Source organism: Crinia signifera, chromosome 4 (assembly GCF_055691185.1).
Source record: "Crinia signifera chromosome 4, ASM5569118v1, whole genome shotgun sequence".
Lineage (NCBI taxonomy): Eukaryota > Metazoa > Chordata > Amphibia > Anura > Myobatrachidae > Crinia > Crinia signifera.
In genome coordinates, this window is record NC_139220.1 from 320,178,540 (window position 1) to 320,250,628 (window position 72,089).

The 72,089-nt window shown below is 48.7% G+C and overlaps 1 long non-coding RNA gene across 1 annotated transcript; it reads left to right on the forward strand.

Annotated features, from left to right (window-relative positions):
• The first annotated feature begins 19,497 nt into the window (after nucleotides 1–19,497).
• On the forward strand, nucleotides 19,498–45,351 carry LOC146075934 (uncharacterized). Its single transcript, XR_014473670.1, has 3 exons — nucleotides 19,498–19,599; nucleotides 22,045–22,135; nucleotides 41,705–45,351. It is a non-coding gene; the product is annotated as an uncharacterized LOC146075934 (long non-coding RNA).
• Nucleotides 45,352–72,089: the final 26,738 nt, after the last annotated feature.

Consider the following 72,089-nt stretch of genomic DNA (forward strand, 5'->3'; position numbering starts at 1 on the left):
CTCTCTCTGCTGTCTTTATCTCTCTCTCTGCTGTCCTTATCTCTCTCTCTGCTGTCTTTATCTCTCTCTGCTTTCTTTATCTCTCTCTCTCTGCTGTCCTAATCTCTCTCTTTCTTTCTCTCTGCTGTCCTTATCCCTCTCTCTGCCGTCCTTATCTCTCTTTCTCTCTGCCGTCCTTATCTCGCTCTCTCTCTGCCGTCCTTATCTCTCTCTCTCTCTGCCGTCCTTATCTCTCTCTATCTGCCGTCCTTATCTCTCTCTCTCTGCCGTCCTTATCTCTCTCTCTCTGCCGTCCTTATCTCTCTCTCTGCCGTCCTTATCTCTCTCTCTCTGCCGTCCTTATCTCTCTCTCTGCTGTCTATCTCTCTTTCTCTCTGCTGTCCTTATCTCTCTCTTTCTCTCTGCCGTCCTTATCTCTCTTTCTCTCTGCCGTCCTTATCTCGCTCTCTCTCTGCCGTCCTTATCTCTCTCTCTCTGCCGTCCTTATCTCTCTCTCTGCCGTCCTTATCTCTCTCTCTCTCTGCCGTCCTTATCTCTCTCTCTGCTGTCTTTATCTCTCTCTGCTGTCTTTATCTCTCTCTCCTGTCCTTATCTATCTCTCTGCTGTCTTTATCTCTCTCTGCTGTCTTTATCTCTCTCTCTCTCTCTGCTGTCTTTATCTCTCTCTCTGCTGTCTTTATCTCTCTCTCTCTGCTGTCCTTATATCTGTCTCTGCTGTCATCTCTGCTGTCCTTATCTCTCTCTCTGCTGTCCTTATCTCTCTCTGCTGTCTTTATCTCTCTCTGCTGTGTCTTTATCTCTATCTCTGCTGTCCTTATCTCTCTCTCTCTCTGCTGTCCTTATCTCTCTCTCTGCTGTCCTTATCTCTCTCTCTGCTGTCCTTATCTCTCTCTCTCTGCTGTCCTTATCTCTCTCTCTCTGCTGTCCTTATCTATATCTCTCTGCTGTCCTTATCTCTCTCTGCTGTCCTCTCTGCTGTCCTTATCTCTCTCTCTGCTGTCCTTATCTCTCTCTCTGCTGTCCTTATCTCTCTATTTGCTGTCCTTATCTCTCTCTCTGCTGTCCTTATCTCTCTCTGCTGTCTTTATCTCTCTCTGCTGTCTTTATCTCTCTCTGTTGTCTTTATCTCTCTCTCTGCTGTCCTTATCTCTCTCTCTGTGCTTTCCTTATCTCTCTCTGCTGTCTTTATCTCTCTGCTGTCTTTATCTCTCTCTCTCTGCCGTCCTTATCTCGCTCTCTCTCTGCCGTCCTTATCTCTCTCTCTCTGCCGTCCTTATCTCTCTCTTTCTGCTGTCCTTATCTTTATCTCTCTCTGCCATCTTTATCTCTCTCTGCTGTCTTTATCTCTCTCTCCTGTCCTTATCTATCTCTCTGCTATCTTTATCTCTCTCTGCTGTCTTTATCTCTCTCTCTGCTGTCTTTATCTCTCTCTGCTGTCTTTATCTCTCTCTCTCTCTGCTGTCATCTCTGCTGTCCTTATCTCTCTGCTGTCCTCTCTGCTGTCCTTATCTCTCTCTCTGCTGTCCTTATCTCTCTCTCTGCTGTCCTTATCTCTCTCTCTGCTGTCCTTATCTCTCTCTCTCTGCTGTCCTTCTTTCTCTCTCTGCTGTCCTTATCTCTCTCTCTGCTGTCCTTCTCTCTCTCTGCTGTCTTTATCTCTCTCTCTGTTGTCTTTATCTCTCTCTGCTGTCCTTATCTCTCTCTCTGTGCTTTCCTTATCTCTCTCTGCTGTCTTTATCTCTCTCTGCTGTCTTTATCTCTCTCTGCTGTCTTTATCTCTCTCTCTGCTGTCCTTATCTCTCTCACTGCTTTCTTTATCTCTCTCTGCTGTCTTTATCTCTCTCTGCTGTCTTTATCTCTCTCTGCTGTCTTTATCTCTCTCTCTGCTGTCTTTATCTCTCTCTCTTGCATTGCAGTCCTTATCTCTCTCTCTCTGCTGTCCTCTCTGCTGTCCTTATCTCTCACTGCTGTCCTTATCTCTCTCTGCTGTCTTTATTTCTCTGCTGTCTTTATCTGTCTCTGCTGTCCTTACCTCTCTATCTGCTGTCTTTATCTCTCTCTCTCTGCTGTCTTTATTGCTCTCTCTGCTGTCTTTATCTCTCTCTCTCTCTCTCTGCTGTCCTTATCTCTCTCTCTCTCTCTGCTGATCTTATCTCTCTCTCTTCTGTCCTTATCTCTCTGCTGGCCTTGTCTCTCTCTCTCTGCTGTCCTTATCTCTATCTCTCTCTGCTCTCCTTATCTCTCTCTGTTGTCCTCTCTGCTGTCCTTATCTCTATCTCTCTGCTGTCCTTATCTCTCTCTGCTGTCCTTATCTCTCTCTCTGCTGTCCTTATCTCTCTCTCTGCTGTCCTCTCTGCTGTCTTTATCTCTCTCTCTGCAGTCTTTATCTCTCTCTGCTGTCCTTATCTCTCTCTGCTGTCCTCTCTGCTTTCCTTATCTCTCTCTCTGCTATCCTTATCTCTCTCTGCTATCCTTATCTCTCTCTGCTGTCCTTATCTCTCTCTGCTGTCCTCTCTGCTGTCCTCATCTCTCTCTGCTGTCCTTATCTCTCTCTGCTGTCCTCTCTGCTGTCCTTATCTCTCTCTGCTGTCCTTATCTCTCTCTGCTGTCTTTATCTCTCTCTCTCACTGCTGTCTTTATCTCTCTCTCTGCTGTCTTTATCTCTCTCTCTCTACTGTCTTTATCTCTATCTCTCTGCTGTCTTTATCTCTCTCTCTCTCTGCTGTCCTTATCTCTCTCTCTCTGCTATCCTTATCTCTCTCTCTGCTGTCCTTATCTCTCTCTCTGCTGTCCTTATCTCTCACTGCTGTCCTTATCTCTCTCTCTCTGCTGTCCTTATCTCTCTCAATGCTGTCTTTATCTCTCTCTCTGCTGTCTTTATCTCTCTCTGCAGTCTTTATCTCTCTCTGCTGTCCTTATCTCTCTCTGCTGTCCTCTCTGCTGTCCTTATCTCTCTCTCTGCTGTCCTTATCTCTCTCTCTCTGCTGTCCTTGTCTCTCTCTCTCTGCCGTCCTTATCTCTCTCTGCTGTCCTATCTCTCTCTGCTGTCCTCTCTGCTGTCCTTATCTCTCTCTGCTGTCCTTATCTCTCTCTCTGCTGTCCTTATCTCTCTGTGCTGTCTTTATCTCTCTCTCTCTGCTGTCTTTATCTCTCTCTGCTGTCTTTATCTCTATCTCTCTGCTGTCTTGATCTCTCTCTCTCTGCTGTCCTTTTCTCTCTCTCTCTCTCTCTCTCTTCTGTCCTTATCTCTCTCTCTTCTGTCCTTATCTCTCTCTCTGCTGTTCTTATCTCTCTCTCTGCTGTCCTTATCTCTCTCTCTGCTGTCCTTATCGCTCTCTCTCTGCTGTCCTCTCTGCAGTCTTTATCTCTCTCTGCTGTCTTTATCTCTCTCTGCTGTCTTTATCTCTCTCTTTCTCTCTGCTGTCTTTATCTCTCTGCAGTCTTTATCTCTCTCTGCTGTCTTTATCTCTCTCTGCTGTCTTTATCTCTCTCTTTCTCTCTGCTGTCTTTTTCTCTCTCTCTGCTGTCCTTATCTCTCTCTCTGCTGTCCTCTCTGCTGTCCATATCTCTCTCTCTGCTGTCCTTATCTCTCTCTGCTGTCCTTATCTCTCTCTCTCTGCTGTCCTTATCTCTCTCTCTGCTGTCCTTATCTCTCTCTCTGCTGTCCTCTCTGCTGTCCTTATCTCTCTCTCTCTGCTGTCCTCTCTGCTGTCCTTATCTCTCTCTCTCTCTGCTGTCCTCTCTGCTGTCCTTATCTCTCTCTCTGCTGTCCTTATCTCTCTCTCTGCTGTCCTTATCTCTCTCTCTCTCTCTCTCTATCTCTCTGTTGTCCTTATCTCTCTCTCTGCTGTCCTTATCTCTCTCTCTGCTGTCCTTATCTCTCTCTCTCTGCTGTCCTTATCTCTCTCTCTCTGCTGTCCTTATCTCTCTCTCTCTGCTGTCCTTATCTCTCTCTCTGCTGTCCTTATCTCTCTCTCTGCTGTCTTTATATCTCTCTTTTGTCTTTATATCTCTCTCTGCTGTCCTTATCTCTCTCTCTGTGCTTTCCTTATCTCTCTCTGCTGTCTTTATCTCTCTCTCCTGTCCTTATCTCTCTCTGCTGTCTTTATCTCTTTGCTGTCTTTATCTCTCTCTGCTGTCTTTATCTCTCTCTGCTGTCTTTATCTCTCTCTCTGCTGTCCTCCCTGCTGTCCTTATCTCTCTCTCTCTGCTGTCCTTATCTCTCTCTGCTGTCCTCTCTGCTGTTCTTATCTCTCTCTCTCTGCTTTCCTTATCTCTCTCTCTGCTGTCCTCTCTGCTGTCATTATCTCTCTCTGCTGTCTTTATCTCTCTCTGCTGTCTTTATCTCTCTCTCTGCTGTCTTTATCTCTTTCTGCTGTCCTTATCTCTCTCTCTCGGCTGTCCTCTCTGCTGTCCTTATCTCTCTCTCTGCTGTCCTCTCTGCTGTCCTTATCTCTCTCTCTCTGCTGTCCTTATCTCTCTCTCTGCTGTCCTCTCTGCTGTCCTTATCTCTCTCTGCTGTCCTTATCTCTCTCTCTGCTGTCCTTATCTCTCTCTCTGCTGTCCTTATCTCTCTCTGCTGTCCTTTCTGCTGTCCTTATCTCTCTCTGCTGTCTTTATCTCTCTCTCTCTCTCTCTGCTGTCTTTATCTCTATCTCTCTGCTGTCTTTATCTCTATCTCTCTGCTGTCTTTATCTCTCTCTGCTGTCCTTATCTCTCTCTCTCTGCTGTCCTTATCTCTCTCTCTCTCTCTGCTGTCCTTATCTCTCTCTGCTGTCTTTATCTCTCTCTCTGCTGTCCTTATCTCTCTCTGCTGTCCTCTCTGCTGTCCTTATCTCTCTCTGCTGTCCTCTCTGCTGTCCTTATCTCTCTCTGCTGTCTTTATCTCTCTCTCTGCTGTCTTTATCTCTCTCTCTGCAGTCTTTATCTCTCTCTCTGCTGTCTTTATCTCTCTCTCTCTGCTGTCTATCTCTCTCTTTCTCTCTGCTGTCTTTATCTCTCTCTGCTGTCCTTATCTCTCTCTGCTGTCCTTATCTCTCTCTGCTGTCTTTATCTCTCTCTGCAGTCTTTATCTCTCTGCTGTCTTTATCTCTCTCTGCTGTCTTTATCTCTCTCTTTCTCTCTGCTGTCTTTATCTCTCTCTCTCTGCTGTCCTTATCTCTCTCTCTGCTGTCCTCTCTGCTGTCCATATCTCTCTCTCTGCTGTCCTCTCTGCTGTCCTTATCTCTCTCTCTGCTGTCCTCTCTCTCTCTGCTGTCCTCTCTGCTGTCCTTATCTCTCTCTGCTGTCCTCTCTGCTGTCCTTATCTCTCTCTCTCTGCTGTCCTTATCTCTCTCTCTGCTGTCCTTATCTCTCTGTCTCTGCTGTCCTTATCTCTCTCTCTCTCTCTCTCTGCTGTCCTTATCTCTCTCTCTGCTGTCCTTATCTCTCTCTCTGCTGTCCTTATCTCTCTCTCTCTGCTGTCCTTATCTCTCTCTCTGCTGTCCTTATCTCTCTCTCTGCTGTCCTCTCTGCTGTCCTTATCTCTCTCTCTGCTGTCCTTATCTCTCTCTCTGCTGTCCATATCTCTCTCTGCTGTTCTCTCTGCTGTCCTTATCTCTCTCTGCTGTCCTTATCTCTCTCTGCTGTCTTTATCTCTCTCTGCAGTCTTTATCTCTCTGCTGTCTTTATCTCTCACTGCTGTCTTTATCTCTCTCTTTTTCTCTGCTGTCTTTATCTCTCTCTCTGCTGTCCTTATCTCTCTCTCTCTGCTGTCCTCTCTGCTGTCCATATCTCTCTCTCTGCTGTCTGCTGTCCTTATCTCTCTCTCTGATGTCCTCTCTCTCTCTCTGCTGTCCTCTCTGCTGTCCTTATCTCTCTCTGCTGTCCTCTCTGCTGTCCTTATCTCTCTCTCTCTCTCTGCTGTCCTTATCTCTCTCTGCTGTCCTTATCTCTCTGTCTCTGCTGTCCTTATCTCTCTCTCTCTCTCTGCTGTCCTTATCTCTCTCTCTGCTGTCCTTATCTCTCTCTCTGCTGTCCTTATCTCTCTCTCTGCTGTCCTTATCTCTCTCTCTGCTGTCCTTATCTCTCTCTCTCTGCTGTCCTTATCTCTCTCTGCTGTCCTTATCTCTCTCTCTGCTGTCCTTATCTCTCTCTCTGCTGTCCTTATCTCTCTCTCTGCTGTCCTTATCTCTCTCTCTCTCTGCTGTCTTTATCTCTCTCTGTTGTCTTTATCTCTCTCTGCTGTCCTTATCTCTCTGCTGTCCTTATCTCTCTGTGCTTTCCTTATCTCTCTCTGCTGTCTTTATTTATCTCTGCTGTCTTTATCTCTCTCTCCTGTCCTTATCTCTCTCTCTCTCTGCTGTCTTTATCTCTCTCTCTCTGCTGTCTTTATCTCTCTCTCTCTGCTGTCTTTATCTCTCTCTCTGCTGTCTTTATTTCTCTCTCGTGTTGCTGTCCTTATCTCTCTCTCTGCTGTCCTCCCTGCTGTCCTTATCTCTCTCTCTCTCTGCTGTCCTTATCTCTCTCTGCTGTCTGTATCTGTCTCTGCTGTCTTTATCTGTCTCTGCTGTCTTTATCTGTCTCTGCTGTCCTTACCTCTCTCTCTGCTGTCTTTATCTCTCTCTGCTGTCTTTATTGCTCTCTCTGCTGTCTTTATCTCTCTCTCTCTCTCTGCTGTCCTTATCTCTCTCTGCTGTCCTCTCTGCTGTCCTTATCTATCTCTCTCTTTGCTGTCTTTTTCTCTCTCACTGCTGTCTTTATCACTCTGATGTCTTTATCTCGCTCTCTCTGCTGTCTTTATCTCTCTCTCTGCTGTCTTTATCTCTCTCTCTGCTGTCTTTATCTCTCTCTCTCTCTGCTGTCTGGACCGCAATGTCCGCACAGTGCCCGCAATGCCCCCACGGTGCCCGCAATGCCCCCACAGTGACTGCAATTCCCCCACAGTGACTGCAATTCCCCCACAGTGACTGCAATTCCCCCACAGTGCCCACAATTCCCCCACAGTGCCCGCAATTCCCCCACAGTGACTGCAATGCCCCCACAGTGACTGCAATGCCCCCACAGTGACTGCAATTCCCCACAGTGCCCAAAATTCCCCCACAGTGACTGCAATGCCCCCACAGTGCCCACAATTCCCCCACAGTGAGTGCAATGCCCCCACAAAGCTCTCTTGTGAAAGGATATGGAGCAAAGCTGCACTGTTCCTACCTCTAGGTTGCTAGACACTGCTCTGCGCGGTGTAGTGCTGGCATTGGGGCAGCTTCATAAAGAATCATACTCGCGGGTCTTCTGCACGTGGTGCCCGGGGGTGTGTTGCTGAGTTGCAGGGTGACTAGGGGCCTCTGTTGGTGGTTCAGCAAGTGGTTGGCTTCTGTGGGACTCCAGGCTCCAGGGGATCGACGCTTTTGTGCGCTGAGCGCACTTTTTAAGATAAAAACTTTCTTTGAGAGTGGTGGGTGGGCGGAGGCTCCGGGCAATCTCTGCAATGCCTGCGGTCCTCTGCCCTTTCCCACTACACTGAGCTTTCACTAACACTGACTTGAGTGCAGTGTGCGCGCAGCAGCCAGGAGTCTAGTAATAGCGGCGACCGCGGCACTGTGCAGTGAGCACTCCCGTGCCCTGAGGGAGTGCACCCTTGAGCTGAGCTGGCCCGGCCCTAAGCATTGAATGTACGCCCCCTAGGCATTCCAATAGGCTAGTCCACACGCTGCCGCGCTAGCAGCTTACACTGTCAGCGGGAAGAGACTTCTAGCGCTATTAACTATGCAGGGCGCAGGGCGGGCAGAAACGGGCAGGGCAGAAATCGGCAGCTATTAAAGGGGCAGGGCGCAGCGCCCCGTGAAATAAGCCTAGCGTGAACACTACGTGTGTACGCTGCTGTCCCCCCCACAGTGCTCCCGTGTGTACGCTGCTGTCCCCCCCACAGTGCTCCCGTGTGTATGCTGCTGTCCCCCCACAGTGCCCCCGTGTCTACGCTGCTGTGCCCCCATGTGTACGCTGTGCCCCCACATGTGTACGCTGTAGTGCCCCGTGTGTACGCTGTGCCCCCCCATTTGTGTATGCTGTCCCTGCCCCCCGTGTGTACGCTGTCCCCCTCCGTGCCCCCGGGAGTACACTGCCCCCCCAGTGCCCTCCATGTGTACTCTGTCCCCCCAGTGCCCCCCCGTGTGTACGCTGTCCCCCCAGTGCCCCCCGTGTGTACGCTGTCCCCCCAGTGCCCCCCGTGTGTACGCTGTCCCCCATGTGTACGCTGTGCCCCCCAGTGCCCCTCGTGTGTAAGCTGTGTTCCCCCTATGTGTACCCCGTGTGTACATTGTCCTCCTTCAATGCCCTACAGTAAAGCTTCTTCACGCTGGATGTCATGCTCATTGCCAGGGGTTTTATGGGATGGATGTCTTGCCTGTTTACAGAGGTTTCATGCACTGGGATGGGTGTCATACTGAATGCCAGGGGTTTGTAATGCTTGAGGCCATGGGTAATGCTCATTGCCAGGGGTGTGTTATCATTAAACATTTAAAAAATCTAATTTTATTCTTACACTGAAATTTAAAATAAATAAAAATAAATTGAAAAAAGCTATGAAATTCCATTGACAAAAAACCTTACGGTTTCACATGTCCCATTAAGGATTCTTACACATGATCTGACATTTCAGAAACCTGTTGTAACTCTTCCACTCAAACTCCAAAAAGCAATGTAATTCCGATCATTAAGGCTGACGCCTTAATGGACGTGTTCCTTGCGCAATACAGATATGGTACGCCATCACAGCCTGTGGGTAAGTGCAGATTCAGCACTCTCACAGAGTGAGATTGCTGTCACTCACACAATGGTGGAGCTGCTAATTCACAGATTTGTGTGCTCATTGGAATACACACATGCAGTCTATGCAACTGAAGGTCTGAGCAGTTATGTGGCGCACTCATCCTAATAAGTATCTGCAATCATCTAAAACTGTCTATACCTCTGAGTTACTATAGTGTTCATTCTAGCACCCGCCATCTTTGAAAACCCATGCAGTTCCTCTTCCCTGCCTGGGGTGTAGCTGTCTGCTGTAGTGCTTCTAGCACAGTGTGGTCTGTATATCAGCACTGCAAACCAGACCTTTGCTAGAAACACTACAGCAGACAGCAACACCCCAGACAGGGTAGAGGAACTGCATGGGTTTTCAAAGATGGCAGGTGCTAGAATAAACACTATTACTAGAACCATCCCACTGAGGGTCCGACATCTTTCACGCTCACTACATATATCCATTTCATTTAGTATTCACATGCAGTTACCAGAAACATCTTTCACAATTGCAAAAACTATAATACTCCCAACTACTATGCATCTACACTTTCTTCTCCTATACGCCTTCATGCTGCTCTGTCTTCCCCAATCCCTACTGCTGTGTGTATTCCCTCATCCACTCAATGACCATCTTCGTCTGCATACTCATCTCCATCATTGGCCTCAAGCCTCTAGTTGTATGTTGATTGGGTCCTCACTACTTACATTTAAGCTGTAATGTGTATTGAACTGTGGCGCTCTTTATTTGTACTGTATTTTTGTTATTTATTCAATGTTATGCCAAGTTTTGTCTCCCTGTATTGTTCCTTTGTACGGCGCTGCGAAACACTTGTGGCGCCTTATAAATAAAATTCTAATAATAATAATAATCCGCACCAATGTGTCTTTCCCCGTCTGCGCTGCCCTGTCTTTCCACACAGATGCCACTGTTTCCTTCTATCTGTGCCACTGGCTTCCCCTCTATTAGTGATAATCTGTCCATCTCTCCATCCATGCTGCTCTGCCCGCCTCATCCATGCCACAGTTTCCTTCCATCTGTACTGCTGTCTCCCCCTCCATCCATGCTGCTCTGCCGCCTCATCCATGCCAAAGTTTCCTTCCATCTGTACTGCTGTCTCCCCCTCCATCCATGCTGCTCTGCCGCCTCATCCATGCCACAGTTTCCTTCCATCTGTACTGCTGTCTCCCCCTCCATCCATGCTGCTCTGCCGCCTCATCCATGACACAGTTTCCTTCCATCTGTACTGCTGTCTCCCCCTCCATCCATGCTGCTCTGCCCGCCTCATCCATGACACAGTTTCCTTCCATCTGTATTGCTGTCTCCCCCTCCATCCATGCTGCTCTGCCCGCCTCATCCATGACACAGTTTCCTTCCATCTGTACTGCTGTCTCCCCCTCCATCCATGCTGCTCTGCCGCCTCATCCATGCCACAGTTTCCTTCCATCTGTACTGCTGTCTCCCCCTCCATCCATGCTGCTCTGCCCGCCTCATCCATGACACAGTTTCCTTCCATCTGTACTGCTGTCTCCCCTCTCCATCTGTACTGCTCTGTTTTCCCTTTATCCCCTTTGCTCCGAACCCCCTCCCCCATCAGTGCTGTCTTTCCTCCAACTGCTCCTCTGTTTCCCACCCAATCGCATCACTCTGTCTTACCTTCCCCAATCTGTGCCACTGTTTTCCACCCATCTGCTTCGTTAGTCCCCCATCAGTGCTGCTTAGCCTTCCCACCATCTACGCATTTCTATTCCTCCCCACCCGCACCACACTGCCTCCTACCCCAATCAATGCCACTTTTACCCCATCCTCTCGGCTCTGTTTACTGCTCAGACCTTCAGTTGCATAGACTGCATGTGTGTATTCCAATGAGCACACAAATCTGTGAATTAGCAGCTCCACCATTGTGTGAGTGACAGCAATCTCACTCTGTGAGAGTGCTGAATCTGCACTTACCCACAGGCTGTGATGGCGTACCATATCTGTATTGCGCAAGGAACACGTCCATTAAGGCGTCAGCCTTAATGATCGGAATTTCATCGCTTTTTGGGGTTTGGGTGGAAGAGTTACAACAATTTTCTGAAATGCCAGATCATGTGTAAGAAGCCTTAATGGGACATGTGAAACCGTAAGGTTTTTTGTCAATGTATGTGTATATATATATGTATATATATATAATGTATATGTATGTATGTGTGTGTATGTGTTATATGCGTGTATGTGTTATATTTATATATATATATATATATATATATATGTGTGTGTGTTATATGCGTGTATGTGTAGGTGTTATATATATATGTGTGTGTGTGTTATATGCGTGTATGTGTAGGTGTTATATATATATATATATGTATGTGTGTGTGTGTGTAGGGCCACTGGAGGGAGGTAGGTGGGAGCAGGGACACCCCCTGGATAGAGGTGAGAGGCGATCCCCTCCAACCCCCTCTGCCTGAGCGACTTAGCGGCTGCCGCATCACCCCACCCCCCAACCCCCTTCACATGCCGCCTGCACCAAGCATCTCCCCCCTCCCATCCCCCGGGACCCTCTTACTTGCTGCAGGAGGTGCCCGTCAAAACGCTTATGTTGACTGGCTGTTTCCTGTCTCCTGCCGCCGCAGTAGACCTGAGCCGGCCCGGCGCCCAGCAGGTGAGTTTGAGACCACAGCCTCCCTTCAGCACTGCAAGTCACAGAGGGCCAGATGCAGGGGCGGATCCAGGAAAAAATGACAGGGGGGGCACCGTGATAGTGGTGCCAATGTGCCCTGTCAGAGACTGGAGAGTGAGATAGAGGAGGAGAGCAGAGAGATGCTGGGAATGGGATTATAAATTGGCCCTGGCCTTTTAAGTACACAGGCCCACCTTGGCATGAAACATGATGGGAGCGGCTGTGCACCATGACTCCCATTACACGTTAAGCCACGGACCATTATATTATATTATACCCATTGTCAGCACTGTACAGTTGCCTCTATATTATATTATATATCAGTGTCTACTTCACATTTAAATTCACCATCTACTATTCCGCAGGATTCAATGTTGAGAACCACTGACAAATTTCGTTACTTGGGTATAATGGTTTCTAAATCTCCGCAAGATTTTTTGGGGAATAATGTATGCCCCGTTTTGAAAGATATTCGGGATAAATGTCGTAGATGGACCGGGCTACCTCTATCTCAAATTGGCAGGGTCAATTTAATTAAAATGTCCATTCTCCCGAAGCTACTATATATTATCCTTCAATCCCCTGTTTATATCAAGCTGGAATTTTTCCAGGATCTGGAAGGCTCTCTCTCCTCATTTATTTGGAGAAATAAGCGACCTAGAGTCAGATTAAAAACCTTATATAGAGCAAGAAGTGAGGGGGGGTTAGCGTTGCCGAATTTTAGGTTGTACTACTGGGCTGCGCAACTTACTCATATATGTTCTTGGATCCAAGAAAAAGGAGACTTACTGGAGACACAACTTCTTGTGGGAGATCTCAAGTTGGGCCTTTCACCCCTTCAGCTGCTTCTATCCAGATTTAGGCGCCGAGACTTTCCCCCAATTATTACCCAAGCTTTAACAATTTGGGATCAAGTACAGAGATTCACACACTTTGGGGATATTGACCCGGACACATCTATCCTTGCGATACCAGCACTAAATAATACTGCCCTCCAATTGGGAACGGCTTGGGGAAGGTATGGATTGCAGACTGTAGGCCAGTTCATACAAGACGGAAGAACCCGTTCCTTTAGTGAATTACAAAGTTCAAACGACCTTCCCGACCAGATGGCCTTTAGACATATCCAATTATGCAGTGCCCTAACCCAGCTGCTAAGAAGAGGGGGTATCATTAGGTCATCCCCGGGTAAAAACTTTATGATAGGTTTGGGACCCCGTCATCGACTGTCTAAAATATATAAATTCTTGCAATCCGGTGTACAAGGGGAGGAGTTGGAACGTCTGAAGTCACGTTGGGCAGAGGACATTCCTCGGTTGGATTTTCTTTCTTGGAGCGAGATACTGGCGGCCCCTAGTAGAGCGACCATCTCAATCCGTATCCAGCAGGTGCAGTTCAATATCTTGCACCGCATATATATAACGCCGGTGAGTAGGAAAAGAATGGGTCTATCCGGTAATGACTTCTGCCCAAAATGCCAGTTAGAGCAGGGAACCCTTTGGCATTTACTGTGGGAGTGTAGTGAATTAAAATTTTTTTGGGGTAATATCATTAATACACTGGCGGCGTTGGGGGTCCCACAACATATCTTGTCCCCCTCCGGTATGATATTGGGGGTATGGGAACATGGTCTACAGAATGAGCCTTGGATACAGCTAGTTAGGAATGTTTCAGCTATTGCTAAGGTTATAATTGCTAGGCACTGGATGGATAATGCAATTCCCTCTAGAGAGGAGTGGATTCACTTGGTTAACACTATATGCTCACATGAAAGATTTACTTATGCAAGTAGAGGGGCCCACTCTAAGTTTTATAAAACGTGGGGTTTATGGCGCAACTCGAAATTCTATAAATTGGATTCTTGAACTATTAAAATTTAAAAGAGATTTAATGATGAAATTACTTTGATTTTTTTTTGGACTTGTGGCACAAAATAATATGCATTACGCACTTTATACAGATCAATAATTTTAATCTAACACTCCTCCTGTTAGGATTTATAGCACCCACAATATTATGAATAATATGAAATGTTAATAGTATAAGTTAGTATATTAAAATAGGGGTTCACGATTTATCGTTAAAATGGAAATGTTGCACGAATCGCACTTAGCACTTTATGAAAATGGCATCAGTAAGAGGGAATGCTTATATGTTGTGTATGTATAGCAAATTTAGTAAGTTGTAATCTAGGCTCATAGGATTTTGGTTAGCAAACAAGTCCTTGTTATACATGTATTGATCTAGCAATTGGTATTTACAAATAGACAGGTATCCTTCTTCGTAAAGGAGAGGGTGTTAAATATAAATCAAGCTATGTATCAGGATATGACGCAGTGTTTTAGATTTTCTTTTTGTATTGTTAAGGTATTGTATTGTATATGTTTGTCTCTGTATTGTTTATAAACTTAAAATAAAGACTGAATTTAAAAAAAAAAAAAAATTCACATTCTGACACAGAGAATACCCCCACGGTGCCAGATAACACACATGCCCCCACGGTGCCAGATAACACACATGCCCCCATGGTGCCAGATAACACACATGCCCCCACGGTGCCAGATAACACATATGCCCCCACAGTGCCAGATAACACACATGCCCCCACGGTGCCAGATAACACATATGCCCCCACGGTGCCAGATAATACATATGCCCCACGGTGCCAGATAACACATATGCCCCCACAGTGCCAGATAACACATATGCCCCCACAGTGCCATATAACACATATGCCCCCACAGTGCCTGATAACACATATGCCCCCACGGTGCCAGATAACACATATGCCCCCATAAGATAACACATATGCCCCCACGGTGCCAGATAACACACATGCCCCCACAGTGCCATATAACACATATGCCCCCACAGTGCCAGATAACACACATGCCCCCACGGTGCCAGATAACACATATGCCCCCACGGTGCCAGATAATACATATGCCCCCACGGTGCCAGATAACACATATGCCCCCACAGTGCCAGATAACACATATGCCCCCACAGTGCCATATAACACATATGCCCCCACGGTGCCAGATAACACATATGCCCCCATAAGATAACACACATGCCCCCACGGTGCCAGATAACACATATGCCCCCATAAGATAACACATATGCCCCCACGGTGCCAGATAACACATATGCCCCCATAAGATAACACATATGCCCCCACGGTGCCAGATAACACACAGAAAAAAGCATCTTACCGCCGACAGGCACATGGAGGGTTACTTCATGCACTAGCACTGCTCCCTGATGCTGGTAACTGCAGGCCGCTCTGCCCCCTCACAGCAGCCGCTCGCCTCCCTCTGCACCCACACAGCAGCCGCTCACCTCCCTCTGCCACCTCACAGCAGCCACTAGCCTCCCTCTGCCCTCTCACAGCAGCCGCTCGCCTCCCTCTGCCACCTCACAGCAGCCGCTCGCCTCCCTCTGCCCCCTCACAGCAGCCGCTCGCCTCCCTCTGCCCCCTCACAGCAGCTGCTCGCCTCCCTCTGCACCCACACAGCAGCCGCTCACCTCCCTCTGCCCTCTCACAGCAGCCGCTCGCCTCCCTCTGCCACCTCACAGCAGCCGCTCGCCTCCCTCTGCCACCTCACAGCAGCCGCTCGCCTCCCTCTGCCCCCTCACAGCAGCTGCTCGCCTCCCTCTGCCCCCTCACAGCAGCCGATCGCCTCCCTCTGCCCCCTCACAGCAGCCGCTCGCCTCCCTCTGCCCGCTCACAGCAGCCGCTCGCCTCCCTCTGCCCCCTCACAGCAGCCGCTCGCCTCCCTCTGCCCCCTCACAGCAGCCGCTCGCCTCCCTCTGCCCCCTCACAGCAGCCGCTCGCCTCCCTCTGCCCCCTCACAGCAGCCGCTCGCCTCCCTCTGCCCCCTCACAGCAGCCGCTCGCCTCCCTCTGCCCCCTTACAGCACGTAGCCGCGCTCCCTCCCTTTTCCTACCTCCACCGCCGCGGCCAAACCCCTCATCCCTGCACTGTGCGGGTGCGCGGTGCCGTCACACGTGCACCCGCGCAATGCACTATTGGGAACGCTGAAGCCAGGAGAGGCTTCAGAAGAAAATGTGAAGTATTACCCACATTTTCTTCTGAAGCCTCTCCTGGCTTCAGCATTCGGAACGGGGGGCAGGAGGATCGGCGGCAACTTAAAAGAGAAAAAAAAAAGTGTCAGAAATGACAGGGGGGCACGTGCCCGGGTGCCCCCCCCCCTAAATCCGCCAGTGGTCAGATGTATTAAGCTTCAGATAGTGATAAAGTGAAGAGTGATAAACAACCAGCCAATCAGCTCCTTCCTGTCATTTTTCAAACTTAGCCTGTAACATGGCAGTTAGGAGCTGGTTGGCTGGCTGTTTATCACTCTCCATTTTATCACTTTTTAAACTTTGATACATCTGGCCCAGAGTGAGCAGTTATTTACATCTGCAGAGTAGCCTGCAGCCTGCGGTCCCTCCGTCACCATACACACCCCGGCTGTGGCAAGTCCTTTCTGGGTTGTGGGTGGCACCCACTGTGTGTGTGTGGGGTTTGTGCTGACCACTTGCCTAGGTTGCCGGGGAACCTTGCACCGGCCCTGTGTGTGTGTGTGTGCGTACATATAAATGGAAGCATGATGGCTCCCGCCAGCAGTGTAACTAGAAATGTTGTGCCCTCCTTCCAAAAAAGTTTTTGGTTTTATGTGTCAAATGTGCAAATGGGTATTATGGTTTGTTATATAGTATGTAATGGGCATGTGACTTAATGTGTAAGAGTCCCGCCTACTACAAATCGGAGGGGGGGGGGGGTGCAAAACATGCCCTTGCTCCGGGCACCGTGGCACCTAGCTACACCACTGGGGAAGGGATGCTGTACTGTACATCTTGGATTTCCCAAGATCATACCAGTTTCTGGCCTTCCTCTTTTTCTATTTTTGAAATATAGCAACGCCAACCCCAGGGCCGCTTCCTTGTGTTTTCCCCCCAGGCTGAAAATTGCCAGCCAGCCCCTGGGGGCTACCCAGCCGTTCATAGCTCCCAGCTCACTTCCAACATATACAGTATATTAGGGCGGAGTGAAAAAGTTAAAACGTGCAAAAGTGTCTCACTCTAAAGGCCCCCATACACTAGCAGATTTTGGTCAGATTTCAGCCAGATCAGTCGGATCTGGCCGAAATCGGACCAAAATCTGCTAGTTTTGATGTCCCCTCAGATCCGATGCGCGGTCCTGTGCGCATCGGATCTGCGTCGGGTGGTCGGACCTGCTGCACGTCCGACCACCCGACTTGGGACCTAGTGGGGCGGTGCGGCGGTGGAGGGAGCAGGGGGGGCTGGGGACGCTGCGGGGGACACAGGCGGCATAGAGCCGGCCGGGAGCTGTCAGTAATGAATAAAAAAAAAAAGCCCATACAATGAATGGGCGGCCTGTGATTGGCTGAGCGCTCTCTCAGCCAGTCAGCAATTGGCTGAGAGAGCGCTCAGCAGCCAATCACAGGCTGTCCATTCATTGTATGGGCTTTTTTTTTTATTCATTACTGACAGCTCCCGGCCGGCTCCCCCTGCCCGGCTCTATGCCGCCTGTGTCCCCCGCAGCGTCCCCAGCCCCCCCTGCTCCCTCTACCGCCTCAACGCTGTACCCCGCAGCGTCCCTAGCAGTGGGGGACACAGACGTGTCCCCAGCAGCGGGGGACACAGACGTGTCACCAGCAGCGTCCCCAGCCCCCCCTGCTCCCTCTACCGCCTCGCACAGACGCTGTCCCCCACAGCGTCCCCAGCAGCGGGGGACACAGACGTGTCCCCCGCAGCGTCCCCAGCCCCACCTGCTCCCTCTACCGCCTCGCACAGATGCTGTCCCCCGCAGCGTCCCCAGTAGCGGGGGACACAGACGTGTCCCCCGCAGCGTCCCCAGCCCCCCTGCTCCCACCTCTGTAGCCCCCCCCCCCCCCCTGCTCCCCGGGTTTTTTACATGTGATAAATCGAGACGATTTATCACATGTAAAAAATGGCACATCAAGTGCCAATCTAATCAAGCTCCCCCGGGGAGCAGCCGGGGAAGCTCAGGGGGAAGTCGGGGGCGACTTGTCCTAAGGACAAGTCGCCCTAGTGTATGGGGGCCTTAAGTCAATATCTTCTGTTCAAGACAACTAAAGTTTAGCTTTTTAGGTGCAAAAAACGAAAGTTCTGATCTATTTAAAATGATGTCAGGACGTCTTACAGTGGTTCATTAATATACCTTAGCACAGTAAAAACAGTACGAGCTTGTCCTAGTGCAATGTTACTGACTTTGGCGGGAGAAAAAAAATCCCTGACCCGCTTTCATGGTCACAATTGTGAATATTGTGTGTTTTCATCCGAAAGTGTTTTTTTTTTTTTTTTTTGGGGGGGGGGGGGGGGGGGGGGGGGCTGCTCTGTAATTGAAGTGACCAAGAAAAAACCTTGGGGCAAAAAATCAGGATAGATCCCTTTTGTTTGCCCTTAATAGAATAGTGCACCTCTGTGTCTTCCGATGTCCAAATCTTTACCGAATGCTCCAGTAGGTTCAATAAACAATACATTACGCTGTTATTTAGGTGCAGTATTTTATACACTTCTCTTCATTGTCTTTCATTCAGGGTTGCCTGCCTTCCTGTAATGGCCGGGAGGGTCCCGGAAATCGGGAGCCCCTCCTAGCCCCCCGGAAAGGGTGGCAATCCTCCCGCATATCCCCCCCATCTCCCGCGATCTGTCCCTCGGCGGGGGGGCGGGGGTGTCCGCGGGTAAAATGCAGCGATCGCATCATTTTAACCCCGCCCCCTGCAGTGCAGTGCTTGAAATACTGGCATTGTACGCAGGGGGGTGGGGCTAACATGATGCAACGCTGTAGACACGCCCCCAACAGGACAGCATCTATGTGGCCCCACCCCTGAACCGCCTATTTTTCACTCCCGGATATGGCCCCACCCCCTGCCTAACAGAGCTGTTTGCCCTCTCCCGGAGAGGGCAGCTTAAAAGTCGGCAAGTATGCTTTAATTGTGGCAGTTTACTTTTAACATGAATATGGGGGAGGGGGCGTCAGAAACTGTTTTGCATGGGGGGGAGCAAATTTCTAGTTACGCCTCTGATAGAGGCTGTGCGCACAGCTTGGATTCATGGGTGACAGGGGAAACTCCCAACTGCACCCCACCCCCTCCACAGGACACTGCCAGCCTTGGGCAGGAAGCGCGAACGTCCCAAAACAAATCGGACGTTCCTGCGATAAGCGCAACAGTTGGGAGGTAAATCTAAATATATATATATATAAATGTTTTCCTTTAATACAGGGATGGGGAACCTTTGATCCTCCATATGTTGTTGAACTACACATCCCAACATGCCCTGCTACAGTTTTGCTTTTTGCCCATGCTTGCTGGGATGTGTAGTTCAACAACAGCTGAAGGGACGAAAGTTCCCCATCCCAGCTTTAATGTTAAGGATACAGTGGGAGAAAATAAATATATTAACCAGCAGTCAATTGATTAATCTGTAAACTGAATGAAATAAATGTTTATAACTAAGACCTAGAGATATATAATGTAATGTGCCTTTATTAATGTGTATTTGTAGTACATAATGAGTTAAATATTTAGCTGCAAACTGTCATTACATTCCACTGTACTGTGGGCAAAAATGTATATAGCCAGCTTGGATTTGCCCTTAGTTAAAATGGCCACCGGAAATCCTTAGTTAAAATGGCCACCGGAGCATCACCATATATTCACCTCTCTAAGAATAGAAAGGGGTTAAGAGCAGGGGTTCCCAATCTTTTTCGAAAGGATCAGACCATAGAATAAATTTTTTCCACGGCACCCTTAGGCCCCCCCAAAATATATATAAAATTAAGTAGATTGTGTTTGTATGTGCTTCTAAGGTTCAGTTATGTGTTGAAGCGCATATATTTTATGATTGGCAGCCACCAGCACTGGTTTTGTCCACAAATAATTGATAATAACTATTTGCTGGTAGTTTGTTTTTGGGCTTGTTGCCTTGTTCTCAGGGCCCTGCCGTAGATTGGATGCTGCAAAACAAAGCTGGCTCATGATTTGCTGAGCAGGGATCGGGTGGGCGGGTCTGTAAGTAGCAGGAAAGTGCTCACTGCTTCCTGTAGCTGCTGTATCGTGTCGTGTGGCCTCTTATCTGCAGGGACCCAGGTGACGGATAGAAGCAGGTATGTGTATGTGTGCTGCAGCAGCCTGTACATCAGCAGCCACTCAGCCTCCACATTCCAGGGCTTCCTTATAGTTACTTAGCTCACACGGAAGCCGGGGCTGCTCTGGCCGTGCTCTGTGTGCTGCTGTACATTCCTCAGCAGCAGGGAGGGGGAGGACGGGACTGCTGCACTAATCTCACCCTGTACTCGGGCTGAGAACACAGACTTATCAGAGGTGCAGCAGCAGCAGGGAGGGGAGGACGGGGACTGCTGCACTAATCTCACCCTGTACTCGGGCTGAGAACACAGACTTATCAGAGGTGCAGCAGCAGCAGGGAGGGGGAGGACGGGGACTGCTGCACTAATCTCACCCTGTACTCGGGCTGAGAACACAGACTTATCAGAGGTGCAGCAGCAGCAGGGAGGGGAGGACGGGGACTGCTGCACTAATCTCATCCTGTACTCGGGCTGAAAACACAGACTTATCAGAGGTGCAGCAGCAGCAGGGAGGGGGAGGACGGGGACTGCTGCACTAATCTCATCCTGTACTCGGGCTGAAAACACAGACTTATCAGAGGTGCAGCAGGGAGGGGGGGGACGGGGGACTGCTGCACTAATCTCACCCTGTACTCGGGCTGAGAACACAGACTTATCAGAGGTGCAGCAGCAGCAGGGAGGGGGGGACGGGGACTGCTGCACTAATCTCATCCTGTACTCGGGCTGAGAACACAGACTTATCAGAGGTGCAGCAGCAGCAGGGAGGGGGGGGACGGGGACTGCTGCACTAATCTCATCCTGTACTCGGGCTGAGAACACAGACTTATCAGAGGTGCAGCAGGGAGGGGGGGGACTGCTGCACTAATCTCACCCTGTACTCGGGCTGAGAACACAGACTTATCAGAGGTGCAGCAGCAGCAGGGAGGGGAGGACGGGGAACTGCTGCACTAATCTCACCCTGTACTCGGGCTGAGAACACAGACTTATCAGAGGTGCAGCAGCAGGGAGGGGGAGGACAGGGGACTGCTGCACTAATCTCACCCTGTACTCGGGCTGAGAACACAGACTTATCAGAGGTGCAGCAGCAGCAGGGAGGGGGAGGACAGGGGACTGCTGCACTAATCTCACCCTGTACTGGGCTGAGAACACAGACTTATCAGACGTGCAGCAGCAGGGAGGGGGAGGACGGGGACTGCTGCACTAATCTCATCCTGTACTCGGGCTGAGAACACAGACTTATCAGAGGTGCAGCAGCAGGGAGGGGGGGGACGGGGGACTGCTGCACTAATCTCATCCTGTACTCGGGCTGAGAACACAGACTTATCAGAGGTGCAGCAGCAGCAGGGAGGGGGGGGACGGGGGACTGCTGCACTAATCTCACCCTGTACTCGGGCTGAGAACACAGACTTATCAGAGGTGCAGATGCAGCAGCAGCAGGGAGGGGGAGGACGGGGGACTGCTGCACTAATCTCACCCTGTACTCGGGCTGAGAACACAGACTTATCAGAGGTGCAGCAGCAGCAGGGAGGGGGAGGACAGGGGACTGCTGCACTAATCTCACCATGTACTCGGGCTGAGAACACAGACTTATCAGAGGTGCAGCAGCAGCAGGGAGGGGGAGGGGGAGGGGGGGGGACTGCTGCACTAATCTCACCATGTACTCGGGCTGAGAACACAGACTTATCAGAGGTGCAGCAGCAGCAGGGAGGGGGAGGACGGGGGACTGCTGCACTAATCTCACCCTGTACTCGGGCTGAGAACACAGACTTATCAGAGGTGCAGCAGCAGCAGGGAGGGGGAGGACAGGGGACTGCTGCACTAATCTCACCATGTACTCGGGCTGAGAACACAGACTTATCAGAGGTGCAGCAGCAGCAGGGAGGGGGAGGGGGGGGGACTGCTGCACTAATCTCACCATGTACTCGGGCTGAGAACACAGACTTATCAGAGGTGCAGCAGCAGCAGGGAGGGGGAGGACGGGGGACTGCTGCACTAATCTCACCCTGTACTCGGGCTGAGAACACAGACTTATCAGGGGTGCAGCAGCAGCAGGGAGGGGGAGGACTGGGGACTGCTGCACTAATCTCACCCTGTACTCGGGCTGAGAACACAGACTTATCAGAGGTGCAGCAGGGAGGGGGAGGACAGGGGACTGCTGCACTAATCTCACCCTGTACTCGTGCTGAGAACACAGACTTATCAGAGGTGCAGCAGGGAGGGGGAGGACGGGGGACTGCTGCACTAATCTCACCTTTTACTCGGGCAGAAACACAGTTTCCGGAGGTGCAGCAGGCATATTTTAGTAAAATTAATGATAATAAATAAATAGCCACTAGTCCTTGCACCACCTGCACCCCAGGGAAACATGGCTCCAACTTGCCGGTAACTTTTTTGTTGGGGGGGCTTTATAGGATTTTTTGTTTTTGCCTTGTTTTTCACTTTGTGGTTGCTTGTCTTTCATTTCAGAGTTGGTGACACTGCTGTACTTACGCATAGGTGCCAGCAGCTGGGAGACCCGGATTACTGTGGTCCTGAGGGGTCTGTAATACCCAGCAAGGTATGTGATTAGTCTGACCATGCCGAGTACTGTGTTATATATGTCTGTTCTACTAACTTGCGATAACAGCATCAACCACACTGACTGCTCTCTGTAAGGGAACCAGTATCTCTTATATATTTAGCCAGATCTGTCACTCATCCCCTGTGTATATAACGTTCCCGCCCAGCGGGATACACAAACCCGCCCCCCCCCCCCCCTCCTAGGGAAAAGACCAGTGTTTTATGTGTATAATGTTTTTATGTGTATAACGTTCCACCCCCTTGACATCACCTCCCCCCGCCCAACCAGGGCTACAGTACACGCCCACCATCCACCATTACTCCACAGCCACCATCCACCATTACTCCTGCACCCCACCCCCCTCTGCCAGCACCCCCCTCCCCGTACCTCCACGACCCCCCTCCCGCGATTCGTGGGACCCCCCTCCCGCGATTCATGGGACCCTCCCGTGATTCGCAGGCCCCCCACGATCCCCCTCTCGCGATTCGAGGCAACCCCCCCACCCCCTCCCCGGATTTGCGGACCACCGCCCCCTTCCGCGATTCTAGCACCCCCCCGCGATTTGCGGACCCCGCCCCCTCCCGTGATCCACGGAACCCCTCCGTAGCGCCCCCTCCCGCAATTTGCGGACCCCCCCGGCACCCTCCCGCACCCCCCTCCCGCGATTAGCGAACCCCCCTGTGATTCACACCCCCCCTCCCGCAATTTGCAGACCCCCTCCCTCGATTCGTGGACCCCCCCTCCCGCGATTCACGCAATTCACGGCACCCTCCTGCAATTCGCGGACCCCCGCCGCCTCCCGCGATTCACGGAACCCCCCATAGCGCCCCCCTCCCGCGATTTGTGGCCCCCCTTGGCACCTCCTACCCCCGCGTTTCGCAGGATCTCCGCGACCCCCCCCTTCCACGATTCGCCGGCCCCCCGCGACCCCCCCCGCGATTTGCGGACCCCTCAGCATCCTGCGCCCCTTCCCGCAATTTGCAGACCCCCTCCCACGATTCGCGGGCCCCCCCTCCCGTGAATCATGCCCCCTCCTCCCGTGATTCATGCCCCCTCCTGCGATTCACGGACCCCCACGCCACCCCCCCTGCGCCCCCTCCTCCCGTGACTCACGGACCCCCCCTCCCACAATTCACTGACCCGACAACCCCCCTCCCGCAATTTGCGGACCTCCCTTCCCGCGATTCAAGCCCCTCCTGTGCCCCCTCCTATGATTTGCGGACCCCCGCCCCCTCCCGCTAATCGCGGATCCCCGCACACCTCTACCGCAATTTGCAGACCCCCCTGACCCCCTTCTAGCAATTCCACCCCCCAGCGGACCACCGCGACTCCGCTCCCGCATTTCACGTACCCCCCTGAGAATGGGGGATCCTGTACCGTCACAAGCAGGTGCCGCCCCTAGGTGGGAAATCCGGCCCTGGCTACCGTATTGCAGGTTCCCCTACAGCCAGAAGTGTCCCCACGGTCCTCTGCACCAGCGCCACAACTTTTATCAATGTCTTGCCCACATACCACTATTATACAGCCTCCAGCTCTCATGCACGCTCACTCCCTCCCACTGGGAGGAGACGCTCACCCACTGCCGGGAGCTGCATACTGTCCCCCACCCTCCTCCAGTTCCAGGGATGCCCATCGACCATCAATGATTTCAAATAATCAATGGTTTGTGGCCGATGTTGAATACTTTTCCATCGATGTGGGAGGACCAGATGGTTTCCCTACATCGATGGCAAAGGTGAACCGATCAAGGTTAAAAAATTTTAAAATCTCCCGCGATTCGCAGAGCCCCCCGTGGCCCCCCCCCCCCCTGGGATTTGCGGACCACTGCCCCCGGGACACTGAGCACAGCTCCGCCCCCCACACCCGGAAGTCCCGCCACCAAGTTCTGATTGACCCACAGCCTTTTCAGTCAGATATAATGGATGACCATCGATAGCTACAACAATCGATGGTTATCCAAGTAATATGTTACTACTATCGATGGCAGGGTGCAAAATCTCCATCAATGCCAACCATCAATGGCGTCTGTCCCCCAGCCTCCTCTTTAGTCCCCCGTATGCCCACACACCCCTATCACAACCCAGCTTCCTGCTCTCCTGAACCGTAACTTCCACCACTGGGGAGTCGCTGGCGCTGTGTTGCCCACATACCCCTATCATGCCTCATAGCCCAGCCTCCTTCTCTCATGCACCCTAACTCCCCCCCAGTAGGAGGAGATACTGACTCAGGGGCACCATCCTGTACTCCTGTGGTGCCACGCTGGACCCTCACCTACTGGCAGAAGCTGCACAGTGTCCCCCACCCTCCTCTTTAGTCCCCCTCATACCCACACACCCCTATCACTATCCAGCTTCCTACTCTCCTGAACCGTAACTTCCACCACTGGGGAGTCGCTGACGCTGTGTTGCCCACATACCCCTATCATGCCCAGTAGGAGGAGACACTGCCTCAGGGCCACTGTCCTGTGCTGCCACGCTGGACCCTCACCCACTGGCAGAAGCTGTACAGTGTCCCCCACCCTCCTCTTTAGTCCCCCGTATGCCCACACACCCCTATCACTACCCAGCCTCCTGTTTTCTTGTGTCGTGACCTCCGCCAGTGGGGAGCCGCTGACTCGAAAACACCCTACTATACTATTGCACACACACACCTCAACAACACGCACACACAGCCTCCCCCCCACACACACCCACAAATGTCACTGTACACTCCACACTATCAGTGTACATCTTTCTCTGTAACCGCTTTTTAATTAAACAAAACAATACACCCCCGTTCCACATCATATGCTCTCTATTTAACACATTTCACCTACAACTCAAGTTGCAATACAGGCATCTTTCATACAATTCTAACCATATTTCTCACAATACAAACGTTCACAAATTAAGGGGGCGCAGCCCCTTACGCCGGTGTGAAGAGCACCCCTAGGGCGCGATGAACCACCTAGTATATATATATCTCATTGCAGGGCTGAGTGCTAGTGACAACTAGATGGGGTTACAGCAGACGCTGCAGAACACTAATATACTGACCAGAGATGGACACTAACTCCTTATAGGAATATTATTGGCTGACTAATATCCTAACAGCTCTGTAATAGGTGCTGACTCATACCTCCCAACATTCATAGACAGGAACCCGGGACTGCTCGCGTGCGCGCTGTTTTTTTGAGGTGTGGCTACTGAAAAGGGGGCATGACCTGTTCCCGTGATGCTGCTGCAAGGCCGCGCCCCATTTTCACCGCTGTGGGGGGCGTGCTCAGCAGCTCCGTGAGCTGCTGGCTATGCCTCCAGCCCCTCTGGCTGCAAGAATAGACGCTGTGCAGAGGCAGAACTCTGGGAGGCAATGGAGTCATCTGCCGCCGGGCTCCTGCTCCCAGGTGGGCACCTCTCTTCCCATGTGAGTTTAAATCAGTTAATTGAAAGCCGTTGATATCGCTTCTGTGGCTGACTCCCCCTCCTAGCAGGACCATAGATGTCCCACTCTCTTTATTCTAAACATAATATCCATAACATACACACATGCATACATATATTTATATAAGATGGTGTGTGTGCTGGGGGGCACCAATATTTATCTTACCTCCGGGCAACTGGGACGAACTTACGCCACTGACGCTGTGAGCATGTGCACAGCATCTATTCACGGACCACAGTGGGGGTACTCCCAACTGCCCCCCCCCCCCCCCCCCGCCGCGGGACAAAAAAAGGGACGTTCCCGCGATAAGCGGGACAGCTGGGAGGTATGCTGCCTGAGAGTGGTAATATTCATTATATATATATATTAGGATTATGTTTGTATTTCCAATGTGTAATGTGTGTGAGTGTAACATAATAGGCAACATAATATTTTTATGTAATAAATGTCAAATATACCTCTCCCCGTGCGCAGTTATATTGTTCTTATCTGTTTTATGCTCCTATTTATAGCTCCTACTACAGGTGAGGTTTATACCTCCCCAAGTCTGGAGCTTATCCTCTGTTTTCTTAATTGTTAGACCCATCTGTCCACAGAGGCCGCAGTTTCTGATGAGCATATCCATCACCATGGTAACTAATAATCAATAATAATCTTAGGAGCACACTGATTGGCTTATACTATACAGGAAGAGATACAAAGCTAGGAGAAGTTTTAGCTCTAAACTGAAGATGCCCATACATTAGAGTGACATCTCTCTGAGATGAGAAGTCACCCGTGATCCCCCTTGAGCTGCCCAGGATCCTCCCCGGCAGCAGGACCACATACCGTATGCCGTCATTTTGTATATGATGCATTGTATACGATCTCAGCCAAGTCTGCCTGGCTGGCGATGCGGCTGATCTTACCTGCAGCCTGTGCGATCTTCAGGCTCCGATGAGATGCACATGGGACTGCACATCGCATAGAACCTGGGGGGAAATTTACTCAGCTGAACTAGTGAATAAAAATCGTATTTTCGTAAGAAAATAAAAATTTTTGGGGTGTATTCGTATTTTTGGCATTTACTTAAAAAAAATAATTGAAAAAAAAAAAACTGAGTGGGGTCCTTTCCCCACAGCCGTAACCTGCACCAGGCTGAAAGAGCCGGGGCTGGTATTAAAAAAATCAGGAAACCCGGCAAATAGGGGTTCCCCTTTTTTTTTTTTTTTAAGCCAGCCCCATGCTCCAGGTCCGGGGCTGATTCACAAAATACGGGGGACAAAATGAGTAGGGGTCCCCCGTATTTTATGAACCAGCCCCAGGCCAAACCAGCCAGCAGGGTAATGCCACAGCCGGGGACCACTTATTATATAAGGTCCCGCGGCCAAAACATCACCCTACTGACCAGTCAGCCTGGCCAGGGGTCCTGGGGGATTGGGGACCCCCCCAATAAAGGGGTCCCCCCCTCCAGGACTTACCTGACCAGGCTGAAGCCTGGTGCTGTCCCCAGTGACCCAGGAGCGGTGCTCACCGGGCTGATTCAGTGTAAAAAATAGAATAAAGTATTGTCTAATACTGTGGAACTATGAGTCCCAGCAAGCCTCCCCCGCAAGCTGGGACTTGGAGAACCACAAGTCCCAACATGCAGGGCATTAAAGGGCTCGCTGGGTCTTGTAGTTCCACAGTATGAAAAATAGTAAAATAAACACACACCAACACACACCACATCCAAAGCCCACACATACTGATACTTACCTATCTTGAGCCCGTCGGTAGGTCCCTGGGTCCGGGGTCCGGTGCTCCTGGGTCCAGGCCTCCATGGTCTGGGGTCCGGTGCTCCAGGGTCCGGTGCTCCAGGGTTATTTATTTATTTAGTTTACCAATTTTTTTTACATATCTGACTGATCCGTGCAGACTGCCTGTATATACGGCGCTAATACGAAAACAGAGCAGTCGTATTTGACTGCTTTATAAATTCCCCTCCGGAACACGAATTTGCATACGGCTGAAACAGCCATATGCAGTCGTATTTATTTGTATTAAGAATACGAATACAAAATATTGTATTTGTATTCTTAGTAAATTTCCCCCCTGATGTCAGTCACATGTGATTTGGACGCGTTTCATGGACTATATCACCGCAATCACATGAAAAGTGACCAAGGGGCCCATTTATCATGATCGCATTTACACTGGGATCTGGGTGGAATATTACCGGCCAGGATCACAATGTAAAATGCGGACACATCACAGGGATGTATCATCCCTGACTACAGGGACAGAGCTCCAAAAGGAGCCCATCCCTGTAAAGTGCTGACCCGGAAGCTGGGGGGGGGGGGGTCTGCGGTTATGTGTTGACACCGGCCGACTCCTCTGACCGCACTGCCCTGCTCGGCAGTGCGATCCCGTAGCCATGGGCTATCACCATTCCAGAATGGCGATAGCCAAGGGATGCAAAGCCGGGGTGCCCAATGTGAGGGATGCGACCGGCGGCGCTGCAGGGGGATCGCAGCAGCGATCGGAGATTTCTGCTGCGGTCCCCCTTTGATACATTGGGGTGATACTTAATATTTGTGGCTAACCCCCGAAAACGGGTATTTTCGGGGATTTAGCCGCAAGTATTACTTGATAAATGGGGCCCCAAATCAAAAGTGAATTGCCCTAGTGTTTGCGTGCCATACTATTGGCCACTAGTCACCACTCTCAGGGCCAGATTCTCTAAGCTTCAAAAGTGATAAAATGGAGAGTGATAAACAGCCAGCCAATCAGCTCCTACCTGACATTCTTCATACACAGTCTGTGACATGGCAGGCAGGAGCTGATTGGCTGGCTGTTTATCACTCTCCATTTTATCACTTTTGAAGCTTAGAGAATCTGGCCCTCAATCCTTAAAGAAAGGGCTCCCTCTCTCTCCCAGTATCTATGACTCCACCGGATCTGCAGTGACCCAGAGGAGAAACTCAGACAAATGGATCAAATGATGGTTACATTTCTCCAAAGAGGATGTTCATATACAGCAATACAGCAAGCTAAGATAGAAGTGTGGGGGGAACCCACGAGGAGTACGACAGCCCCGGCAAATAAGAGCGAGACATCGGTAATATGGATAAATAACTACACAACGGTCACACAGAGACTAACTACGACTGCTGAGAGAATCTGGCCAGTGGTCAAATCTGATCCTGATGTGAGAGGAATCTCTGAGCGCTCATTACTCCAATGTTATATGAGGGGAGAAATATTACAGACGCTCCGGTACATACTGAGGTTTCTATTTTGACAGATGTGGAGAAACATTTATTAATAAAGAAACCTAGTAACTTTATATGTTTAGTGTGCACCACATGTATGTATTTAGTAACGGGGGATTACATAGTGCTCCCGCAGACAGATAGAAGCCTATGGGCTTCTATCACCTCCACCGACTCCCACCACAGATGCCGATCCTCCTGGCATACCTTCCTAGACTAAAGCCCGGCCTTGGACCCAGAAGGTAACATCCTCCTCCCCCTAGCAACGCAGCCGGAGGTCCTACCAGCCGCAGGGGGGAGGAGGAGGTACCCAGGGATGTGACGTAGACCCCGCCACACACCACATCCCTGTTATCGCGGGGGTCTCCTACACCGCATTGCAATGCTAGTCGCATATGTTAGTACATATGCGCTAGCATCGCTGCGGTGGGGCGGCGATGTATATTATAATACACCCACCCAGTGGGAGGTTACTCTTGCAAAAAGAAGCCTAAATGGATAAATAAGCTTAATACTGTCTCCCCTGTGGCCTTATTGAGACTGTTGGTAAATTGTTCCATTGGAAATGTTTGATATAATTAGGCTGGCCATACACTACTGCGATGTATCAGGGCTGTGTATGGCCATCCGATCCCTCCGCAAACCACCTGGGACCATCCTGTGCGGCAGGATCACATGCGATACTTTGTATGTGGTCTTTTCATATGTGATGTATCGCATGCAGCCTCTGTGCCGCGGATTGGAGGGAGATCCGAGTCAGGGGTCAGACCTACATGCAGGTCCGACCTCACACTCAGGTCCAATACGCACAGGGATGCGCACCGGACCCGATGACATGTCATTCTCAGCCCGATTAGTCGCAATGGATGGAATTGGCCCATATCGCTGTAGTGTATGGGGTTATTTATATTCAGTTTAGAGCTAAAACTCCTCCTAGCTTTGCATCTCTACCCATATAATATAAGCCAGCGGTTCTCAAACTGTGGGTCCTGACCTTGAGTCCTGATCACCTCAGCATGGGGACGCGACTCCATGTTGCTGACCATCAGCCTGATGACTTCTTCAATCTCCCAGTCAGTGAGCCAAGGAGTCTGACCCATCAGTAGAATTGTCTGTTACGTCAGACGCTACAATGCTGCCAGGCATGTGCGCTCTGCTGACTACACATGTGCGTATAACCATGTGCTCCTTATACTCAGGTGCAGAATCCGTATTGCCATGACTTGCTGTATGATCCCTGTAACTGGAGGCAGAAATATAACCGGATCCACATTTTGAGAGAAAAGAAAGACTGTCATGTGTGTGGCGCACTAGGAGGAGAGAAAGAGTTTGTTCAAAGTAAAATTTAACTTTTAATGTTTTAATTCTTAAAAAGGCGACATATAAAACACAACATACATGGGTAGAAAATGGGATAAGAATAAAAAGGAAAAAACAAGAAGTTTTTCCTACTTAGTGAACCCCAATATCCCTTGATTCTTTAGTTAGTACCGATTGGAGTTAGGCACATTTCATACCATTTATTATCAGTATTCTCACTGTGGAGTCGATATGTGTGTGCACTTTGTACTCCTTAATAATCTATATTTCTGTTCTGTTGATCCCCTTGTAATTGGATCTGATGTAGTTAGCGTCTTAGTAAAAAATCTCCTGGTGTGTACCAAGAGTCTTTGATAGTAAATTGGTTGTACCCTTATTGGTCTGTGATGATTTGCTAGTGGCAGATGTTACTGTTACTGTAAGTCTGTGAGAGGCTTAGTATGAATGAAATGCGTCCACTATGGGTATCATTTCAACAAGGAAATTGCGATATAAAACGGATCGGTATCAACACACTTGGTTGCCGCTCTGTCCGATGCTGCAGTACTTTGACTGCTGCGCTTTTAATGATAAGTAAAGTACTGCAGCATCGGACAGAGCGGCAACCAAGTGTGTTGATACCGATCCGTTTTATATCGCAATTTCCTTGTTGAAATGATACCCATAGTGGACGCATTTCATTCATACTAAGCCTCTCACAGACTTACAGTAACAGTAACATCTGCCACTAGCAAATCATCACAGACCAATAAGGGTACAACCAATTTACTATCAAAGACTCTTGGTACACACCAGGAGATTTTTTACTAAGACGCTAACTACATCAGATCCAATTACAAGGGGATCAACAGAACAGAAATATAGATTATTAAGGAGTACAAAGTGCACACACATATCGACTCCACAGTGAGAATACTGATAATAAATGGTATGAAATGTGCCTAACTCCAATCGGTACTAACTAAAGAATCAAGGGATATTGGGGTTCACTAAGTAGGAAAAACTTCTTGTTTTTTCCTTTTTATTCTTATCCCATTTTCTACCCATGTATGTTGTGTTTTATATGTCGCCTTTTTAAGAATTAAAACATTAAAAGTTAAATTTTACTTTGAACAAACTCTTTCTCTCCTCCTAGTGCGCCACACACATGACAGTCTTTCTTTTCTCTCAAAATGTGTATCTAATTCCTGTCTCAGTGGCAGCACACCCCACTAATAATAAGTAAATCTCAAATAAAGGGGTTGTAACATATAGAACTATTCTTTACCTGTGCGATTGGAAAAAAAGCCCTCTATAACCGGATCCTCCTCTCCCCTCCGGTGTACGTGGGACACTGCTGCCGGCCAGTGATACAGGAGGATAAGGTGACTATAACATTATCTTATCATATTGGGCACTGATCAGTACGGCAGTGAATGACCGTGTTATACACTATGTCCAGTATCACTCAGCTGCGGTAAAGGATATGCCAGGAGCTATCCAATTATCCGGGAGTGGTGCTCTACCACTGCTTCATACGTGTACATGTTTTCTAATAACGCTCCTCTGTCCAGACCACTTCCCCTCACTGTCTGCTCTGCATCCCGACTAATACTGCTCCTACCGACACCTGAGCTCTCAGCCAGTCACAGCCAGAGACACCACCACCGCGCTACTTGACCCATACCGGCCAATCAGCTGCTCCCATCTCCCTTCTCTCTTCTCTCCCGGCTCTATCACAGCAGCAGCACCGCTTCCCTTCCCGGAGACTGAGCTCTGATCACTAACACCATTATTGTTCGGCTTCCATACGGGATAGTGCGATGGTTAATATAACTAAACCTTCCCTGAGAACTGCAGTACATAATAGGGAAAATGGCATAAAAATTTGTACAGTAGTTTAAGATTAGCACATTCAGACAGACGTGTATAAGTTAAACACTGCCAGTTCCAGACCATGCCCTTCGGTCTATCCATTGTGTATATTCACAAAGGTGATGACGGTAAAGATGTTCCTGCTCAGAAACGAGGGGATCAACATTGTCCCGTATCTGGATGGCCTCCTAATAGAGGCTAAGTCGGAGGAGAGGTTGGTGCAAGTGACCAATCTCGCTATGCAAGTTGGATTCTGAATCTTCCAAAGTCCTCGTTGGTACCATGCCAGCGTCTTCAGTTCCTGGGCATGATCCTAGACACAGGGGAACAAAAGACGTTCCTTCCTGTGGACAAAGTGGTGGCACTTCAACTGTTGGTAAAGGAAGTACTCTGAGCCGAATATCAGTCCCCTTTGATACATTGGGGTGGTACTTAATATTTGTATTGAATATCAGTCCATATGTGCATCCGATTACTGAGCAAGTTGGTGTCCTCAATCGAGGCTGTTCAATATGGAAGGTTCCATTCCAGAACTTTTCAACTGTTCATCTTGAGCAAGTGGTCCGGGTCTCATCCCCACATGCACAAGATAATACGTCTGTCCCCCCAGACATGGTTGTAACTCCATTGATGGCTTCAGTTTCCCAACCTGATGGTGGGCTAGAGTTTTGGGATTCAAAACTGCATCCTTCTCAGGAAGGTCACCAGTCTAATGGGCTAGGGTGCATTGACGCAGTTGGTTCAGTTCCAAGGCAATTGGGCCTCATGGGAAGATAGATTACACATCAACAGAGCTTTGAGCCATGTTCAAAGCTCTGTTGCAAGTCTATCCACTACTACAGTGTCAAGCTGTGCAGGTCCAGTCAGACAACGCAATGACAGTTGCCTACATAAACCATCAGGGAGGTATGAAGAGCAGAGCGTGTGTGAGGGAAATGTCCAAAATTCTCTTCTGGGCAGAACAGCATGCAAGAGTGATCTCAGCCATAGAGATGGAGCGCCTGTCAGCCAGGGTCGCCAAATGTCCCGTGCCAGAACAGGACGCACAAGCACCCCCTTCTGGTGATTGGTGGCGGACATTCTATAACCAGGAGCAGCTCCATTGAGAGCTGTTCCATCTCTATTTATCCCGGGAGTGGACAACTGGCACACAGATTTCCTCAGTCGACAATCTCCATCCCGGGGAATGGGGCCTGAACCCCCAGGGATTAGATCTGATTGTAGATCAGTGGGGACTTCCACAGATAGACCTGATAGCATTTAGACTCAACAGAAAACTCAACTGGTATTGTTCAAGAACAGTTGATCTTCAAGCAGTGGCTGCCCTGACAGCGAGTTGGTCATACTGACTGGTATTCCTGTTCCCTCCGATTCCCTTAATCGCAAGGGCGCTAAAAAGAATCAGGAGCCAAGGAGTGGAGGCGATACTGGTGGCCCCAGACTGGTCTCGATGGGTGTGGTATGTTGATCTTCAGACTATGGTAAGCGAAGATCCATGGTACCTGCCTCTCAGAAAAAAATCTGCTCCAGCAAGGCCCGTTCGTCTACACTGGGCAGCAAAAAACCTGCACGCCCAAATGCCGTGCCATACACAGTAGTTATTAATGGACAGGATTGTGTCCATTCACACGAATGGTCACGGCCCGGCCGCTCGGTTGCAGTTGGCTGTCACCACTGGAAAGGACGGCTGCCGGGCTTTGGCCATCCCAACCAGTGTAAACTTCTGTGCGCGGCAGGGCTATTTGGCCGTGCGGGGTTTCGCCGCCCGGCGGCTGCCGGTGTGTGTGAAAGGGGCCTTAGGGTGGCTTTGTTTAAAGGCTTGGAGGTTGAGAGACAGATTCTAGCCCAGAAGGGCCTGCATGCCTCGGTGATATCTACTATGACCCAGGTTAGAAAGCCTTTGGAGGAAATATGTTGCCTGGTGTGAGAACAAGACCTTTCTACATGCTGTTTTTAAGCTGGAACATTTCCTGCAGTTCTTGCAGACAGGTCTGGATTTGGGCCTACGTCTGGGATCGTTAAAGGTTCAGATTTCGGGCTTGTCTGTTTCCTTCCAGAAAAGTTTGGCAGTCATGCCTAAAGTACAGACATTTTATTAAAGGTGCTCTCCATATTCAGCCTCCCATTGTGCCTCCTATGGCACCCTGGGAACTGGACATGGTGTTGAATTTTCTGCAGTCATCGTGGTTTGAACAAGAAAAAAGAGAACATGTAACAGCGCTGATCACCAGATTCAAGATAGGATAACACTGCAATCAATAAAAATGTAAATTACAAATCTTGTTTTGTTAAGGTTTTTGACTGAGGGAGCTACTACCCCCAGTAGCTTGTAATAGCAGCTACTTGGCATACCAACTCACCGTGGAGCGACCTCTCTATGTCTTCGATATAAATCATGGTTTGAACCCCTGGCAACGACTGATTTGAAATATCCCAAGTGGAAGATGGTAGTGCCTCTGGCCCTAGCCTCTGCTAGGAGGGTGTCAGAATTAGGAGCATTGTCGTGTAAGAGCCCACATCTCGTCTTTCATGAAGACAGGGCGGAGCTTAGAACAAGAGAGCAGTTCCTGCCGAAGGTGGTATCGGCGTTCCATCTAAACCAGCCTATTGTGGTTCTTACTAGCACTGCTCATCCTAATATCCCAGAATTCCTGGATGTTTTGAGAGCCTTGAAAACATATGTTAAAAGGATAGCTCACATTCATAAGACAGATTTCCTCTTTGTGCTCTATGATGCTGTTAAGGTTCTGAGGGGATTCCAAACAAGAGGTTACTGGGACGGACAGGCCACAATCCAACCATAACTCTGTTAATCCCTCCAGAGGCTATAGGCACCTGCAGAGCTAAGACTTCACCAATAATAGCCACGTTCAAAGGAGTAAATTAGGTACACTCCAACCCCGGTGCCACCTGGACTTGGCAAGGAAACAAGGTGCCCAGCACCTCCAGAGCAGACAAGACGATTTCTAACTAAAAACCCATAAACATGGAACAAAACAATAATGTGACACGACTGTCCTCCAAAGGGGAATTCTCCAGCAGCCCAACGTACACTTGTTTTGACTAATGATCCCTAGCTGGATCAATTAGAAAGATAGTGAAGTAGGGAGCAAAGATACAGTTTCCCACCACACTACCCTGTATGCAACAATGCATTAAGATGTTAATAATTACACAATACTCCAACAGTTAGACCTATACATGCAGTTCTGCAGCAAGATGTAATAACACGGATTTGGCTCCCACCATAACACTGAGGATAGCTTGTGGGAATACCAGAGAGACACCACATAAGTTTGCACATAGATAAGCAGAGAATACAAATGCCTAGATGGTACAAGGACACTTATCTCTGTACAGGTCTGGGTCAGGACATCAGTAGCCAGTACCAGAGGACAATAGTTTGTAGGGGAAAGAGAAAGATTTGCACAATAAATGCACACCAAAGAATGGATTTAGTGTGTTAAAAATTAAATACCTAACCAAATTAAAATCCATTTATTGGTACAAAACCCATTGCAAGTGGGGACCAAATCCCAAAGAAGTGATACTAGATTATTTCTTCTCATAGGGGTATTTCTCTAAATAGTGCTGAAAAATAAAGATTTATAAAATATAAATATTCACAGCACTGCCAAATTGTCCAAGAGAAACTATTTTAATCCCTAAAAACACTATTTCTTTCTTGTGTGCATTTGCACTTAACATTATATGTTGTGTATATGTATGTCTAAAAAGTTTTAACGGTACTCTTTACCTAGGACGGCGCCCATCGCGGGCATCGCATCCATCGTGTGCACTAAAGTAACGGGTGCGACGCGACCGACGCGATGCCCGCGATTTCCCATAGGGATCAATGTTCAATTTTTCAATGGACCCGATTTTTCAGTTCAATGCCTCAATGCCCGCGATTTTGCCATAGGAAACAATGTTAAATGGGCCACAGAGCCCAAATAGGCACCCTTAGCAGTGAAATGTCCCCCACAATTGTTAACGTCACCCCACGATCCACGCGAACCCTAAGCGTGGTGAGTGGCGGCGGTACGCGTCCTCCGACCTTTTCATACCCCCACTATCCACGTCGGCGTGGTTGAGAATAGAATAGTGTGGCGAGCGCAGCGAGCCACCGAGCCCGAAGCGTGGCGAGCGCAGCGGATACCTGTGAAGCCCGCGTAGGGCCGCGTTTACCTGTGAAGGTATCCGCGTCCCCTCGCGGGGCTCGCTGCGCTCACCACGCTTCGGGCTCAGTGGCTCGCTGCGCTCGCCACACTGTTATATTCTCAACTCTACGCCGACGTGGATAGTGGGGGTATCAAAAGGTCGGAGGACGCGTACCGCCGCCCCTCGCGGGCTCGCTGTGCTCGCCACGCTTCGGGTTCGCGTGGATCGTGGGGTGTCGTTAAAAATTGTGGGGGACATTTCACTGCTAAGGATGCCTATTTGGGCTCTGTGGCCCATTTAACATTGTTTCCTATGGCAAATTCGCGGTCATTGAGGCATTGAACTGAAAAATCTGGTCCATTGAAAAATTTAACATTGATCCCTATGGGAAATCGCGGGCATCGCGTCGGTCGCGTCGCACCCGTTACTTTAGTGCACACGATGGACGCGATTTTTTACACCCGATGACCGCGATGGACATCGTGGGCGCTGTGCTAGGTAAAGAGTACCGTTTTAACCTCTGAAAATATTTTCACAAGCCGCAGAAGGAGGTCATCCTGTGCAATCCTATGTGTTAAAAGTTTGCACAGGACAGTGTCCTCTCTTCTTTTTATTCAAATTAACTAATAAAAGTTTAAGTTTTAAAACAGTAACAAACCAAAAATGTCTTCTTCAAATATCTTTCTCCTTTGGTGTGCATCTATTGTGCAAATCTTTCTCTTTCCCCTACAAACTATTGTCCTAACCTTTGCCCGGATAGCACCCCGCCAGATTATTTTCAATAAAGGCAGCCCAAATACATAAAAATCCCTAAAATTACTAAAGGGATATGACCCAGTTGTGTGCGGACTTCCAATCCCCCCTCCCCTCTCTCCCTCATTGATTGGGTACCAGGGGACAGGAAGAAACTTGGTCTCCTCTGCAACACAATCCCAGATGCACAGCAAGGACACCGACTTCAGGCTTGCACCAGAAGCTGACAGGCAAAACAGAATAGGACAGGCTACACAAGGAAAATCACCGGCGTCTGGGTAAAAGGCAGCATGGGAGATAAACTCCCAATCACAATAGCCAAGGCAGACAAGCCCCCTTAATGAGGAGACTTACTACAGGTATGCAGCCTGACACACCAGGCCCAGAGCTAATTGGTTTAATTAAGCAACAGCTATTACTTCGTCAGGACAGATTCCCAACAGACATTGGTCAGTTATAATTACTCATGCACAAACTCCAACCTTGGATTTCAATTTATCTTGTGCAAAACCATAGTATTAGAGGTGGATACCGTGTATAAATCATTTTTGCCAGTGATTTAATGACAACATTACCATTTAAATTGTTGTAGAAATGTATTCATGTATGTACTTATTTAATTGTGGTGATGTTTCTCTCTTTTTTTAGAGTTGTTTAATAAAAGTTATATTCTAAGCCGTCCATTGCTCATTGGATACAAACAACGATTCAACAAGCCTATGTGTCAGCAGATTAGACACTTCCTGCTTCCGTGATGCCCATTTAACAAGAGCGGTGGGGTCAATCTGGGCAGCTGCCTGGGGTGTCTCTGCTTTGTAACTTTGCAGAGCTGTGATGTGGTCAGGCCAACATACATTTGTAAAGTTCTACTAGTTTGACGCTCTGGCCGAAGAAGATACCCAGTTTGGGCAGGTGGTGCTACAGAAGTCTCCACATGTTCCTATCCATTCTGGTATTTCTGGGACATTCCTATCATATTAAGACCCCAGTATACCAAATGGGTGATAGAGAAAATAGAATTGTAATGACCTGCCAGTAAATCCCTTTCTCGTAGTCCGTATGGGATACTGGGTGCTCCCGCCTCAGTGCAGAGTCTTTTCTGCAACATCTTCTCAGTTATCTGGTTGAAGTTGTGTTGGTAACCTTTCTTGTCACCAGTTGTGACTACCATTAAAAAAAACATGTTTCCAGTGCTCCTGGTTACTGTTGACATGTGCTGGTATGAAGCTCACCACATATCGCTTTTCATATTCTTCTCTCAAGTATATCCATCCTACTTCGGGCACAGTTTTCCCTTAACTGGCTTGTGGTTGGGAACGTAGATGGGAATTTCACAAAGGGAATTTCACAAAGACCCTTTCCCACTGAGACAGGACACGGGAAATTACTGCTTGCCCTGGCAAAAGCCCGGGTTTTTGCGGCAGTGAGAATGGGGTATAATTCAGAGTTGCATGCAGTTGCGGCCTTCCTTGTATATTTTGATGCAGTTGCATATGCGACTTTATGCTAATGCTGCTACTAGGGATGCCAATTCCGGGGCATTTTTTCAATCCCGGGATTGAAAAATGCTCAATCCCGGGATTCCCGGGATTGGCATCCCTACCTGGGATCATAATCCCATAGACATCACCACACCGGCCGACCCGCACAATTACTTACATTAGCGAGCGGGCGGGCGGCCGGGAGTGGGTTTGGAGGTGCACGGTGCCTCCCGGCAAGTGCACCTCCTCAGCAGACAGCAGGCGGAGGCAGGCGTGCGGACGGACGGAGGAGAAGAGGCGGGCGGAAGAGAATGGTGGCGAGTGATGGCGGTGTGGCCTGCGCAGCGTGACCTCTACTGTCACGCTACGCAGGACGCACGCCGGGGTCGGGATTCAGGAACAGCCGGGCAGCGTCTGAGCAGGTGCTCAGACACTGCCCGGCATTAGACTGCGCATGCACAGTCTAATCCCGAAATCCCGGGCTTGGATACTCCAATCCCGGGATTGAACACCCTAGCTGCCACCATTGGCTGCATTATTGAAACTTTCACCAGTCCTATCCTAGGTGCAGATCATCCGTCTCAGTATAGCCTACAATGCGAGCAAATCAGCTTCTCTGTATGCAACCACTATAAGCAACTCGCCCATATCACTCCAATAACACGCCCATACTTTGTACTGCAATCAGATCTGAATAAGGGCCATAATGCCCACAGTAGTAGAAGTCTTACACACACACATAATGTCCACAGTAGCGGCGCAGTTTACACATCATGCCCACTGTTGGCCACAATAGTACACAGTAGCAGTGCTGCATAACTCCCGCACCAGTTGCTGACAGTATTAGTGCTGCGTAATGCCCACACCAGTTGCCGACAGTAGTGACACTACATAATGCCCTCACCAGTTGCCAACAGTATTAGCGCTGCGTAACACCCAAACCAGTTCCTGACAGTAGTAGCGCTGCGTAACGCCCGCATCAGTTGCGGACAGTATTAGCGCTGCGTAATGCCCACACCAATTGCCAACAGTAGTAACACTGCACAAGTTGCTGACAGTAGTGACACTGCATAATGCCCACACCAGTTGCCGACAGTAGTGACACTACATAATGCCCTCACCAGTTGCCAACAGTATTAGCGCTGCGTAACGCCCAAACCAGTTCCTGACAGTAGTAGCGCTGCGTAACGCCCGCATCAGTTGCGGACAGTATTAGCGCTGCGTAATGACCACACCAGTTGCCAACAGTAGTGACACTGCACCAGTTGCTGACAGTAGTGACACTGCATAATGCCCACACCAGTTGCCGGCAGTAGTGCAATGCACACTACTGTCGGAAACTGGTGTGGGCATTATGCAGTGTCACTTCTGCCAGCAACTGGTGAGGGCATTATGCACTGACTGCATAATGCCCTCACCAGTTGCTGACAGTAGTAGTGCTGCATAATGCCCACACCAGTAGTAGTGCTGTGTAACACCAGCACCACCACTGTATTTACCTTAAAAGCTGGCTGCTTCTTTCAAATTCTTTCATTAACTCAGTGCTCCCGTGTAGCTCCGCCCCTTCCACTCATGTAGCTCCGCCCCTTTTCACTCGTGAAGCCCCCCCGCACGGTTGCAGCCGGATCCCGCCACTGGAAGGGACGGCTGCCGGGCTGTGGCCATCCCTTCCATTATAAACTAGTGTGTGCGGCACGGCTCCCTGGCCGTACGGGATTTCACCGTCCGGCAGGAGCCGGAGTGTGTGAAACCAGCCTAATGCAGCCAGTGTGATAGTGTACTGGCAGCCGGCAGCCACAGAGCCTGAACAGCAGCGGGGATGTACTGCAGGGAGGGCGCATCTCATGGCCGGCGCCTCCCTGCACGCAGGTAACACTGTAAGTGACAGAACCGCGGGAGCAGCTGCGTGCGGCTGCACATGCGCACCAGCCCTCCCGCGGCCATTTTTACTATTGGCTGCTTATATTACTTCTACTTAATGATGCTGGCCGCAGCCATATTTGTTTAAGGAAAACTGCCGCGGCTGTGCGGTCCGCGGCCCAGCCAGGGGGGGTGAGCAGCCACTTTATGTCAATTATGGGCCGGCCCACCGGGAAATGTCCCGGTTTCCCGGCATGCCAATCCGCCCATGTTGGAGGGGGTGGTATGTGGTGTGGTCAAGGGTGTTTGTGAATTGTTTCTGGCTTGTGTGCAGGCATATCTTTCTAGCTGGGCTGCGGCTGTGCTATTGCAGATTTTCCCCAGTATAACTGCCAAGTGCGGTGCTGGTGTCTCCATACACACACACACACACAATGTCAGTATTACATTTCTGTACCAGGGGACTTGGCTATCTTAATCTATGTCACTCCACAATGATGCTACAGTTGCTTTATGCAGTTCTATTTTAATGGCAAGCTGAATTCTACCATTTAGATACATGAAGGGCTTTAGGAGCCAGCACAATCTCGCTGGCAATCTCCCTTGGCAACAAATACAATGTCCCACTCTGTCCAGATGGTACAACACAGAGCCCTCTAGCCCTCTGGTAACTGAGCCAACACTAAACTGATCTTATCCGCTGACAATAAACACAGACTATGCAGTTTATGCCCCGCAGCAGCCTCTTGGTAATAACACCTTCTCCTGCTGACTACAACAGCCCACCACTTCCAGGCATCTGGCGCTGTCTCCTGCTGGCATGACCACCTAGCTCCTTACAGAATTAAGGTTCCTGGCGGCTGGTAAGCAATGTGCTCATGCAGCCTCACAGATGACCACTGGGCCCTCGGCTCCCATGAATGGCAGCTCGGGGGAGCGTTACACAGCAGCGGGTGCAGGTATTGGCTGCTTTCCTCTCACGTCAATGTCTGCCGGTGCTTCCCGCCCTGCAGCTATTAGGATGGGAATATCAGCCAGGGAGCTCTTGCTTCTACTCCAGGACAGGCCAACCTGTGGCTCTCCAGATGTCGTGAAACTACAAATCCCAGCATGCCTTGCCACAGTTTTAACACTCCCGTATAGCAAAACTGTGGCAAGGCATGATGGGGTTTTTAGTTTCACAACATCTGCAGAGCCACAGGTTGGCCAGTCCTGTTCTACTCCCACGCTGCCAAGGTCATGCCCCTAGCGCTTTGCAACGAATTTTTATTAAAAGATGCTCGGCTCTTACAATCCCGCTATAGCATGGCAGGACTAGAAGGACTGTTTAACGCACAAGGAGGCTGGATGTATGTGGACACATCTGTACACGAATATATAATCAGTGACTGATACTTGTTATTGTGTATACATATATGTCTTATACAATATAAGTAGTGTTATCCTGGTAACCATTATGCTTTTACATATTATCTTTCTTACAGGACATATAAGGAGCAGGATTCTAACTAAGACGACGTGGAAAGGGACATTGTTCTCCGGTCAAGCCAACTAAATACATCATCTCCTTACACCTCAGGAGGAGGAACAAAAGCAATTTTATTTTCTGGATAGAAGAAACCTTCAGCAACTAATTTGTTTCTCACCTAATTTGATCCTAGACACAGGGGAACAAAAGACGTTCCTTCCTGTGGACAAAGTGGTGGCACTTCAACTGTTGGTAAAGGAAGTACTCTGAGCCGAATATCAGTCCCCTTTGATACATTGGGGTGGTACTTAATATTTGTATTGAATATCAGTCCATATGTGCATCCGATTACTGAGCAAGTTGGTGTCCTCAATCGAGGCTGTTCAATATGGAAGGTTCCATTCCAGAACTTTTCAACTGTTCATCTTGAGCAAGTGGTCCGGGTCTCATCCCCACATGCACAAGATAATACGTCTGTCCCCCCAGACATGGTTGTAACTCCATTGATGGCTTCAGTTTCCCAACCTGATGGTGGGCTAGAGTTTTGGGATTCAAAACTGCATCCTTCTCAGGAAGGTCACCAGTCTAATGGGCTAGGGTGCATTGACGCAGTTGGTTCAGTTCCAAGGCAATTGGGCCTCATGGGAAGATAGATTACACATCAACAGAGCTTTGAGCCATGTTCAAAGCTCTGTTGCAAGTCTATCCACTACTACAGTGTCAAGCTGTGCAGGTCCAGTCAGACAACGCAATGACAGTTGCCTACATAAACCATCAGGGAGGTATGAAGAGCAGAGCGTGTGTGAGGGAAATGTCCAAAATTCTCTTCTGGGCAGAACAGCATGCAAGAGTGATCTCAGCCATAGAGATGGAGCGCCTGTCAGCCAGGGTCGCCAAATGTCCCGTGCCAGAACAGGACGCACAAGCACCCCCTTCTGGTGATTGGTGGCGGACATTCTATAACCAGGAGCAGCTCCATTGAGAGCTGTTCCATCTCTATTTATCCCGGGAGTGGACAACTGGCACACAGATTTCCTCAGTCGACAATCTCCATCCCGGGGAATGGGGCCTGAACCCCCAGGGATTAGATCTGATTGTAGATCAGTGGGGACTTCCACAGATAGACCTGATAGCATTTAGACTCAACAGAAAACTCAACTGGTATTGTTCAAGAACAGTTGATCTTCAAGCAGTGGCTGCCCTGACAGCGAGTTGGTCATACTGACTGGTATTCCTGTTCCCTCCGATTCCCTTAATCGCAAGGGCGCTAAAAAGAATCAGGAGCCAAGGAGTGGAGGCGATACTGGTGGCCCCAGACTGGTCTCGATGGGTGTGGTATGTTGATCTTCAGACTATGGTAAGCGAAGATCCATGGTACCTGCCTCTCAGAAAAAAATCTGCTCCAGCAAGGCCCGTTCGTCTACACTGGGCAGCAAAAAACCTGCACGCCCAAATGCCGTGCCATACACAGTAGTTATTAATGGACAGGATTGTGTCCATTCACACGAATGGTCACGGCCCGGCCGCTCGGTTGCAGTTGGCTGTCACCACTGGAAAGGACGGCTGCCGGGCTTTGGCCATCCCAACCAGTGTAAACTTCTGTGCGCGGCAGGGCTATTTGGCCGTGCGGGGTTTCGCCGCCCGGCGGCTGCCGGTGTGTGTGAAAGGGGCCTTAGGGTGGCTTTGTTTAAAGGCTTGGAGGTTGAGAGACAGATTCTAGCCCAGAAGGGCCTGCATGCCTCGGTGATATCTACTATGACCCAGGTTAGAAAGCCTTTGGAGGAAATATGTTGCCTGGTGTGAGAACAAGACCTTTCTACATGCTGTTTTTAAGCTGGAACATTTCCTGCAGTTCTTGCAGACAGGTCTGGATTTGGGCCTACGTCTGGGATCGTTAAAGGTTCAGATTTCGGGCTTGTCTGTTTCCTTCCAGAAAAGTTTGGCAGTCATGCCTAAAGTACAGACATTTTATTAAAGGTGCTCTCCATATTCAGCCTCCCATTGTGCCTCCTATGGCACCCTGGGAACTGGACATGGTGTTGAATTTTCTGCAGTCATCGTGGTTTGAACAAGAAAAAAGAGAACATGTAACAGCGCTGATCACCAGATTCAAGATAGGATAACACTGCAATCAATAAAAATGTAAATTACAAATCTTGTTTTGTTAAGGTTTTTGACTGAGGGAGCTACTACCCCCAGTAGCTTGTAATAGCAGCTACTTGGCATACCAACTCACCGTGGAGCGACCTCTCTATGTCTTCGATATAAATCATGGTTTGAACCCCTGGCAACGACTGATTTGAAATATCCCAAGTGGAAGATGGTAGTGCCTCTGGCCCTAGCCTCTGCTAGGAGGGTGTCAGAATTAGGAGCATTGTCGTGTAAGAGCCCACATCTCGTCTTTCATGAAGACAGGGCGGAGCTTAGAACAAGAGAGCAGTTCCTGCCGAAGGTGGTATCGGCGTTCCATCTAAACCAGCCTATTGTGGTTCTTACTAGCACTGCTCATCCTAATATCCCAGAATTCCTGGATGTTTTGAGAGCCTTGAAAACATATGTTAAAAGGATAGCTCACATTCATAAGACAGATTTCCTCTTTGTGCTCTATGATGCTGTTAAGGTTCTGAGGGGATTCCAAACAAGAGGTTACTGGGACGGACAGGCCACAATCCAACCATAACTCTGTTAATCCCTCCAGAGGCTATAGGCACCTGCAGAGCTAAGACTTCACCAATAATAGCCACGTTCAAAGGAGTAAATTAGGTACACTCCAACCCCGGTGCCACCTGGACTTGGCAAGGAAACAAGGTGCCCAGCACCTCCAGAGCAGACAAGACGATTTCTAACTAAAAACCCATAAACATGGAACAAAACAATAATGTGACACGACTGTCCTCCAAAGGGGAATTCTCCAGCAGCCCAACGTACACTTGTTTTGACTAATGATCCCTAGCTGGATCAATTAGAAAGATAGTGAAGTAGGGAGCAAAGATACAGTTTCCCACCACACTACCCTGTATGCAACAATGCATTAAGATGTTAATAATTACACAATACTCCAACAGTTAGACCTATACATGCAGTTCTGCAGCAAGATGTAATAACACGGATTTGGCTCCCACCATAACACTGAGGATAGCTTGTGGGAATACCAGAGAGACACCACATAAGTTTGCACATAGATAAGCAGAGAATACAAATGCCTAGATGGTACAAGGACACTTATCTCTGTACAGGTCTGGGTCAGGACATCAGTAGCCAGTACCAGAGGACAATAGTTTGTAGGGGAAAGAGAAAGATTTGCACAATAAATGCACACCAAAGAATGGATTTAGTGTGTTAAAAATTAAATACCTAACCAAATTAAAATCCATTTATTGGTACAAAACCCATTGCAAGTGGGGACCAAATCCCAAAGAAGTGATACTAGATTATTTCTTCTCATAGGGGTATTTCTCTAAATAGTGCTGAAAAATAAAGATTTATAAAATATAAATATTCACAGCACTGCCAAATTGTCCAAGAGAAACTATTTTAATCCCTAAAAACACTATTTCTTTCTTGTGTGCATTTGCACTTAACATTATATGTTGTGTATATGTATGTCTAAAAAGTTTTAACGGTACTCTTTACCTAGGACGGCGCCCATCGCGGGCATCGCATCCATCGTGTGCACTAAAGTAACGGGTGCGACGCGACCGACGCGATGCCCGCGATTTCCCATAGGGATCAATGTTCAATTTTTCAATGGACCCGATTTTTCAGTTCAATGCCTCAATGCCCGCGATTTTGCCATAGGAAACAATGTTAAATGGGCCACAGAGCCCAAATAGGCACCCTTAGCAGTGAAATGTCCCCCACAATTGTTAACGTCACCCCACGATCCACGCGAACCCTAAGCGTGGTGAGTGGCGGCGGTACGCGTCCTCCGACCTTTTCATACCCCCACTATCCACGTCGGCGTGGTTGAGAATAGAATAGTGTGGCGAGCGCAGCGAGCCACCGAGCCCGAAGCGTGGCGAGCGCAGCGGATACCTGTGAAGCCCGCGTAGGGCCGCGTTTACCTGTGAAGGTATCCGCGTCCCCTCGCGGGGCTCGCTGCGCTCACCACGCTTCGGGCTCAGTGGCTCGCTGCGCTCGCCACACTGTTATATTCTCAACTCTACGCCGACGTGGATAGTGGGGGTATCAAAAGGTCGGAGGACGCGTACCGCCGCCCCTCGCGGGCTCGCTGTGCTCGCCACGCTTCGGGTTCGCGTGGATCGTGGGGTGTCGTTAAAAATTGTGGGGGACATTTCACTGCTAAGGATGCCTATTTGGGCTCTGTGGCCCATTTAACATTGTTTCCTATGGCAAATTCGCGGTCATTGAGGCATTGAACTGAAAAATCTGGTCCATTGAAAAATTTAACATTGATCCCTATGGGAAATCGCGGGCATCGCGTCGGTCGCGTCGCACCCGTTACTTTAGTGCACACGATGGACGCGATTTTTTACACCCGATGACCGCGATGGACATCGTGGGCGCTGTGCTAGGTAAAGAGTACCGTTTTAACCTCTGAAAATATTTTCACAAGCCGCAGAAGGAGGTCATCCTGTGCAATCCTATGTGTTAAAAGTTTGCACAGGACAGTGTCCTCTCTTCTTTTTATTCAAATTAACTAATAAAAGTTTAAGTTTTAAAACAGTAACAAACCAAAAATGTCTTCTTCAAATATCTTTCTCCTTTGGTGTGCATCTATTGTGCAAATCTTTCTCTTTCCCCTACAAACTATTGTCCTAACCTTTGCCCGGATAGCACCCCGCCAGATTATTTTCAATAAAGGCAGCCCAAATACATAAAAATCCCTAAAATTACTAAAGGGATATGACCCAGTTGTGTGCGGACTTCCAATCCCCCCTCCCCTCTCTCCCTCATTGATTGGGTACCAGGGGACAGGAAGAAACTTGGTCTCCTCTGCAACACAATCCCAGATGCACAGCAAGGACACCGACTTCAGGCTTGCACCAGAAGCTGACAGGCAAAACAGAATAGGACAGGCTACACAAGGAAAATCACCGGCGTCTGGGTAAAAGGCAGCATGGGAGATAAACTCCCAATCACAATAGCCAAGGCAGACAAGCCCCCTTAATGAGGAGACTTACTACAGGTATGCAGCCTGACACACCAGGCCCAGAGCTAATTGGTTTAATTAAGCAACAGCTATTACTTCGTCAGGACAGATTCCCAACAGACATTGGTCAGTTATAATTACTCATGCACAAACTCCAACCTTGGATTTCAATTTATCTTGTGCAAAACCATAGTATTAGAGGTGGATACCGTGTATAAATCATTTTTGCCAGTGATTTAATGACAACATTACCATTTAAATTGTTGTAGAAATGTATTCATGTATGTACTTATTTAATTGTGGTGATGTTTCTCTCTTTTTTTAGAGTTGTTTAATAAAAGTTATATTCTAAGCCGTCCATTGCTCATTGGATACAAACAACGATTCAACAAGCCTATGTGTCAGCAGATTAGACACTTCCTGCTTCCGTGATGCCCATTTAACAAGAGCGGTGGGGTCAATCTGGGCAGCTGCCTGGGGTGTCTCTGCTTTGTAACTTTGCAGAGCTGTGATGTGGTCAGGCCAACATACATTTGTAAAGTTCTACTAGTTTGACGCTCTGGCCGAAGAAGATACCCAGTTTGGGCAGGTGGTGCTACAGAAGTCTCCACATGTTCCTATCCATTCTGGTATTTCTGGGACATTCCTATCATATTAAGACCCCAGTATACCAAATGGGTGATAGAGAAAATAGAATTGTAATGACCTGCCAGTAAATCCCTTTCTCGTAGTCCGTATGGGATACTGGGTGCTCCCGCCTCAGTGCAGAGTCTTTTCTGCAACATCTTCTCAGTTATCTGGTTGAAGTTGTGTTGGTAACCTTTCTTGTCACCAGTTGTGACTACCATTAAAAAAAACATGTTTCCAGTGCTCCTGGTTACTGTTGACATGTGCTGGTATGAAGCTCACCACATATCGCTTTTCATATTCTTCTCTCAAGTATATCCATCCTACTTCGGGCACAGTTTTCCCTTAACTGGCTTGTGGTTGGGAACGTAGATGGGAATTTCACAAAGGGAATTTCACAAAGACCCTTTCCCACTGAGACAGGACACGGGAAATTACTGCTTGCCCTGGCAAAAGCCCGGGTTTTTGCGGCAGTGAGAATGGGGTATAATTCAGAGTTGCATGCAGTTGCGGCCTTCCTTGTATATTTTGATGCAGTTGCATATGCGACTTTATGCTAATGCTGCTACTAGGGATGCCAATTCCGGGGCATTTTTTCAATCCCGGGATTGAAAAATGCTCAATCCCGGGATTCCCGGGATTGGCATCCCTACCTGGGATCATAATCCCATAGACATCACCACACCGGCCGACCCGCACAATTACTTACATTAGCGAGCGGGCGGGCGGCCGGGAGTGGGTTTGGAGGTGCACGGTGCCTCCCGGCAAGTGCACCTCCTCAGCAGACAGCAGGCGGAGGCAGGCGTGCGGACGGACGGAGGAGAAGAGGCGGGCGGAAGAGAATGGTGGCGAGTGATGGCGGTGTGGCCTGCGCAGCGTGACCTCTACTGTCACGCTACGCAGGACGCACGCCGGGGTCGGGATTCAGGAACAGCCGGGCAGCGTCTGAGCAGGTGCTCAGACACTGCCCGGCATTAGACTGCGCATGCACAGTCTAATCCCGAAATCCCGGGCTTGGATACTCCAATCCCGGGATTGAACACCCTAGCTGCCACCATTGGCTGCATTATTGAAACTTTCACCAGTCCTATCCTAGGTGCAGATCATCCGTCTCAGTATAGCCTACAATGCGAGCAAATCAGCTTCTCTGTATGCAACCACTATAAGCAACTCGCCCATATCACTCCAATAACACGCCCATACTTTGTACTGCAATCAGATCTGAATAAGGGCCATAATGCCCACAGTAGTAGAAGTCTTACACACACACATAATGTCCACAGTAGCGGCGCAGTTTACACATCATGCCCACTGTTGGCCACAATAGTACACAGTAGCAGTGCTGCATAACTCCCGCACCAGTTGCTGACAGTATTAGTGCTGCGTAATGCCCACACCAGTTGCCGACAGTAGTGACACTACATAATGCCCTCACCAGTTGCCAACAGTATTAGCGCTGCGTAACACCCAAACCAGTTCCTGACAGTAGTAGCGCTGCGTAACGCCCGCATCAGTTGCGGACAGTATTAGCGCTGCGTAATGCCCACACCAATTGCCAACAGTAGTAACACTGCACAAGTTGCTGACAGTAGTGACACTGCATAATGCCCACACCAGTTGCCGACAGTAGTGACACTACATAATGCCCTCACCAGTTGCCAACAGTATTAGCGCTGCGTAACGCCCAAACCAGTTCCTGACAGTAGTAGCGCTGCGTAACGCCCGCATCAGTTGCGGACAGTATTAGCGCTGCGTAATGACCACACCAGTTGCCAACAGTAGTGACACTGCACCAGTTGCTGACAGTAGTGACACTGCATAATGCCCACACCAGTTGCCGGCAGTAGTGCAATGCACACTACTGTCGGAAACTGGTGTGGGCATTATGCAGTGTCACTTCTGCCAGCAACTGGTGAGGGCATTATGCACTGACTGCATAATGCCCTCACCAGTTGCTGACAGTAGTAGTGCTGCATAATGCCCACACCAGTAGTAGTGCTGTGTAACACCAGCACCACCACTGTATTTACCTTAAAAGCTGGCTGCTTCTTTCAAATTCTTTCATTAACTCAGTGCTCCCGTGTAGCTCCGCCCCTTCCACTCATGTAGCTCCGCCCCTTTTCACTCGTGAAGCCCCCCCGCACGGTTGCAGCCGGATCCCGCCACTGGAAGGGACGGCTGCCGGGCTGTGGCCATCCCTTCCATTATAAACTAGTGTGTGCGGCACGGCTCCCTGGCCGTACGGGATTTCACCGTCCGGCAGGAGCCGGAGTGTGTGAAACCAGCCTAATGCAGCCAGTGTGATAGTGTACTGGCAGCCGGCAGCCACAGAGCCTGAACAGCAGCGGGGATGTACTGCAGGGAGGGCGCATCTCATGGCCGGCGCCTCCCTGCACGCAGGTAACACTGTAAGTGACAGAACCGCGGGAGCAGCTGCGTGCGGCTGCACATGCGCACCAGCCCTCCCGCGGCCATTTTTACTATTGGCTGCTTATATTACTTCTACTTAATGATGCTGGCCGCAGCCATATTTGTTTAAGGAAAACTGCCGCGGCTGTGCGGTCCGCGGCCCAGCCAGGGGGGGTGAGCAGCCACTTTATGTCAATTATGGGCCGGCCCACCGGGAAATGTCCCGGTTTCCCGGCATGCCAATCCGCCCATGTTGGAGGGGGTGGTATGTGGTGTGGTCAAGGGTGTTTGTGAATTGTTTCTGGCTTGTGTGCAGGCATATCTTTCTAGCTGGGCTGCGGCTGTGCTATTGCAGATTTTCCCCAGTATAACTGCCAAGTGCGGTGCTGGTGTCTCCATACACACACACACACACAATGTCAGTATTACATTTCTGTACCAGGGGACTTGGCTATCTTAATCTATGTCACTCCACAATGATGCTACAGTTGCTTTATGCAGTTCTATTTTAATGGCAAGCTGAATTCTACCATTTAGATACATGAAGGGCTTTAGGAGCCAGCACAATCTCGCTGGCAATCTCCCTTGGCAACAAATACAATGTCCCACTCTGTCCAGATGGTACAACACAGAGCCCTCTAGCCCTCTGGTAACTGAGCCAACACTAAACTGATCTTATCCGCTGACAATAAACACAGACTATGCAGTTTATGCCCCGCAGCAGCCTCTTGGTAATAACACCTTCTCCTGCTGACTACAACAGCCCACCACTTCCAGGCATCTGGCGCTGTCTCCTGCTGGCATGACCACCTAGCTCCTTACAGAATTAAGGTTCCTGGCGGCTGGTAAGCAATGTGCTCATGCAGCCTCACAGATGACCACTGGGCCCTCGGCTCCCATGAATGGCAGCTCGGGGGAGCGTTACACAGCAGCGGGTGCAGGTATTGGCTGCTTTCCTCTCACGTCAATGTCTGCCGGTGCTTCCCGCCCTGCAGCTATTAGGATGGGAATATCAGCCAGGGAGCTCTTGCTTCTACTCCAGGACAGGCCAACCTGTGGCTCTCCAGATGTCGTGAAACTACAAATCCCAGCATGCCTTGCCACAGTTTTAACACTCCCGTATAGCAAAACTGTGGCAAGGCATGATGGGGTTTTTAGTTTCACAACATCTGCAGAGCCACAGGTTGGCCAGTCCTGTTCTACTCCCACGCTGCCAAGGTCATGCCCCTAGCGCTTTGCAACGAATTTTTATTAAAAGATGCTCGGCTCTTACAATCCCGCTATAGCATGGCAGGACTAGAAGGACTGTTTAACGCACAAGGAGGCTGGATGTATGTGGACACATCTGTACACGAATATATAATCAGTGACTGATACTTGTTATTGTGTATACATATATGTCTTATACAATATAAGTAGTGTTATCCTGGTAACCATTATGCTTTTACATATTATCTTTCTTACAGGACATATAAGGAGCAGGATTCTAACTAAGACGACGTGGAAAGGGACATTGTTCTCCGGTCAAGCCAACTAAATACATCATCTCCTTACACCTCAGGAGGAGGAACAAAAGCAATTTTATTTTCTGGATAGAAGAAACCTTCAGCAACTAATTTGTTTCTCACCTCATACATGATGAGTCACACAGGAGAGAAACCACATGTGTGCTCTGAGTGTGACAAAGGCTTTACATATAAATCACAGCTTCTCACACATCAGATGAATCACACAGGAGAGAAGCCATATAAATGTTCTGAATGCAGCAAATGTTTATCCCGGAAGTCACAGCTTGTCCAACATCAGAGGAGTCACACAGGAGAGAAACCATATAAATGTTCTGAATGTAGCAAATGTTTTTCCCACAAGTCACTTCTTGTCCTACATCAGAGGAGTCACACAGGAGAGAAGCCATATAAATGTTCTGAATGCAGCAAATCTTTTTCCCAAAAGTCACATCTTGTCCAACATCAGAGGAGTCACACAGGAGAGAATCCATATAAATGTTCTGAATGCAGCAAATCTTTTTTTCATAAGTCACATCTTGTCCAACATCAGAGGAGTCACACAGGAGAGAAGCCATATAAATGTTCTGAATGCAGCAAATGTTTTTCCAATAAGTCACTTCTTGTCCGACATCAGAGGAGTCACACAGGAGAGAAGCCATATAAATGTTCTGAATGCAGCAAATGTTTTTCCAATAAGTCAAATCTTGTCACACATCAGATGAATCACACAGGAGAGAAGCCATATACATGTTCTGAATGCAGCAAAGGTTTTCCCAATAAGTCACTTCTTGTCATACATCAGAGGAGTCACACAGGAGAGAAGCCATATAAATGTTCTGAATGCAGCAAATGTTTTTCCAAAAAGTCACATCTTGTCCGACATCAGAGGAGTCACACAGGAGAGAAGCCATATAAATGTTCTGAATGCAGCAAATGTTTTTCCCAGAAGACACAGCTTGTTGTACATCAGAGGAGTCACACAGGAGAGAAACCATATAAATGTTCTGAGTGCAGCAAATGTTTTCCCCAGAAGTCACAGCTTGTCCTACATCAGAGGAGTCACACAGGAGAGAAGCCATATAAATGTTCTGAATGCAGCAAATGTTTTTCCCAGAAGTCACAGCTTGTTATACATCAGAGGAGTCACACTGGAGAGAAACTAAAAATGCTGTGAATGCAGGTAGAGTGTTACTAGAAAGACAATACTTTTTAATCCCTTGAGTCACTCTGAGGGCCTGAATGCAGCATATTTCATACATAATTAAGGTAACTTGTAACACACTATGCATGCAATGTATACAATTTTTTCCTAGTGTGAGAAGTGTTTTGTATGAATCAGTCCTGATAGTCTGGATAGTCTGGAGCGGTCTGACAAGTGGATTTGGGGGCACTTTTTTCCTGGGATGAACTGTCTGTTAGGAACTAGATCTGCAATATAACAACATACAGTGGTGAAGGGGCTGCTGGTACTGAGCTGTGTAATGTACAGCTGTTCTAATGGTGCCGGCACTGAGCTCTGTAAAATACAGCTGTACTGCTAGTGCCGGTACTGAGATGTGTAATATACAGCTGTTCTACTGGTGCTGGTACTGAGCTGTGTAATATGCAGCTGTACTGCTGGTGCCGGTACTGAGATGTGTAATATACAGCTGTTCTACTGGTGCCGGTACTGAGATGTGTAATATACAGCTGTTCTACTGGTGCTGGTACTGAGCTGTGTAATATGCAGCTGTACTGCTGGTGCCGGTACTGAGATGTGTAATATACAGCTGTTCTACTGGTGCTGGTACTGAGCTGTGTAATATACAGCTGTACTGCTGGTGCCGGTACTGAGCTCTGTAATATACAGCTGTGCTGCTGGTGCCGGTACTGTGCTCTGTAATATACAGCTGTTCTACTGGTGCCGGTACTGAGATGTGTAATATACAGCTGTACTGCTGGTGCTGGTACTGAGCTCTGTAATATACAGCTGTTCTACTGGTGCTGGTACTGAGCTCTGTAATATACAGCTGTTCTACTGGTGCTGGTACTGAGCTCTGTAATATACAGCTGTTCTACTGGTGCTAATACTGAGCTCTGTAGTATACAGCTGTTCTGCTGGTGCTGGTACTGAGCTCTGTAATATACAGCTGTTCTGCTGGTGCCGACACTGAGCTCTGTAATATACAGCTGGTCTTCTGGGGGTGGTGCTGAGCTCTGTAATATACAGCTGTTCTGCTGGTGCCGGTACTGAGCTCTGTAATATACATCTGTTCAGCTGATACTGGTGCTGAGCTCTGTAATATACAGCTGTTCTGCTGGTGCCGGTACTGAGCTCTGTAATATACAGCTGTTCTACTGGTGCCAGTACTGAGCTCTGTAATATACTGCTGTTCAGCTAGTGCCAGTACTGAGCTTCTGCCGATCAGGTCCCCCACTAGTAATGTTGGGGCCCGGGACTAACCTTCAGCCTTGGCCCCCAGTGGCACCCCCCCTCATGCGCCGGCACCCCGCCTCCCCCTACCCCCCCCCCAATTACTATTACTTACCAGCGGTGGCGGCAGCGGCGCAACATCTCCCAGGCTCAAGCAGTGGCAGAGCAGCATCTTCTCCCTCCTTCATATCGGGAGTCGGGACTCGGAGCACTCACTGCACAGTGCAGCCTGCAGAGCGTCGAGCCCCTCTGCATCCTAGTCTCGGCGCTCTGAAGGCTGCACTGTGTATTGTGCGTGACTGGCCACCGGCGCCGGGTGGGGGATGCATTGTGCGGGTGCGGGGGGGGGGGGAGTGGTGCCATGCCACTGTGGGCAGCTGCCCGGGTCCCTCCAGAGGACGTGGCCCAGGACAGCTGTATCCCTGGCACCCCCCTGTCGGCGGCGCTGCTGCCGGTGCCGGTACTGAGCTCTGTAATACAGTATACAGCTGTTCTACTGGTGCTGGCACTGAACTCTGTAATATACAGCTGTTCTGCTGGTGCTGGTACTGAGCTCTGTAATATATGGCTGGTCTGCTGGCACTGAGCTCTGTAATATACAGCTGTTACTGGTGCCGGTACCGAGCTCTGTAATATATAGCTGTTCTGCTGGTGCCAGTACTGAGATCAGTAATATACAGCTGTTCTGCTGGTGCCGGTACTGAGCTCTGTAATATAGCTGTTCTGCTGGGGCTGGCACTGAACTGTGTAATATACAGCTGTTCTGCTGATGCCGGTACTGAGTTCTGTAATATACAGCTCGTCTGCTGTTACCGGTACTGAGATGTGTAATATACAGCTGTTCTCCCAGTGCCGGTACTGAGCTCTGTAAATTACAGCTGTTCTACTGGTGCCGGTACTGAGCTCTGTAATACACAGCTGCTCTGCCAGTGCCGGTACTGAGCTCTGTAATACACAGCTGTTCTACTGGTGCCGGTACTGAGCTCAGTAATATACAGCTGTTCTACTGGTGCCTGAACTGAGCTCTGTCATATACAGCTGTTCTACTGGTGCCGGTACTGAGCTCTGTAATATACAGCCAGTCTGCTGGTACCGGTACTGAGCTCAGTAATATACAGCTGTTCTGCTGATGCCGGTACTGAGCTTTGTAATATACAGCTGTTCTGCTCGTGACGGTACTGAGCTGTGTAATATACAGCTGTTCTACTGGTGCCGGTACTGAGCTGTGTAATATACAGCTGTTCTGCTAGTGTAGGTACTGAGCTCTGTAATATACAGCTGTTCTACTGGTGCTGGTTCTGAGATGTGTAATATATAGCTGTTCTGCTGGTGCTTGTACTGAGCTCTGTAATATACAGCTGTTCTACTGGTGCCGGTACTGAGCTCAGTAATATACAGCTGTACTACTGGTGCCGTTACGGAGATGTGTAATATACAGCTGTTCTGCTGGTGCCAGTACTGAGCTCTGTAATATACAGCTGTTCTGCTGGTGCCGGTACTGAGCTCTGTAATATACAGCTGTTATGCTAGTGCAGGTACTGAGATGTGTAATATACGGCTTTAATGCTGGTGCCGGTACTGGGCTCTGTAATATACAGCTGTACTGCTGGTGCTGGTACTGAGCTCTGTATTATACAGCTGTTCTGCTGGTTCCGGTACGGAGATGTGTAATATACAACTGTTCTGCTGGTGCGGGTACGGAGATGTGTAATATACAGCTGTTCTGCTGGTTCCGGTACTGAGATGTGTAATATACAGCTGTTCTGCTGGTGCCGGTACGGAGATGTGTAATATACAGCTGTTCTGCTGGTTCCGATACGGAGATGTGTAATATACAGCTGTTCTGCTGGTTCCGGTACTGAGATGTGCAATATACAGCTGTTCTGCTGGTGCCGGTACGGAGATGTGTAATATACAGCTGTTCTGCTGGTGCCGGTACTGAGATGTGTAATATACAGCTGTTCTACTGGTGCCGGTACTGAGCTCTGTAATATACAGCTGTTCTGCTGGTGCCGGTACTGAGCTCTGTAATATACTGCTGTTCTGCTGGTTCCGGTACGGAGATGTGTAATATTCAGCTGTTCTGCTGGTGCAGGTACGGAGATGTGTAATATACAGCTGTTCTGCTGGTTCCGGTACTGAGATGTGTAATGTACAGCTGTTCTGCTGGTGCCGGTACGGAGATGTGTAATATACAGCTGTTCTGCTGGTTCCGGTACTGAGATGTGTAATATACAGCTTTTCTGCTGGTTCCGGTACTGAGATGTGTAATATACAGCTGTTCTGCTGGTGCCGGTACGGAGATGTGTAATATACAGCTGTTCTGATGGTTCCGGTACTAGATGTGTAATATACAGCTGTTCTGCTGGTGCTGGTACTGAGCTCTGTAATATACAGCTGTTCTGCTGGTTCCGGTACTGAGATGTGTAATATACAGCTGTTCTGCTGGTGCCGGTACTGAGATGTGTAATATACAGCTGTTCTGCTGGTGCCGGTACTGAGATGTGTAATATACAGCTGTTCTGCTGGTGCCGGTACTGAGATGTGTAATATACAGCTTGTGGAAGTTGAGTTTGCACATCTATGTTTCTAATGTCTCGCGATCATCATGTACGTAATTTAAATACGCAGTTTTCGTAGCTTAGCTTAATAAAAGAATCAGAAATTGATTAATGGCGATCGTGATGCATTACTTACAATCATTGTGATATTCCTAACACATTCACATTATGTATTTTCATAAATGTTAGGATATTGCAGTCCCCATATTATTGCTTGATATTGTTAGAATCACCGTCACAGACGCAGCCTCACTAGACCACCTGTTTTCATTAAGACTTGTCAAAGACCCACAGGCACGCCTTCTGTTCTACATGCAAAGATGGGATTTAGGCCCAGGAAATAGGAAAATGATACCAACACTGACAGTGATTGTGGGGGAGAGAGGGGGAAAGGAGGCGGGGGGGGGGGGGAGAGATGGGAGGTACACAAGCAAGAAAATAGTATTGTACACAGAGGGTGTCACATCGTTATAGGAGGAAATGAAGAGAGCACCTCCCTAGAAAACACATACAATTATGAGGGTAGGTACACAGTTTAAATGTAGTATTTATTCATTCACTTATTCTTTCCTTAATAAAGTAAAAAACAGACAATTTTTTTTCAATAAGGAGGCTGACTATTTATTAGTTAGTAAATATATTATTTAATTATTACTTTTCATTCTTCTAGTATTGAAAATAGACACATCACAGTAGATCACCAACACAGTAAACACATATATCACCCATACGAGTTAGAAAGGGAACTCCCCCTCCCCCTATTACATCTATATAAGGTACATTTTCAAGATAAAACATAGAAAGGAAATAAGGGGACACAAAATGTACTCTCCAAGTAATGAGAAAGTATTAGCCGATATGATAAAAATATCGGAGGAGGCTCCTCATCAAAATAACCAAGTATCCTGAGAAGGATAAAACCCCAGATATGAATGCGGTTACTAAACCATGTGGATATATATAAACATGTTTATAAAGGATAAAGACAGAAATTGGAGTTAGAGGAAAGAGGAGTAAAATTGTGAATAATGTGAATAATATGTTTTTGTGAGTTAAATTTCAATGTGATGAAACAAGCAGGAACCATGAACTGTAAATGTCCTTTCTATGTTTATATGTGGAAAAATGCAAGAAAATAAAATGTTATAACAAAAAAAAAAAATCTCACTAGATCAATATTAATATCCATAAAGGTACAGCTCCAGAGATATCAAATAAATTGGTGTGTGTGTGTATATATATATATCTCTTATATATTTGGCTACATCTGTCACTCAAAGTGTGTCTGGAGCTGTAACGCTGGGTTGTGGACTTCCATCTCAATTTATGATTGTCATCACCTGTTTTAAACAGGGTAATTGATAAGAAAGGTGTTTAAGCACAGGTGATGGCAATCCATAAATTAAGAAGAAAGTCCAGAAACAGAGCAATGTGTCCCTCCTGGAGAGGGTCATGTTGGTAGGTATGCACCTCCCTCCCTCCCCCCCCATTCACGGCATCCCCACGATCAAATGGCACATGCAAAACACTGACATAGCTATGGTCGACAATTAAAAAGGTTGACAAGATTTATTTTTCACTTTTTCAATATTTTCATATTCATTCTCATGTGTCGACATAGACACCAATGAAGTGCCACACTTATGTCAACATTTACATGTGTTGACCTTTCTGTGTTGATTTTTTCTTGTGGCAATTCGCGGCACCCCCCGCGACCCCCCTCCCGCGATTTGCAGCACACCCCCCGCAATTCGCGGCACCCCCGGTGACTCCCGCGATTCGCGGCACCACCCCATGACACCCCCCCTCCTGCGATTCGCGGCACCCCGCGACCCCCCCTCCCACGATTCGCGCCAACCCCCCGGGCCCCCCCTCCCGCGGTTCACGGTGCCCCCCACGACCCCCCCTACCACGATTCCCCACCCCTGACCGCCCCTCCTGTCATTGCGGCAACCCCCCGCCCCCGCGACCCACCCTCCCGCGATTCACTGCAACCCCCTGCGCCCCCCCCCTCCCACAATTCGCGGCACCCACACCCCCCCGCGACCCCCCCTCCCTTAATTCACGGCATCCACCCACAACCCCTCCTCCCGTGATTCGCGGACACCCCTCACCTCCTCCCTCCCCCCCACCCCCGCGCGCGATTCACAGCAACCCCAGGATTAAATGGCACATGTAAAACACTGGCACGGCTATGGTCGACAATGAAAAAGGTTGACATGAGTTTTTGAAGATTTATTTTTCTTTATTTTAATGTTTTCATATTCATTCTCATGTGTCGACATGGACATCGATGAAGTGCCACACTTATGTCAACATTTACATGTGTTGAACTTTCTGTGTTGATTTTTTCTTGAGGCGATTCGCGGCACCCCCCGCGACCCCCCCTCCCGCGATTTGCAGCACACCCCCCGCAATTTGCGGCACCCCTGGTGACTCCCGCGATTCGCGGCCCCACCCCGTGACACCCCCCCCCCTCCTGCGATTGCGGCACCCCGAGACCCCCCCCCCACGATTCGCGCCAACCCCCGGGCCCCCCCTCCCGCTGTTCACGGTGCCCCCCATGACCCCCCTACCGCGATTCCCCACCCCTGACCCCCCTTCCTGTCATTGCGGCAACCCCCCCCCCCCTCCCACAATTCGCGGTACCCACACCCCCCCTGCGACCCCCCCCTCCCGCAATTCACGGCATCCACCCAAGGCAGCACCCCTAAGCCCCTCTTTAGTCCCCCGTATACTCACACACCCCTATCACTACCCAACTTCCTGCTCTCCTGAACCGTAACTTCCACCACTGGGGAGTCGCTGACGCTGTTTTGCCCACATACCCCTATCATGCCTCATAGCCCAGCCTCCTGCTCTCATGCACCCGAACTCTCACCCAGTAGGAGGAGACACTGACTAAGGGCCACCATCCTGTACTCCTGTACTGCCACGCTGGACCCTCACCCACTGGCAGAAGCTGCACAGTATCTCCCACCCTCCTCTTTAGTCCCCCTTATGCCCAAACAGACCTATGACTACCCAGCCAGTGGGGAGCCGCTGACTCAGAAACACCCTACTATACTATTGCACACACACACCTAAACAACACGCACACACAGCCCCCCCCCCACACCCACAAATGTCACTGGACCATCCACACTATCAATGTACATCTTACTCTGTAACCGCTTTTTAATTAAACAAAACAATACACACCCCCTTCCACATCATATGCTCTCTATTTAACACATTTCACCTATAACTCAAGTTGCAATACAGGCCATCTTTCATACAATTCTAACCATCTTTTTCATATACAAATGTTCACAAATTAAGGGGGCGCAGCCCCTTACGACGGTGTGAAGAGCGCCCGTAGGGCGCGATGAATCACCTAGTATATATATATATATATATATATATATATATATATATATATATATATATATATATATATATATATATATATATATATATATATATATATATATATTATATATCAGTGCTATTTTTGTAGGAAAATAGGTTCAGGAACTGTGGGCGGGGCAGAAAGTGGGCGACTATGTGGGAGGAGCTACAAAAGGGGCGGGGCATTACATAAAAAATAACATAATTCCTCCCAACAGTGGCTGTAACATAACAATCCCCAGCAGCAAAGTGGACAATATGCTTGCGCCTTAGGCACGCGCTCAAAAAACAGGGATGTAGCCTCACTGCAAGGGGCACAGCATTGCAGGAAAAGACTACTTTATACCGCAGTTTTGCAACCTGCATTATGTTGCAACCAGTGTTATGTTACTGCCACTGGCCCATTATACATATGCCCCACTCCGTAACGCTTATTATACATATGCCACACACAGAGATTCCCATTATACATATGCCACACACAGAGATTCCCATTATACATATGCCACACACCGTGATGCCCAATTATACATATGCCACACACCGTGATGCCCAATTATACATATGCCACACACCGTGATGCCCAATTATACATATGCCACACACCGTGATGCCCAATTATACATATGCCACACACCGTGATGGCCATTATACATATGCCACACACCGTGATGCCCAATTATACATATGCCACACACCGTGATGCCAATTATACATATGCCACACACCGCGATGGCCATTATACATATGCCACACACAGAGATTCCCATTATACATATTCCACACACCGTGATGCCCAATTATTCATGTTCCACACAACGTGATGCCCAATTATACATATGCCACACACCGTGATGCTCAATTATACATATGCCACACACCGTGATGCCCAATTATACATATGCCACACACCATGATGCCCAATTATACATATGCCACACACTGTGATGCCCATTATACATATGCCACACACCGTGATGCCCAATTATACATACTGTATGCCACACATCGTGATGGCCATTATACATATGCCACACACCGTGATGCCCAATTATACATACTGTATGCCACACATCATGATGGCCATTATACATATGCCACACACCGTGATGCCCATTATACATATGCCACACACCGTGATGCCCAATTATACATATGCTACACACAGAGATTCCCATTATACATATGCCACACACCGTGATGCCCAATTATACATATGCCACACACCGTGATGCCCAATTATACATATGCCACACACCGTGATGCCCAATTATACATATGCCACACACCGTGATGCCCAATTATACATATGCCACACACCGTGATGGCCATTATACATATGCCACACACCGTGATGCCCAATTATACATATGCCACACACCGTGATGCCAATTATACATATGCCACACACCGCGATGGCCATTATACATATGCCACACACAGAGATTCCCATTATACATATTCCACACACCGTGATGCCCAATTATTCATGTTCCACACAACGTGATGCCCAATTATACATATGCCACACACCGTGATGCTCAATTATACATATGCCACACACCGTGATGCCCAATTATACATATGCCACACACCATGATGCCCAATTATACATATGCCACACACTGTGATGCCCATTATACATATGCCACACACCGTGATGCCCAATTATACATACTGTATGCCACACATCGTGATGGCCATTATACATATGCCACACACCGTGATGCCCAATTATACATACTGTATGCCACACATCATGATGGCCATTATACATATGCCACACACCGTGATGCCCATTATACATATGCCACACACCGTGATGCCCAATTATACATATGCTACACACCGTGATGCCCAATTATACATATGCCACACACCGTGATGCCCATTATACATATGCCACACACTGAGATGCCCATTATACCTTTGCCACACACTGAGATGCCCATTATACATATGCCACTTACAGAGATGCCCGTTATACATATGCCACACACTGAGATGCCCGTTATACATATGCCACACACTGAGATGCCCGTTATACATATGCCACATACAGAGATGCCTATTAAACATATGCCACACACAGAGATGCCCGTTATACATATGCTACATACAGAGATGCCCATTAAACATATGCCACACACAGAGATTCCCGTTATACATATGCCACACACAGAGATGCCCGTTATACATATGCTACACACAGAGATGCCCGTTATACATATGCCACACACAGAGATGCCCGTTATGCATATGCCACACACAGAGATGCCCGTTATACATATGCCACACACTGAGATGCCCATTATACATATGCCACACACTGAGATACCATTAAACATATGTCACACACAGAGATGCCCGTTATACATATGCAACACACTGAGATGCCCGTTATACATATGCCACACACAGAGATGCCCGTTATACATATGCCACAGACTGAGATGCCCATTATACATATGCCACACACTGAGATGCCCGTTATACATATGCCACACACTGAGATGCCCATTATACATATGCCACACACTGAGATGCCCGTTATACATATGCTACATACAGAGATGCCCATTAAACATTTGCAACACACAGAGATGCCCGTTATACATATGGCCCACACAGAGATGCCCGTTATACATATGGCCCACACAGAGATGCCCATTACACATTTGACACTTAAGTGCCACTTACCTACATGCTCAATGCCAGGGGCTTCATGCTCAATGAAGGGTTGCAGGCCCACAAGCTCTCACCTGTCCAGCTCCCGCTCCCTGGACATGTCAGTCAGGCTGCCACCAGAGCCTCCCAGGTCACCAGATCCTCTCCTGTCCGCAGCAGCCCCTGATCCAGCGCAGCTCTTGGTCCGGAAGATCCTAGAGAATCCTCAGCGACCCCTTCCTTCCTGCTCCCCTCCGGGCTGCCGCCCCGGCCTGTCCCTCTACGGCCTCCGCTGCTGCTGCGGCGTCCTCCTCCTCTTCCAGCCTCCGGGCCTCGGGCGCCTCCAGCACTAGCAGGGCACCGCTGGTCTCTTCGCACGGGCACCTCCTCCACTCCGGCCCCTGGCTCCGTGGAGGCCTCCGCGTCCTCCTCCCCCCGGAACACCATGAGCCTGGGTCTTGCCGCCTCCTCCCCTTCCTCTGCTCTGCAGCCTAGCAGCAGGCTTAGCACCCGGTAGGAAGCGGCATCCTCCTCTGCCGCTGCGCCTCGCATGACCCCGGTGGCTCTGCAGGCCCCGGCCCGAGCCTCCTCCAGCTCCGCTCCCCGGACTCCAGGAGAGAGACATGCTGCTAAAATTCATATCTCCCGCTGGACCGCTAGCCAATAGGCGCTCACGGTCCAGCAGCCACCAGTTGATTGGCTGCTGGACCGCAAGCGCCCATTGGCTAGTGGTCCAGCGTGAGACGTGAATGTTACTACTGCATGTCTCTCTCCTGGACTTCATCCATAAACAGCGGGCAGGGGAGAGGGGTGCGGGCAGGCGATGCGGGTGGAGCAGGTTCCGGAACGCCATTGCTGATGACGTCATTTTTAATTTGAGCTTCAGGAACGGCGTTCCGGCTGAAAAATAGCCCTGTATATATATATATATATATATATATATATATATATATACTAGGTGATTCATCGCGCCCTACGGGCGCTCTTCACACCGTCGTAAGGGGCTGCGCCCCCTTAATTTGTGAACATTTGTATATGAAAAAGATGGTTAGAATTGTATGAAAGATGGCCTGTATTGCAACTTGAGTTATAGGTGAAATGTGTTAAATAGAGAGCATATGATGTGGAAGGGGGTGTGTATTGTTTTGTTTAATTAAAAAGCGGTTACAGAGTAAGATGTACATTGATAGTGTGGATGGTACAGTGACATTTGTGGGTGTGGGGGGGGGCTGTGTGTGCGTGTTGTTTAGGTGTGTGTGTGCAATAGTATAGTAGGGTGTTTCTGAGTCAGCGGCTCGCCACTGGCGGAGGTCACGACACAGGAAAACAGGAGGCTGGGTAGTCATAGGTGTGTTTGGGCATAAGGGGGACTAAAGAGGAGGGTGGGAGATACTGTGCAGCTTCTGCCAGTGGGTGAGGGTCCAGCGTGGCAGTACAGGAGTACAGGATGGTGGCCCTTAGTCAGTGTCTCCTCCTACTGGGTGAGAGTTCGGGTGCATGAGAGCAGGAGGCTGGGCTATGAGGCATGATAGGGGCATGTGGGCAAAACAGCGTCAGCGACTCCCCAGTGGTGGAAGTTACGGTTCAGGAGAGCAGGAAGTTGGGTAGTGATAGGGGTGTGTGAGTATACGGGGGACTAAAGAGGGGCTTAGGGGTGCTGCCTTGGGTGGATGCCGTGAATTGCGGGAGGGGGGGGTCGCAGGGGGGGTGTGGGTACCGCGAATTGTGGGAGGGGGGGGCGGGGGGTTGCCGCAATGACAGGAAGGGGGGTCAGGGGTGGGGAATCGCGGTAGGGGGGTCATGGGGGGCACCGTGAACAGCGGGAGGGGGGGCCCGGGGGTTGGCGCGAATCGTGGGGGGGGTCTCGGGGTGCCGCAATCGCAGGAGGGGGGGGGTGTGTCACGGGGTGGGGCCGCGAATCGCGGGAGTCACCAGGGGTGCCGCAAATTGCGGGGGGTGTGCTGCAAATCGCGGGAGGGGGGGGTCGCGGGGGGTGCCGCGAATCGCCACAAGAAAAAATCAACACAGAAAGTTCAACACATGTAAATGTTGACATAAGTGTGGCACTTCATCGATGTCCATGTCGACACATGAGAATGAATATGAAAACATTAAAATAAAGAAAAATAAATCTTCAAAAACTCATGTCAACCTTTTTCATTGTCGACCATAGCCGTGCCAGTGTTTTACATGTGCCATTTAATCCTGGGGTTGCTGTGAATCGCGCGCGGGGGTGGGGGGGAGGGAGGAGGTGAGGGGTGTCCGCGAATCACGGGAGGAGGGGTTGTGGGTGGATGCCGTGAATTGCGGGAGGGGGGGTCGCGGGGGGGTGTGGGTGCCGCGAATTGTGGGAGGGGGTGGGCGCAGGGGGTTGCAGTGAATCGCGGGAGGGTGGGTCGCGGGGGCGGGGGGTTGCCGCAATGACAGGAGGGGGGGTCAGGGGTGGGGAATCGTGGTAGGGGGGGTCGTGGGGGGCACCGTGAACCGCGGGAGGGGGGGCCCGGGGGGTTGGCGCGAATCGTGGGAGGGGGGGTCGCGGGGTGCCGCGAATCGCAGGAGGGGGGGTGTCATGGGGTGGTGCCGCGAATCGCGGGAGTCACCGGGGGTGCCGCGAATTGCGGGGGGTGTGCTGCAAATCGCGGGAGGGGGGTCGCGGGGGGTGCCGCGAATTGCCACAAGAAAAAATCTACACAGAAAGGTCAACACATGTAAATGTTGACATAAGTGTGGCACTTCATTGGTGTCTATGTCGACACATGAGAATGAATATGAAAACATTGAAAAAGTGAAAAATAAATCTTGTCAACCTTTTTAATTGTCGACCATAGCCATGTCAGTGTTTTGCATGTGCCATTTGATCGTGGGGATGCCGTGAATGGGGGGGGAGGGAGGGAGGTGCATACCTCCCAACATGACCCTCTCCAGGAGGGACACATTGCTCTGTTTCTGGACTTTCTTCTTAATTTATGGATTGCCATCACCTGTGCTTAAACACCTTTCTTATCAATTACCCTGTTTAAAACAGGTGATGACAATCATAAATTGAGATGGAAGTCCACAACCCAGCGTTACAGCTCCAGACACACTTTGAGTGACAGATGTAGCCAAATATATAAGAGATATATATATATATATATAGCTGGAAGAAGAAAAACCGCACACCACTTACATGGATAGTGGGCGGGTGCTAGATCCCATATAAATTAATTACATCAGGTTTGTATTTCCCTTGAGAGGAAAAGAAATCTGCACACCACAATGCATAAAACGTTTTCAATGCATCTTTATGAAAAAATACTCTGCATGAGAGGTTGTAGACACATGGCTATATATTGCATAAAAAAACTGGGGTACTTATCCAAACCGGGTAGGTGACAAAGTGCCCGTGGATCCCCATTCTGGTCCCTTCACCATCAGGCTCAACAGGCTGTTTCGGTGGAACAACCACCTTCGTCAGGAGCACACTCACTACTGAATACAAGCCATCTATATAGGACAAAAAGCCCGCCAAAACACGCCAAACAAAGCTCACCTGTGTAATACACCTGAAAATCATTAGCTGCGTAGCGTCACTCCGTTGGATACCAGTGAAACGCAAGCCGGGCGGGCCGTGACACGCACGGACTTCCGCTTCCAGTATCGGCACAGATCCATACACTCCAGGGCTCCCGTCTGATCTCCCAGGACAGCCGGGCGGGCCGTGACACGCACGGACTTCCGCTTCCGGTGTCTAGTACAGGTGTACAAGAACGGCGGACTCCAGTCTAATAATAATGACTGCGCAAGGGGAGAGAGCATCAGCGCTAGGACAACGCTCAGTCATCCGCACGCTGCGCTCAATCTCTAAAACCACTCACTATTATATAATGCGCTGGGACGCAGGATCCATGGCCATGGAACGCACAGCCATGTTTCCTGTATCAACCAATTACGCACTGCAATTCTGTGTCATGTGATGACTGGAGTCATGCGCATATGGGTTTAACCCAGTGAAACGCACAGCCATATTTAATGTGTCCTGTTAATAGGATATATCATAGACTGGGCTATACTGGAATGTCATCGTATCAAATGCCGAAAAAAAGCACGCAGGCAGGTGGATAAAGAATACATAATAGTGTAATAATAACAGGCCTATTGTTTTGCACAAAATGGAAGGCCCCCTGTCCAATGCACACCTTAAAGTGACACCACCATCACAAATGTGACATAATACAAAAATAATATGTATAAAGAAAAAGATAGAAATATAACTATAAATATAAATGTATACACAATTCACTTGTCATAGCGAATAAAGTTGGCAATGCATATAGGATTTAAGGAGAAAGATAGAGAGATAAAGAAGCAGCAGATCCCCAAGAGGGTACAAAGAATCAATAATAATAACACTTTATAGACACATAATGTTATTCATAGGCAACCTCATATGCAATCGTACGATCTGCATATCAAGGTCAAGCGAGCAGTCCCTTCAAAGGAAAACATTCATGTTTATTTCCTCATTCAATCCGGACGGACTAAGGGTACCCAGATTGTAAATAAATTCACTCTCCTTACGGAGCAAGGTTAAATGACGGTCTCCGCCCCTTTTGGGACTCTTGACGTGATATAACGGCATGAACTTAAAGTCCTTCATCGTATGTTTAGCGTCAAAAAAATGTCTGGCGACCGGAGGGGTCGATGGATCTCTGATGGTCATAGCCTTCTTGATAGACGATCGGTGCATATTGATGCACTCTTTTAACATTCTAATTGTTTTACCAATGTATAACATTGGACAGGGGCACATAATAATGTACACTATGAACTTGCTGTCACAGGTCATTCGTTGCTGTAATTTGTGTTCACGGCCAGTGGCTGGGTGTACAAAGTTCTCACCAGTAGATAGATATTGGCAGTTAACACAGCCACTGCATCTAAATGCCCCAGGCTTCGCACTAAGCCAGTTGGTTTTGTTAGGAGAAAAACTGATGTCTGAGTATGTAATTTCATCCTTGAAGTTATTACTTCGCTTATAGGCAAATAGCGGCCTGTCATGACAAAAATTACCCATAACCGGGTCTGTTTGCAATATATGCCAGTGTTTTAAAATGACCTCTCTAAGTTTAGGTGATGCAATTGAATAGGTGGTCGGCAAAATCATCCGGTTAAGGGTTCTGTCTTTTTTACTCTGTTCCAGCAATTCATTTCTGTCCAATAATAAGCATCTCTTGATCGAATCATCAACTTCATGTCGGCTATATCCCCTCATAATGAATTCATTACCCATCGCTCTCAGTGCTGCGGGTAATTTGCTTTTGTCAGAAGTTAATCTTACCACACACAATAACTGCGAATATGGAAGTCCACGCTTAAGTGGTAGTGGATGAAAACTCTCCGCTCTAAGCACTGAATTGATGTCAGTCTGTTTCCTAAACATTGAAGTTTCAAACTTATTATCAATGATCTGGACGTTCACATCCAGAAAACTGATATTCGAGGGACTGCTCGCATGCGTGAACCTAATGGTGCCCGGTATCAAATTAAGATGTGTTATAAATGAATCCAATTTCTCAGGTCCCCCCGACCATAAAAAGAAAATATCAATAAAACGAACATAAGATGAAATATAAGGCGAAAAAGTTCTATTGTTAAGAAGATGTGTAGTTTCATAATAATGCATAAATAAATTTGCATAGGCCGGGGCCATATTGGACCCCATGGCCGTCCCCTGTAGCTGCAGGTAAAATGAATTATCAAATAAAAAATAATTCTTATGCAAAATGAACTCAATCAATAACAAAAAAAAACTCAATCGGGGGGCCTGTGTAAACTGGATTCATAGTGATGACCTTCCTAATAGCCTCTAGTCCGTCATTATGACTAATGTTCGTGTATAAGCTATTAATATCACACGTAACCAGAAGGCAGTTGGAGGGTACTAACTAAAGTTTCTTGATTCTCGTCAAAAAGTCAGTAGTATCTTTTAGGATATTATCAAAACTTAAGACTAATGACTGTAGAAAATAATCGACAAATTGGGATAGGTTCTGACATAGGGAGTTGCGAGATGATATAATAGGCCTCCCCGGTGGTCTATGGAGGGACTTGTGAATTTTCGGAAGTATATATAACAATGGGGTGACCGGAAATGGCTGCTGGAGAAATTCAAATGTCGTCTCGTCTATCCAGTCGTTAGTCAACCCCATTGTTAATATACTATCGAGTTCCCTGTTATACCCAGTGGTGGGATCATATCTTAATGTTTTGTAACAATCAATATCGGCCAATTGACGTTTGACCTCATCCACGTAATCACACATATTGAGGACCACCACCCCTCCGCCTTTATCGGCGGCACGTATAATGATCTTGTTGTTAGTTTTGAGGGCTTTGATGGCAATCAAGGCGTTATTACAAGGTGGGTCAAACACACTCTTCTTTTTAAAGATTTTAATTTCAGTATTGGTGTTATCCTGTTTGTAAAAATAATCTTTAAGCTTTAATTGCCTCTGGAATTTATGAAGCTCAACTTCATAATCAAAGGCTTTCTGTCTGTGGGTCTGTACAAATGACAGACCTCTAGACGGTACCTGTGTTTCAACAGAAGACAATACATGATCAGAAATATTAAAGACCGTTATTTCCCCCGCGGCTGGGGGTAACGGAATGGTTGATCCCCTTTTGCGCCTCCCCCGCCTGCATTTTTTCCTCTTTGTCTGCCCCTGTGATAACCGCCCTCTTTTAAAAAATTACTAGAGGTTGCAGAGGATTGGTCCGAATCCGATGTCTGGGATTCGATATCAGTATAGGGTCTAGTGGCCCTCCTTCTACCCCCTGGGCGTGGTTTCCATGTACGCGTGCTGGTTTGGGAAAAAACCCATGGGTACACTCGGACCTCTTTATAGTCCTCACGAACCTTTTTGTATTTTTTTTTTTTGAAGGACAATAGTTCCTCATTAAATAAATTCACAGTGGTCTCAATTTTGTTTAACCAGTCTGTCGTGGTATCCCTTTTAAGGATCTCTAATCCCTGCTTCTCACACTCACTGATCTCCTTTTCCAATATGGCTATGTCACTATTGACCTGTTGTATCACGAGCACCATTAGGTCCAAGCTGCATTGGTTTAATATATGACACCATTGCTTACAAAACTCTTTGTTATTCCTGCCCAGAGTGGGCTGGTTCTTTATTCTAAACCCTCTCGGGATAAGTTTCTCTCGATGGTATTGAGATAGCGTAAGTCCATGGAGATTAAGCTCTACCAATCTTTTTCTCATTTTAATGAGATCATCATGGATCTCCTGAGGACTGTCCACATCAAAGTGAAGAGAGTCAGTATTGGAAAACAAAATTTGCTTGATGTCCTTTTCCAAGAACCGTTTGGTGCCCGCTAGGTCATTCGCATCCAAATCCGAAATTGGTACACAAGGATGGTGATTGACACAAAAAAATTGTGAAAAATATAAAAAATGAAAAAAACTTGAAAAATTTGAAAAAGATTTTAACTTGCTTGAATATAATCATTTGCAGGTGCTTGCTCCACATAAGGTAGTATTACAGATGGAAGAAGAAAAACCGCACACCACTTACATGGATAGTGGGCGGGTGCTAGATCCCATATAAATTAATTACATCAGGTTTGTATTTCCCTTGAGAGGAAAAGAAATCTGCACACCACAATGCATAAAACGTTTTCAATGCATCTTTATGAAAAAATACTCTGCATGAGAGGTTGTAGACACATGGCTATATATTGCATAAAAAAACTGGGGTACTTATCCAAACCGGGTAGGTGACAAAGTGCCCGTCAGGTAGCGCACGGCGGCACTCAGCGAATAAATGAATAACACAACGCAGGTAAATGTCCAAACGTTTTCTATCTATTAGAATCACATCTTCATCAGGAACAACAGAAAGCATAAAGGGCGGGATGTATTAAAATACATCGCCGCCCTTCGCGCCCCCCCCCGCCGCGATGCCGCCGCATATGTACTAACATATGCGGCTGGCATCGCGATGCGGTGACGGAGGCCCCCCGCGATACCTGTACTGTGGTCTGCGGGGGGTCTCCGTCACCTCCCAGCCGGCTTGTTCTGCAGCTTTCACGCCGGGGACAGCTAAGCAAGCTGTCCCCGGCGCTTCCTCCTCCCCCTGCAGCCGGAAGGACATCCGGCTGCGTTGCTAGGGGGAGGAAGGGCTTACCTTCCGGGGTCCAGGAGGACCTGCAAGAAGGTAAGCCCAAGCGAGGGGGGAAAGGGGGGGTCGGCGAGGCGGCGGGGTTGCGGCGACGCGGCGGGCGGCGAAAAGAAGCCCATAGGCTTCTATAGGGTATCGCCACCCAAAGGTGGCGATACCCTACACTGCGGTGACATGGCGAACGGGTTTAGTACATAGGAAAATGCGGTAAAACGGGGGTTTTACCGCATTTTCCCTTTAGTACATCTCGCCCAAAGAAACATACCTTATAACCCCACCAGATCACACGTGAAAGCCCACGGGTTGCCGAGCCCGAACAGACGCGCCCACTGATGACATCATCATGTCGTGCCGGTTACCATGGTTACAGTATTCTGACAGCCTGCAAAAAATGACATATACCTTTAAGTAAACAGATAATCACATAATCACATAGTAAAGGGCTGATGCATAGCGGAACTGTTCAATGCGTGTAGCTACACAAGCGTCACAGTGTCAGTGAACCAAGGGGGGACGCGTCGGGCTGGGTGCGTGTCAATCCCAATGCAGATGGTGTCATGCAAGTAAATGCAACAGTAGTTGAAATAAATATCAGAGAAAGCAGTGAAGTCCCGCAGATTCATTGAGGCCCCTGGGTGAGAGAGTACCTAGTCTGTGAATCCAGCGGGCTTCTTTTTGTAAGAGGCGAAGTCCCTGATCCCCGCATCTCAAACAGGGCGGTTCATGATCGATGATCATGTATTTGAGAGTAGCGATACTATGCCCGGATTGCACGAAATGCCGTGCAACCGGTTGCTCGCTATGCCCACTCGTAATCGCTGCCCTGATTGCAGTTTTGTGTGATGCCATCCTCTCGCGTAGTGTACGCTCGGTTTTACCGACGTAGCTAAGTCCACACGGACATGTTATAATGTATACAATGAATCTAGTCGTACATGTGACTCGGTGGCAGATGGTGAAACGAAAGCTGGTATGGGGATGCGGGAAATCTCTGCCGGTAATCAATGATGGACATACCGCGCAGTTTAGACAGCGAAAGCAGCCCTTACGTAATTGTAAGAAGCCACTCTGCTCCGAGGTCGCTTGTTTGAGACCCGTGATGTCAGCCTTGACTAAAATATTGCATATGTTCCTGCCACGGCTGTAGCATGGCATCACCCTGGTGTCCTGCAGGTTAAGCTCAGGGTCGGAGCTAACTATTGGCCATGTCTCATTGGTAATCTTTTTAATGTCCTTACTTGCTACATTGTAGTGGTTGACCCAAGGGAAGCGATTGGACAGTGTCTTTTTGGTTTTACAGATTAGGGTCTCAGCGCGGGTGGACCGGAGTGCTTTGGCCTTTGCCAAGGCAAGTTGTTGCCTCTCATATCCGCTCAGGGCAAAGTTGTCAATCATCCTGTCAATGTGCGTGATGACTATCTGTCTATCTGAGCAAATGCGTATTGCTCTGAGGAATTGGGAGTAAGGGAGTGAGAATTTTAAGTTGGTCGGATGAAAGCTATTGGCATGTAGGACCGTATTCGGTGGGTT